General features: G+C 41.2%; 1 protein-coding gene and 1 pseudogene across 1 annotated transcript; both read left to right on the top strand.

The window, feature by feature from the left end:
* The first annotated feature begins 38,393 nt into the window (after nucleotides 1–38,393).
* Nucleotides 38,394–57,100, top strand: LOC148039199 (uncharacterized). The gene is made up of 3 exons (XM_087675097.1): nucleotides 38,394–38,515; nucleotides 53,726–54,745; nucleotides 54,824–57,100. Exons 2-3 carry the CDS (start codon nucleotides 54,270–54,272, stop codon nucleotides 54,825–54,827), a joined length of 480 nt encoding a protein of 159 aa, XP_087531223.1. The 5' UTR covers nucleotides 38,394–38,515; nucleotides 53,726–54,269; the 3' UTR covers nucleotides 54,828–57,100.
* A 12,303-nt stretch (nucleotides 57,101–69,403) lies between these two features.
* Nucleotides 69,404–70,269, top strand: LOC148039198 (secreted RxLR effector protein 161-like; annotated as a pseudogene).
* Nucleotides 70,270–72,089: the final 1,820 nt, after the last annotated feature.

Genomic DNA, 72,089 nt, shown 5'->3' with positions numbered 1-72,089 from the left:
CAACTTGTAGCGGTTCATTAAACACTATAAGTTGCAGCACTAATCTAGAATTTGTAGTGCTTGCACACTGCTACAAGTTGTAGTGGTTCAATTTGGACCACTACAACTTGCAGCACTGTCAAAAAAATTTAAAAAGAAAATAAAATATTGTGGATACTAGCAATGCATCCCAAAAAAATAAAAAAATTTCTACTATTTTGATACTATATATAGTATGACATAGACATATGTCAAATGTGTGCATAAACCAAACATTTAATAATAACATACTTAACCATCCAAAGAGACTCATTCAAATTGAAATTGCAATACATTAAAATCATATACAATGTATTTTATGATGTGTTTGACTATACAAATGCCACATCAAGCATCGGTGCCCTACAAGAGAGTACTGCTACTTAGAATATCTACACTATACATTTCTCCTTCTGATAGCTAGGATTTCCAAATCTTTCAGTGATATTGTGTCGGACCTATAGTCCAACTCTTCATTTTCTTATGCCTCCTTATTCAATGGGCTGTAGATATCATCATTATCTTCATCTTCTATCAGCTACCCATCTGGATCTATGGCATAGTCCATTAGTTATTCAAACCACATCCCAAGATGCAATATACAATAAGTTCTAAAACCATACACTTATATCTAACTTTCCCACTTATATGATTAAGGCTAATCACTTGGATGTCCCATTGCGGTGGCTAGATCTCCATGCCCTTGCTTTGGAGATGATCTAATAATACCCTGATTCCATGCTTATATGTTTTCTTGTATTCGGCATTTGTTGACCACCTCTTGACCACCTCCTCCTACACATGAATAATAGAACACATGAAAAATCTATCAGTAAGTGTCATGTATGTAATGAAATACAAAGTATAAACATTATTGTTATGTATCAAAACTTACAAAGTAGGAGTTGAAGTATGCCTTGCCAACACTCCCAAGCGTGTTGAAGCCGATTATTTTGGCTTGTACTTTCACGGCCTCTCTTTCTTGATACCATTAATTGGAAAATGTTTGGAGTTGTTGCTTTGCATATGTCCAATCTATAGCTGAGATGTGCACTATTTTTGGGAGATTCACAGCAGCTGTCCTTCTAGCTCACCCTTGCCTAGCCTTGATGACATGGCCCATGTGTTACAATATGGGCTCCTCTCTAAAATGTTGGTCCTCAGAATTTGGGAACTCTCTATGAATTTCGGTGAGGATTGCTTGTTTGGTGGATTTTACGTAACGTTGCCAATCCTGGAAGATGTTCGTGGGAAAGTACATGCTCATCAGCTCATGCATGTGTTTAAAGTCCCTCTTTCCCATAGCATTTGAGATGACATCTCCCTAACTATCAGTCTAATAGAAGTTGCTTCAATGTTGTCTACAAACAATACAAAATTTATAATTAGATTTTGTTGCAAAATTACATGAGAAATGGTAAATGGAGTAGATTAAAATAAGTGGTTTATGTAAAACATTATGTAAATTAGATTACATAATATATTACATAAATTGGATTACATAATATATTATGTAATCCATAATATATTACATAAATTGGATTTACATGATAATATATTACATAAATTGGATTACATAATATATTATGTAAGCTGGTTTACATAAACTATATAAATATCAGATCATGTACTATATTACGTAAATCGATTTATGTAAAATATTAGATAGGCCAGTTTACATAAAATATTACATAAAGTGGATTACATAATATATATATATACCATAGTTACCAAGGACGAGGGATAGGGACTAAGGACAGTTTATGTAATATATTATGTAAATCAATTTACGTAAAATATTATGTAAAGTGGATTACATTTTGTGTGTGTGTGTGTGTGTGTGTGTGTGTGTACCATAGATACTAGGGACGGGGATGGGGGATGGGAAAACCAAAGAGCACGAGGATAGGAGAAGGAATGGGGATGAGGATGGGGAGGAAAACTTACACACACACACACACACACACACACACATTAAAGGTTTATATGCATGTACCTGCTATTGTTGGAACCTACCTCCTCGACGACCTATGGACTCGCCCACAATGGCGTCATCTTAGGCATCTCTATCAACTTGGCCCTAGGCCCTAGGCATCTCAGCCTCTTCAATGCTACACACACACACACACACACACACACACACATTAAATGTCCATATGCATGTACTTGCTACTACTAGAACCTACCTCCTCAATGACCTGTGGACTCGCCCACAATGGCATCATCGCAAGTGTCTCCATCAACTTGGCCCTAGGGATCTCTCCCCTAGGGCATCTTACCGATAGGCGTCTCAGCCTCTTCAATGCTCTCTACATACAGAACAAGCAGGTGCTTTTGGGGTGCAACAAGCATCAAGAGGAAAACCTCCTCTTTTATAGGTGGCAAGGGAGACTGTGGACATGTGTTGGAGCTCCCAAAGAAAACATCGAAGCATCTCACTTTTTTCTCCCTACTCTTGGCTTTCACCATGCAGGGGCACTCTTGACATATGAAGCCTCTAGTCCCTGCCCCCTTCTCAAACTCCTACTCACTCATCCCAGTGTATCTTGACTTGTGAGATGCTCGTGACAACGGGATTGTGTATGTCCATCACCCAATCAACTAGATTGTCACAACAAAACTTGATTAGGGTGCTAAATCATATACATCATACAATATATTTAGCATACATAAAAAAATACATACATGGGTACAAGCACATGTTGAGATGACTTACCACTGCAAGTACTAGTCAAGGCCATGCCACAATGTAGCCTATGGCCTGTCCCAAAGTGGTGACATCGGCTCGTGAGGTAGCATGCAAGAAAGCTAGAATGTGGGGTCAAAGATAACATTCACATTGACAATAACAAAGTCATTCAAAAGAGGTCTCTCATGTAGGATTCTAGAGGTATTCACATCCATTAGGACACCTTTCACAACATTTTTAAACCTAGCACATAACTCCATGAGATTATCAACATTGAATTGAGACATCCTACAATTCAAAAGGCACAACAATTTCCTTAGGTGTGAACTCAAGGGCTTCCACATGGGGCTTAAAAACACATAGCTATACATTAGAGACCACATATGCATATTGTAGGTTTGGTGGAGTCTTCTACGGCCTCTACAAGTAACCTATATCGCCACAAACAATGATTCAACACCAGTCGATGCATAAGTAAGGTAAGCCTCATACTCCTAAAACCAATATATGGACATACATTGGCATGTACTTTTGATCAAAACATAGGGGTTTAAGCTATTCCCCACCCTATCTTACCCTAAGTCCCTCTAAATTCTAAACATCATACACATGTAAGAAAAAAACAGTTTATAGAGATTAGGGTTTAGGTGCTTACCTGATGAGGGCAAGCAGTGATGGTGGGGACAAAGGACACACATAGATCAACATTGTAGAAGCATTGTAGAGGCAATCACACACTCGATAGCTAGATCTTGCACAAAGAAGCAAGGAAAACGGTGCAGTGCTACGCAGTCGTGGGATGTTTTAAATTGGAAATAGTGCAAGTTGCAATGCTTTGACTTTTTAAAAAAGGGTCAAAGTGCTACAAGTTGCAACATTTTAGTAATCGCTACTATAATCACCTAGAAGTTGTAGGTTTGGGAAACTATCCAAAATGTAGCTCTTTGGAATGCTGCAAGTTGCAATGGTTATATCAGTGCTTCACTCAAACTGCTACAAGTTGCAACTCTGGCAAAAGCTTACAATCTAGCTCTGTAGAATTCTTATACTTGTAGTGGAGGTTGTAAACCACTGTTAATTGTAGTGGTAGTTCAAGAACCACTACAAGTTGTAGCATTAGATATGGGACCGCTTCAACTTACAATGGTCATATAATTGTAATACCACTGCTACTTGCAAAACGATTACTAGTAAAATTGCTGCTACTTTTAGTGATAATAGATAAATATTGGTTGAATGGAGTCATTATGACCTTATTCAAGCGGTGAGTTCCCCCTTGCACTATGGATACTAAAGAGTGCAAAGCATGCCTTGGTGAAGCAAACCATGGAGGATTTTAGAACACTAACTAGCACCATGCGATCATTGAAGTGTTGCTTCACTTTAGAAGACGACCTTTTGGGCCTAAAGTCACACAATTGGCATTAAATTCATTAGATAAACACTTTCACCATAAGCCGTGTCCTATACTTTTTGTTGTCTATTCATTTTTATTTTTTATTTTAGTTTATTTTGCTGATTGCAATAGTGGATTGCACCACACCCAAAACTAGGGGATGCATATACAAATTCAGTGACCTAGGTCAAGGGGGTCACTCATTAATATGTAGATATGTCACATGAGTTCAACAAAAGGGGTTTTCTAATCCTCAATTTTTAAAAGTTTTCATATATTTAGATAAATTCTCTTTAAATTGGCATTAAATTCTTTAGATAAACACTTTCACTATAAGCAGTGTTCTATACTTTTTGTTGTCTATTCATTTTTATTTTTTCTTTTAGTTTATTTTGCTGATTGCAATAGTGGATTGCACCACACCCAAAACTAGGGGATGCATATACAAATTCAGTGACCTAGCTCATGGGGGACACTCATTAATATGTAGATATGTCACATGAGTTCAACAAAAGGGGTTTTCTAATCCTCAATTTTTAAAAGTTTTCATATATTTATATATACAGAAGGGTACCAAATAAAGTGATAATTAGCATATTGAATACAAAAGGGTAAATCTTATTAATGAAAAATATACATAATAAAGTGTTTCTAAATAAGACCTTAAATGCACATGGTATAAGAGATTTACATATAGTGACCCCACCGAGTGACCTAGTGAGGTATGTGTCTATACCATTATGAATGGTTTGCTAATAACATGTTGTGTTGCATACCTACCTTAGCTTGAATAAGTGGGAATCAAGTGGATATCTTGCAAGGAGATATATCCTTATAGCATTGTCAAGGAAAAAGAAAATATCATTGAGATTGTATATCTCTTAGAGGAAAACTTTCTTGCTTCTATACTTATCATGCAGGTTCACTTGCTAATGTATATAGTGGATGAGATAGAGATAGATGGAACTGTCCACTTTAGATGGATGTCTTTCTTGGAATGGTTTATGAAAGTACTGAAAGGGTTTACTAGGCAATGTGCATCTCGAGAGATTAATTGTAGAGGGATGGCTTGTGCAAGAGTCGTCTATTTTTATAAGTGAGTATCTTTTGTGTTACAAAACAACCACAAATATGGAGCACCAAAGATGATGATAGAATAGAAGAAGAGGTACCACATGATAATGGTGTAAGGGTTTCCTTTACAAGGATATGAGAGCTAAGGTCTACGATTATTGTGTGATGAGTTGCTAAGAAATGACAGAGTTGTACGACAAATATGAGGCAATGAGGCTTTCCAAGGAGGAAAATAAGTATGGAATGGCTACAATGCCAAGTAATGCAAGCATATGGCAAGAGGAAACCTATAAGTGATTTACATTAGGTGAATTTTGAACCCTCAAAAGTGCCTTCTAAAGTATTTAGGAAACCTTGGAAGATTCCATGAGGACCAATGGGATAAAGGCTTCTGTAACAGAACTTTTAGGATTTGTTTTTAGTTGGAAGGCCATAACTTTCACATACAAAATTGAAATTGGGAAAAAATTGGTGCTTTTGAGAGTGCTTGATGAGATCTTTTCCATGGTATGTTAGATCATATAGTTTTGAGTTAAAAATAAAAGTAGGTATCCATGATCTCCTTTTTTGGACAAGTGATGACTAGGCGGTTCTCTAAGAGGGCCTTTTGGAGACCTCAAATTTTCCCTAATGGAGTTTGAATTTGCGTACAGACCAGATTTGCATATAAGTATACTTTAGGTTTTATAAAATATTGTCATTGAAGTTTTCTTGGATGTGCTACTTAATTTTATGTAATATATATATCATAGTATCAGATGTACAATGCCTTGTGGTAAAATGAGGTAACATATGACAATGGGGTAATTGTAACTTTTCTCCAAGAAAGAAGTGCGATTGATGATACCGAATTACGGATTGACTCCCATGGCATTATAAAGGATATTATTGAAGTGAGCTATAGAGTGTCCTCCTTTTTTCTATTGGATGTGAAATGGTTTAAATCTATCTATATAGGGCAAGGATCCATGGTTTGTTGATTTCTAAGTGGTTTTTTTACAATAAACTCAAGGGCCATTTGGAGAGACAAGAGCAATACATATATGCTTTCCTATCAATGCAAACATGTATGCATATGCTTATAGCTTTTAATATTATTAACAAAGCAAGTGACATGCTAAATTGAGTTATATTTTTGGATATATAAGTAAGTAGTATTTCACCCAACATGAGATAACCTAGGTAGTGAAAATATGCTTCCATGTTTCTTTCTACCTTAATGGAAATGAGCTCCCAAAGTTAGATATCATGGGCGAGAGAACTCGACCTTCACACAATGTCATCTTTGTGCAAGTCAATGCTAAAATGTACTATTTTCTTGGACACGCTAAGTTGAAATGTAAGCATGTAACTTGGCTCAACCATGAAGAGGAGTGTCTTGATAGTTTGATTGTAGCCGAAACTCATTCAAATGCTAAGAAAATTGCCAAAATTTTCTTGGAACTTAATCCCTTGAGCTTGCATGACTTCAATTTTGTGGTGTCAAAAACATACAGATTGAACTGTGCACTCTTGATCCATGTGCACCTGCACATAAAGCCATCTCTAGTTGTGTATACAAAGAGCATACAAGATTCACTGACCCATCAATCCGAATCATGCTTGTGTCTTCTCTTTGCAAAGCAACTCCAGCGTGCACAAAGTCATTTCATGCCTTCTAGTGGGTTAGTGTCTCGCTCACAGCTTGGCAATGCCATGCTAAAGGTTTGTACAAGTTGCGCCAAGGACCTGAAGAATAAAAGAACACCATTGCTTGGCTTACTTGCAAGCCAAGGCTTCAATGTACCTATTCAAACTATCTAAGGTTTGAATCAAATTGAATTTTGCTTATCAAAGTTTGCTTGATCTCGATTCGCATACCATTTCCATAAATATGTGAACTCACACACCATGGCCAGCTTGGTTTGCATAGTTCGATAGTCAACATGATGGTTGATTTAGAGAGAGGATAGATTGTGCTCCCACATTTCCCTCATCTTGAAGGCTCTATTTTAGTTGGGATCAAGTGAAAGCTATCTTATGACCACTGCTATATGAGTAGTTCCATTTGTCCTTTGAAAACTTTTGTAGCCTTGCTCTCATTGTTGTCAACATCTCTTTATAGGATGAACAAAATTGTGCTAAACATAGATTGGATGGCCCACATGATAGCATATCAAGTGCCTTTTCAAAATGAGCAACCCATTTTTGAACATGTCAATGAAAAGGACCATGAACCATCTTCAGTTTACCTTGTCCATGGGTTCTACTCCTCATAGCAAGTTGTGGACATGAATGACTCAATCATTAATGGTGCACCATATGACGGATTTTCACCTTTGATCTAGTATTTTCAAAGATGCACATTGTGAGGAGCTTTCCTTTCCAAAGTTGTTTTTTGGCAAGTTGCACAAATACCATGAATATGCAATGAAGAGCTACCAAGAGACTGCAAAAAGGGAGCTCCTACATAGCAATAGGTGTTTCGCCTTAAACATTGAAATTTTGTTCTTCAAGACTGTCAAAATAATGATAAGCAATATATCGTCTTCTATTTAGGTTTGCTTGCGGATAGGTAAGGTAAAAGGCAAGACTCTTAAAGCAAAAGACATCGCGCGCGAGACCAACATAGAGGAAATGCTTTACTCAAAAATTGGCTATAGAGACTTTGAAATGCTACACACTTCTCCTGACTTTGAAATGCTATGCACTTCTCCTGACTTCAAAGACAAGCAAAGGAAAAAGCTCTTCACAATGATCCACCAAGTGGGCACCCCTACTTTCTTTGTGACTTTCTCTGTAGCCAAGAGATTGTGGACAAAGTTGCTATCTTGCTTGCAAGCCCTAAATCCCACAAAGAAGGAATCTGTAGAGACAAACTCTGCATACAAGCAATAGCTCATTTTATCTAATCCTATAACATGTGCTCATTATTACAGCCATCGCTTCATGGCACTCAAGCATGTCCTATACACTAATTCAGACATCATTGGGCAACTCAAAGACTATTTTTTTGTCACAAAATTCCAAGGTCAAGGAATCCAGCATGACCATGGGCTCCTTTGGAATAAAGATGCTCCTACACTAGACAAGAATATAGATGAAGACATTTCACTCTTCGTTGACAGTTACATAAGCACAGTCTCCGAGGATCTCCCAACTGAATTACATGTTGTACAAACTCATCGGCATACAAAGACATGCACAAAAACTAGAAAGAAATGTAGATTCATTTTTTCAAGATTCCCAATGGGAACAACAATGCTAGTGCACCCTCTTCCTAATGCGCTGAGAGAAATTGACATCTCCAACATAGTACAACAAACAATTAAGTCAACCTTGAAAAATGCAACTCCTTCTAAAGAGTCATTTGTAGATTGTCTCCAACTTTCATAAATAACTGAGTCGCAATACATCATCTACATTTGTAGCACAATAAGCACCCCAACAATTTTCTTGTGCCGAAAGCCACACAACATAAACACAAATAATTTTAACAAAAGAATTTCAAAGCTATGGTATGCCAACATAGACATTCAATTCATCCTTAACATGCATGATGCGACAAGTTATTGCACCTCTTACATGACAAAAATAGACACTACAATGACCAGAGCCATCAAGCAAGAATTTCAATGGTGTGTTAAGAATAACATTGCAATTGCTAAGTGTCTTCAAAAAATTGGCACTGCAATTCTAAACACATAGCAATTGAGATCTCACCAAGCTATGTACATCACTCTGTCATTACCACTCAGCACCTCATCTAGGGAATGTACCTTTATTAACATTGCCCCAACAAAGGAGTGAAATTTGTTTCTCAAACATTGATAAAGCTTGGAATGCTTGCCAAAAGATAGCACTGACATATTCTTTGCTGATTCAATCCACAAGTACATCAAAAGGCCTCCACACCTTGCAGCTACTTGTCTTGCAAATTTGTTGGCCCTCTTTGACACATCTGGTGAACTAGACAAAGTGCAAAAAAACCCAAGAGTGATATGATACATTAATTACAACAAACTAAAAGACCCCGAGAACCACTACTATGAACAATACTTGCTCTTCTTGCCATTCCACAATTCTGACCATGATAAGCTGTTTGGTAGTCTTGATGTCATCATGTTTGGTGACATTTTTCAAGCAAGCCCTATTTGTGATGCATGGATCTTCAAAGAAAGATCACAAATACTAGAGACAATTGCATTGACTTATTGGCAAACAACTCCACAATGCTATGAGCTTGAGATCACCATGCAACAATGTGATCCAACCTTCATACAGATCATCCATAGAGTGAGAATAGGCAACCAAACAAGCATAGACTTGAAATACTTGAATACTTTATTTTGCAACATACCTCTTCAAGAATGCAATATAGGCCATATCTTCAACACAAATGATGAAAAAAACAAGCACAATGAAAAAGTTTATCATCAAACTTCAAGAGAACCTCATATACTCATGGGCGACTGATATATGATACTATACTTATAGCAAAAAAATCTAACTACCTCGTGAGCCGCAAGACACTGTAGAACTCCATCATGTCCTCCATGAAATCAAACAAGGCCATAGAGCTATGCACTAGAAACCATGACATTGCAAATGGTTTGGTCAATGGTGCAAAAGGCATGTTAATGAGCTCATTGTTGCAATAAACACCTCCAATTATTTGGGTGAACTTCTTGCTTCCCAACATAGGACAAAAAGCAAGATTTACAGGAAAACACTTGTACACAAATAGAGATCCAAGCTCATGGACACCATTACATATAGTCACAAGGGAAGTCCAAATAGGAAAGAATGCCTTAAACACAGTAACAAGAAAGCAATTCCTTATTCAACCTGCATCTACACGAACAATACATAGATCTCAGGGTCTCACCATGACGAGCCTAGCCTTCAATTTAAAAAAAATATGTAGTCATGGATTCATATACATAGCCCTTTCAAGAATCAAAGACCCAACAAACTTGTACCTGCTAAAACCAATGCAGACCTCCCACATAAAAGTTGACTAGAGCATGCGGTTAGAAAGCAACCGCTTGTGAGCCAATCAAAAGTGGGAATGCTTCCAACAATAGCCATCTCTATTCAAAGACTCCCATATATTCATCCAATCCTTGGACACAATCTCCCTAAGAAAGCACAAAAACAACATTCTCTGCAATATATCCTTGATGTCATCACACATTCTATGCTTCCAAGAGACAAGACTGTATGCAAATGAAAGAATTGAGCTTGGAGATTTCAATGTGCTCACCTCAATAAAAAACCATGGCCTTGCAATATACTATGCTACTACTCTCAAGCTCCGATCATACCAATGACATGCAACACATAGCAACGAAATACTAGTAGCTCATTTTACCACCGACACTAATCAACACTTTCAAATTGCAACAATCTATTGATCACCATCCTCCTCCCCCATTTATCTACATCAAATTGTGCAACCAATTATAGACTCATTCGACAACCAACACTCAATCATCTTTATTGGATGCACTCGCACCAACAACACCATATGAAATGCTACACTCTCTCTTCACTCCTTGCAATATCACACAACACATCATGACCCCAACAACATTGCATGAAACAACCATATATCACATATGGACAAACGTTCAGAAACCAGACATCAAATTTGGAACCAATTATTGCTATTGATCAGACCATTCAACCCTCTACATGCTAGGGTCTCAATCTAACATTTGTTACATCCCTTAATCAGCCCTCGTCCCCACAACACATTTCCCCATGCCACCCAATCTCAAAGAACCTAGCAATCTGCACAATGCCTCTGACACATCTTCTTTGTCATAACTGTTCTCTTGTAACTTTCCCAATCTTGCTTAAAATGTTGTTGAAAAATACAAACACACTTACTCTTTGTACTAAAACATCTCCTATACTAAGACTCTCCCTTTTCCTTTCATGTACAAACTCCTCACCTACTTGGTAGGCCATCGTGGAACACTTCTACCTACCTTATGCTTGTTTGAATTGTGAAGATCAATTAGTTTTAAGACTTTGGAAGTGAATGCTTGATGTAAAAGACAATTTTTTAAATTGTAACATCTCCTATACTAACATTCTCCCTTTTCCTTCCACGTACAAACTCCTCACCTTCTTGGTAGGCTATTATGGAACACTTCCACCTACCTTATGCTTGTTTAAATTGTGAAGATCAATTAGTTTTAAGACCTTAGGAGTGAGCCCTTGATATAAAATCCAATTTTTCAAAGTGTAAATGGCTTTTTGATGCTTATACTATGCAGCTCCTTATCTCTTCACTCCCTTCTTCACTATGTGAGCTTGAAGCTTTCATAACTCAAGATTTGTATCAATATTGCTTCCTAATGCAATAGATGGTGATTCTTGTACTCTTGCCTATCACATGAAGTGTTCTAGTGTGTGTCTCACTATGTGTTGCTCTCATGTTGTGTGAGGCTTGAAATACTCTTTCTACTTTATTCTATTCTATGTATTTCTCTCGTGTTGTGTGAGGCTTGAAATACTCTTTCTACTTTATTCTATTCTATTTTGAATGATTTCTAAGTGGATAACTAGTTGAAAGGAAAGCTTGCCAAGGAGGTGTCTTGTATCTTGTGTTTTGTTAGCCTACAACCCAAAATAGAGGCCCAAATCTCAAATTTAGTATGTCACTCATGCTCCCTTGAGCACCCTAAGTATGGTGAATGAACCCATTGTTTGGTTCGCATAAGTTTTGGCATATTTGTGGTGATTTTAGAGCTAATCAAAGCCTTGCAAGAGTCCTTTTGATTCTATGGTTAGCATTTGATGCACGCTTATCCACATCTCCATTGTAGATGAGTAGAGGCTTATTCTATAGTGCTTGACATGCTTGTATAGTATTTGTACCCTAACTAGGTCACTCCCTTGCATTTGACATATTATGTTAGTGTGTGACATAACTATGCTATGATAATCCATCAAACACATAGACACACACACACACACACACACACACATACATACATACATACATACCTATGTGTGTGTGTGTGTGTGTGTGTGTGTGTGTGTGTGTGTGTGTGTGTGTGTGTGTGTGTGTGTGTGTGTGTGTGTGTGTGTGTGTGTGTGTGTGTGTGTGTGTGTGTGTGTGTGTGTGTGTGTGTGTGTGTGTGTGTGTGTGTGTGTGTGTGTGTGTGTGTGTGTGTGTGTGTGTGTGTGTGTGTGTGTGTGTGTGTGTGTGTGGGTGCGTGCGTGCGTGCGTGCGTGCGTGCGTGCGTGCGTGCGTGTGTGTGTGTGTGTGTGTCTATATATATACACATATACATATGTACTCTCTCTTTTCTGCCCCCTCAACGGTGCTACCTTGTTGCGGGAACTTGTCTTGGATATACTCCACCATATTGAAGTCTCCCATGAGGATTAAGGGTCCCTGAATGTTAGCAATAGATTGCCAAATCCTGGCTCTAGAATTTTATGGACCATTAGCATATACACATACCAACGTTATGGAGAGACTTCCTTCTATGGAGATGCTCACCTATTGGTTTCCATTGTCCACTTGGGTGTTTTTAACATCTTGGGCAATAGACTTGCGGTAGCCAATTACAACTTCTCCTGACCCTCTATCATTGGTTGGTCATCACCCAAGTGTAGTCTTTAGAGATTAAAGATAGTCTTTGTAATAGCAGTGGAAGACAGATAAACTGAGTTTTGCTCTTCTTATCTTTGAGCCACTGTTTAAGCAGTGCAGACTTTTTGGGGTCTATGATCCCTTTAATATTCAAAGAGGCTATATTCATTTATGGGATTCTGAGGGTTTCCTCCTAATACCTTGACTCTGTGTATTCTTTGGTTGTTGAGGATTTCCTGTATCCCCGTTTTGTAAGAGTTTTGCCACCCTTTGTGAGAGAATTATTTATTTCCCTCTTACGGGGCTAGTACTTCTACCGTTCTAGATTGCGAGAGGGGGGCTATCTGATCCTGTAGAAAGTCTAGTATTAAGACTTCCTGAGCCAACTGGGTCTCCAAAAATTTGGGTGGACTCTCTATATCTTCCGATAAGGATATCTCAGGGTCTTCCAACTCCACCAGGAGAGCATAGAAGTTAGAGCTGGGGTTCCTATTATTTCTTCTATTTTTGCTTTTTTCTCTTCTCCTCTTTATGGTTTGGAAGCCTTGATTCTATCTTTCTTATTGTTGGGGATCATGTTGTATTTGAACCCCTTGCTGAACTTCTGTCAAACCTCTTGGGTTGTTAGGATGTGACGAATCTAGCTTTAGGTTATGGTCCAAGCGTATTTCAGCTTGGTTTGTAGACTGGGGAAAATTCAGTGGATAATTCCTTATGTAGTGGCCTTTTGCTCCACAATGGAAGCATGCATTAGGCATATTTTAAAGAGAATTCTCTATTGTATCATAGTTTCTACAATGTTAATGATCAAGTTTTCAAGGAGCTCAGCCTTGATGTCCACTTCTACCAGGGCTTGAGGATGCCATCTCGGGTTTAACTCTTGAATCGGCCTTGTTCCAAGGCATCTGCCTAACGGTTCCACCAACCTCTTCAGCATAGGAGGATAAAGATAGTAAGGAAGATTGGGTAGCTCCACCCATATAGGACACATAGTAGGCTTTGGCCCTTCTGGGTTGAAGTCAGATCTCCACTTGAATAGAGAGAGAGGGTTATTTTGAATCAACCATTGTCCTGAGCCCAAAGCATTGAGTGCCAGTTCATTGTTTTTAAACAAGAAGATAAAAAAGTTATATTGGGGAGGAACTGAATTTGAGTGGCAACCATTCCTCTTTGTTCCCATTCTTGCTTGATCCAATTCTTTAGGACTTCTACAGATGGTCTTGAACCTACTAATAACCCAACAAGGGCTCTTGCTTGATAGTTCTTAAGCATGTTGACCACATCAAAGGGTAAATCTATTGTGATAGATTTAGTCGAGGGTTGGTTATACCTATCTGCACTTTGTTTGTTTTCTTGTAACGGAGGTATGGGAAAAATAGGAGAATGATTTGTATCTTGTTAAAGAGGCTCTTGTGACATTGGGCTTTTCTAGATAATTGTTTGCAAATTCTCCATCTGAGGTCTATTCCATAGATTGCCTTCATTCGAGTAGTGATTATAGAGCAAAGTCTCATTCTCGATAATTCCTTTAGATTGCATAACCTTGTCCGTGTAACTGTAACCAGATTGGTTTCCCGGTTGAGGAAGCACTAGGGGGGGTTACACATGTGTTCTCTACTCAGACATCACTTGGGCCTTGCCCCTTACTTGAGCTCCAGACAAACTCTCCTACTGAGACAAGACAGAAGGACCCAATGAGGGAAGATGCTCCCCATGATCTCTATCACTTAGCATCTTCTGCTAATAAGAAAGGGCACACTGAAAAAACTTTATACCAAAGAAAGGGACTTCAACATTTTCTTTTCTTTCTTTTTCTTTTATCATTTCTTTTTTTTTCTTTTGTTTTTCAAACTACCCTGTCAGAATTGAAAGATCACCCTAGAACTGATCTTTACATGTGAGGCGAAGCTCTAACACACAAACGAACAATCATCTACCAATCTAAACTTGCTCTTGAAATGCGAGACAAGCTCTAGGACAACAAGAGAAAGAACTAAAATAGAACATTGTGTTTATAGAGTGTGAGCCAGGCTCTAACACACACACACAAATAGCACGAACCCTAAGTACCTACACTGTGTGTTTGGAGTGTGAGTCAGTCTCTAACACACACAAAAACATGCATATCCTAAGTTCCTAGAGTGTGAGCCAGGCTCTAGTACACACAAAAATTGTCACAAGCAAGCCTCTGCTCTGGCAAAGTTGGGGACAAAGCTATGTTGTGTGCAATGACTCCTATACTTTGTTGCTATGTGGGGTTCTGTTGCTTTGGTGATGGTGGTAAGAAAGGGGTGTGTGCTGCTGTGACAATGGGTGTTGCCAAAAAGGTCTCAAATCTAAGGGTGCTATGAAGGCTAAGGATTGGGAACTGCTGCAAAGGCTGAGGATGGGGGGTGAAAACTAATGGTACTATGGGGGAAACACATCAGCAGTCCTTTGGAACCAATGCACAATGTAAGAATGAGATCTGCAATAAGAAATCGCCAGAGCTTAGAAGAGATGACCAGGTTAGTGCATCTCCGTTGCCAGAGCTTAGAAGAGACAACCAAACAGGGTTAATGCAATAGCACCCTTGCCTCCACCAGATCTATTTTGCTAATATGATGGTAGATGACAGACCTGAAATGAGAACTGAAGTGATCCCTATTTGCACTTTGTTTGTTTTCTTATAAGGGAGATATGGAAAAAATAGGAGAATGATTTGTATCTTGTTCAGAAGCCTCTTGCGACATTGGGTTTTTCTAGATGGTTGTTTGCAAATGCTCCATCTAAGGTTTATTCCATAGATTGTCTTCATTCGAGTAGTGATTATAGAGCAAAGTCTCATTCTCGATTAGATGACATAACCTTGTCCACGTAATTGTAACCAAGATGGTTTCCCAATTGAGGAAGAACTAGGGAGAATCACACATGTGTTCTCTACTCAGACATCACTTGGGCCTTGCCCCTTACTTGAGCTCTAGTCAAACTCTCCTGCTGAGACAAGACAGAAGGACCGAGTGAGGGAAGATGCTCCCCATGATCTCTATCACTTAGCATCTTCTGCTAATAAGAAAGGACACACTGAAAAAACTTTATACCAAATAAAGAGACTTCAACATTTTCTTTTCTTTCTTTTTCTTTTGCCCTTTCTTTTTTTTTTTTTTCGAACTACCTTGTCAGAACTAAAAGATCACCCTAGGATTGATCTTTACGTTGTCGTGTTGCCGCACGTCCATACGGAGAAACCCTTAGGCAATCTGCAAGTGTGGACTATTTGAGGTTAAATTTCTCACATGACAGTAACTTTGGGGAGATATGTATAGCATATGTGAATCGGATGGTTAGGTATGAAAAGGCACAAGAAGTGTTGGGCTTGCGGGTACGTGGCTTCACAGCAAGAAGGTAACATTTCACAACATGCTTAGCATCCAACACAGAACGCTCAACAGAGGATACATGGACGTCTTCACATACTCAAGAAAGGCCTCCAAGTTGTTATAACTTGGATACCTATGCACAAAGGGGTGGCAATAATGGAGTACTTGATTCATCTATCAACGACGACAGGCATCTCTACACTATTCGGGATGTGCCACTTCAACAAATGAGGTCTATTTACAGACAGGCACCACCTATTGGATGGCATTATCTCATTATCGTACTTGTCAATGATTTAGCATTTCCACCATTGTACTTTCACAATGGTGGCATGAAGGATTTTTGGGCTACACTTAAAGAGCATGCTCACATTGTGAGGTCCGCCATGGATACCAATATGCTTTTAGTAAATGACATAAGTCAGGATCCGCTTCAAAAAAGTGGGGGGGCATCCTTGAAATTAAGGGATGATGTTTCTTCAGCTACTATGCCAAGTAGGAATCGGCTTGCAGGAGAACTCATGAATGGCCATGAAAAGCTAACTGATTTCGTGCCTTTGATTGCTGAAAAACAAGATGAGCTATCCCATGAAGAGAGTTTTGAGGGCTTCTGAACGCAACAAGCAAAAAAAATAAAACAACGGCCAAGTTCTAGGAGAGCAAGTGTAGGAGTGATTACACAAGAAGAGCAGCCATGAAGGTGATTGCTGCCTACTTTGCTGGCTCTCTTGGGTGGTAATCCCTCTCCATCGCCCAAAGACATCAAGGCCATTCTTGGCTTAGTGGGAGCCGAAGCTGACGATGACAGAATAGATCTGTTACTGAGTGAGCTTAAGGGCAAAGACATCATCAAGGTCATTGCCTCTGGCAAGGATAAGCTGGCGTCGGTTCCTGCTAGTGGAGCTGGTGGTGCCATGGTGGCTGTTGCTTCTGCTGGTGGGGTACATGAGAAGGAACCAGTCACAGTACCAAGACCAGGATCCAGAAGCACAAATAGGAGCCGGACTGCATTATAGGTGCCAGAGGCCTACGCGCAAGTGCCGGAGCATTTCAGGCAGCGCAAGTGCCGGAGCTTTTCAGGAAGTGTGGTAACGAAGAAAATAGCTGGTGTCGGAGGCTTGCGCGCAAGTGCCGGAGCATTTCAGGAAAAGCGAGTGTCGGAGGAGTACTAAGAAGGAGCCGGAGGCATTTTAAGTGCCGGAGGCATTTTAAGTGCCGGAGGCATTAACCTTGGACTTTAAAGGATTCTCCTTAACTAGGGAGTAGGAGGGGGATCCCACGGGAGAAAAGAAGTACCTGTAGGAGATGGAGAAGGGGAGGAGACCTCCGGGAGGAGAAAAGGAGCAACTCACACACGGAAGGTTCTTAACATGGTGATGGCCACGGCCAAATGGAGCACGTGACAATTTACTATGTGGCACCTTATATTCAAGATACGCACTGAATAGTGTTACTAGTTTAAACAACTCTCTCCACAAAAATAGGGGCTTCAATGGTGGGTGGTGCTGCCAGCACCCGGCCCTGCTAAACATCTCAAACAGATGAGACCCACACTGCGTCCTAAGGCAGACTAATTCAACACAAGTACGACACATCTTGGATAAGACCACGAGTGCACAGGTCTTGTAGGGAATGGTTTTGCAAGTAAAAGTGTCTCATTTGTCAACAGAACTCTCTTGTACTTCTTTATATTGTAAATGTAAAGCTTGCCCAGTGTGATTCAGATTGGCCACCATCCCCACTCCCACCGACACCACCACATGCACACTCACTCACTCACTCTCATAGTTAGGAGCCCGGTGCTTCCCGGCAATGCACACAAAAATTCCCGACAACGTGTGAGGCGAAGCTCTAACACACAAACGAACAATCATCTACCAATCTAAACTTGCTCTTGAAGTGCGAGACAAGCTCTGGCAGAGCAAGAGAAAGAACTAAGATAAAACACTGTATTTATGGAGTGTGAGCCAGGCTCTAACACATACACACACAAATAGTACGAGCCCTAAGTACCTAGACCGTGTGTCTAGAGTGTGAGCCAGGCATAACCTTGTCCGCGTAATTGTAACCAGGATGGTTTCCCAGTTGAGGAAGCACTAGGGAGGGTCACACATGTGTTCTCTGCTCAGACATCACTTGGGCCTTGCCCCTTACTTGAGCTCCAGTCAAACTCTCCTGCTGAGACAAGATAGAAGGATCGAGTGAGGGAAGATGCTCTCCATGATCTCTATCACTTAGCATCTTCTGCCAATAAGAAAGGACACACTGAAAAAACTTTATACCAAAGAAAGGGACTTCAACATTTTCTTTTCTTTCTTTTTCTTGTCTTTTCTTTTTTTTTTTTCTTTTTTTTTCGAACTACCTTCACAGAACTAAAAGATCACCCTGGGATTGACCTTTACATGTGAGGCGAAGCTCTAACACACAAACGAACAATCATCTACCAATCTAAACTTGCTCTTGAAGTGCGAGACAAGCTCTACCACAGCAAGAGAAAGAACTAAGATAGAGTATTTATGGAGTGTGAGCGAGGCTCTAACACACACACACACACAAATAGTACGAGCCCTAAGTACCTAGACCATGTGTTTGGAGTGTGAGCCAGGCTCTACTACGTATAAAAACACGCATATCCTAAGTTTCTAGAGTGTGAGCCAGGCTCTAATACACACAAAAACTGTCGCAAGCAAGCCTCTGCTTTGGCGAAGTCGGGAAGGACGCTGTGTTGTGTGCAATGACTCTTGAACTCTGCTGCTATGTGGGGTTCTGTTGCTCTGGGGATGGCAGTAAGAAAGGTGTGTGCTGCTGTGACAAAGGGTGTTGCCAAAAAGGTCTCAAAGCTAAGGGTGCTGCGAAGGCTAAGGGTTGGGGACGGGGGAACTAAGGGTGCTGCGAAGGCTGAGGGTGAGGGGTGAAAACGAATGGTGCTGCGGGGAAAACACATCAGCAGTCCTTTGGAACCGACGCACAAGGTAAGAATGAGACCTGCAACAAGAAATCGCCACAGCTTAGAAGAGACGACCAAGCAGGGTTAATGCATCTCCATCGCCAGAGCTTAGAAGAGACGACCAAAAGCAGGGTTAATGCAGCAGCACCCTTGCCTCCACCAGATCTGTTTCGCCAGGCAAGTAACACGATGGTAGACGACAGACCTGAAACGAAACGAGAACTGAAGTGATTTCACATTATGTATCGATCGACATTTAGACGCCCGACGTGCATGGTCTGCTTTTACATCATGGAGCAAAGAAGATACTATTACGACATCTCCTGAGCATTTTTGTCAAAGCTTAACTTCTTCTACGCGATGCTTGACGATGTTCCCGAAGCACCCCTTCAACGCAAATACGAAGATGGTCTCAAGATAAACTCAATACTCTTGGTCCTTGTTCTCTTTACGAGGCTATTTCATTTACTCATTATGCGGAGAACGAATTCAAGTCTATTGCCAAAACAGTCCATCTTTTTTTTTTTTTTTTTTTTCAGAGAAGGCTTTATGCTTGATATTAGAAGAGAGATTTACAAACAGAGTATTTGCTCATAGAAGCGTACAAGGCTGATTAAAATCCCAAGTGTATTTGAGACCCGCGCTGAATCTACTAAAGCTATGGAGCTACAAGTACACTCCCTAGACGCTATGGAGCCTCTTCAGCTGACCCTGAAGTCGGCCTAAAAGCCAGTTGGTTCTTATGACCTCTTCCTCAATCTCCTTTTTCCAGGCATCCTGGTATCTGTCCGGCTCATAATCTTCAATGTTTTGGGCTTCCCCCGATCTTCGAGTTTTCCCCTTTCGAATGAGCTGCTTCACCAAAGCTCTATCCTGTAGAATAATCCCACCACACAAAGACTCATAACTCGAGTTGGCGAAAGAATCATTGTGGAACTTATCATTCCTTCTTGACCAGAATATCCAGAAAATTTCTGCTCTTATCTTGTTCCAAGCACTAGACGGTATTCCTACAAAATCTCCAAGGAGCCATTGTCTCCAGCTGAGGGTGAAGCGCAAGCAGTGGTAGATGATTCTCATAACCCGTTGGTTGTCAGGACAGTTTAGGAAAAGGTGAGGTAGATCCTCAACCTCTATACCGCACCTGCAACATATTCCGGAGCTGATGCCTACTTTACGGGCTCGCTTGCCAGTCCAGATAGCCTTGTGGAGGACAAGCCAAAGCAGCACGGATTTTTTTGGAGGAATAGAGTCAGTCCATAAGTTGGAGAACTTGAAATTCCATTGTTTTCTATCGTAAGTAACATGCCACCTGAGATTGAGCGTGACATGAATGGGGGGGGAGGGGTCAGCCTGCTTGAGTTGAGGGTGGCAGAGTTTCCATCCTCCTTCCCAGACAAAGCATCGGAGAGTGCAGTTGCCACGCATTTCCACCATCCAGGTAAGCTCATCGGGAAAGAGGGAGATCCTGTCTCGTATATACTGAATCTCCCACGGTCTGAGATTAAACTCAGTTCTCAATTGATCGTCTGAGGCCCACTCATGCTTGGAGGAGTCCCAGACATTGCACCACATCTTAACTCCCTTGTTGTGAATCCTCAGGGTGGATCTGATCGTTGAGGGGTGGGGTTCTGGGATATCTAGAATAGACCACCATATGGAGTCGTTTGCCGGAATGTAGGCGGCTAGCTTGGAGATCCAGTGTATCCTGACTAATGGTCTGTATTTGTTCCAGGCTGACCATAAAGAACGTAACAGGTCTGAGCCTTTGGGAGATATAGCTTCCTTGCCAAAAAAGATGGTAATCGGCGGGAGAGCAGACCAGCCTGGGGCTCTGGTGAGGGTAAAGGAGAAGGCATTACGGAAGAGGAGAACTGACCATTCATCTTCCGGGGAAGCCAAGGCTGCAATTACTGTTTTGCAAGCAATCTTGTCGGCCAAGGCCGAAATGTCTTTGACGCCTAGACCACCTCTATTTCTGGGCAAGCAGCACGTCTTCCAGGCCACCTTTGAAGGCTTGGATACCAAAGGGTCCCCAGACCAGAGGAAGTTCCTGCAAATTCTCTCTATGTCTCTGAGGTGGGAGTCGGGGGGTCTCCAGCAGGAGAGGAAGAAAACCACATAGGCCAGAAGGTAGTGATTGATAACCAATATTCGTGCAGCTATGTTGCGTTGAAACCCATACCATCGGCTAAGCTTGGATTGGAAGTTGTTGCACACCCACTCCCATCTCTGTTTGAGGGACACGTTGAAACCAAAAGGAATGCCCAGCAGCCAAAAGATTTGGCCCTCTCTTATAGGTTTGCATCCAGAAAGTTGGGGGAGGAGAGGGAGCGATGAGAAGACACCTGTTTTGTTATGATTTACCAAAAGATCCCGAGGCTAGGCAGAAAGTATCAAGGCAGGACCAAAACTGATCTATGTACTCCTTACTGTAGGAGATTAGAGCATTCGTGTCGTCGGCAAACTGAGAGAGGCACTGTTGCTTGCCGTCCGGAAGGGAGATGCCTTTGATTGTCCCTTTCTCCATGGCATGGTGTATAAGGCAGCTGAGCCCGTCAACTGCAATGGCAAAGAGAAGTGGGGCCAGCGGGCATCCCTGTCTTACTGATCTTTGTAGAGGGAAATGTTGGTTTGCATTTGCATTCCCAAAGAGAGTTTCTACATATTTGAGCAAATTAGGGCCAAATCCCACAACTTGCAAGCTTTCCAATACAAAAGACCACTCTATTCGATCGTAGGCCTTGTCGAAGTCAATCTTTAGGAAAATAAAATCCTGGCCTGACTCTTGGGCATGCTCAAAGCCTTCCCAAAGGGCTATGACCACTTCTACAATTTTTCTCCCTTTGATGAAACCTTTTTGCTCCACTGAGATCCAAGTCATCAATAGAGGGGCAAAAACTTTATAAGCTGTGTTCAGCATAGTCAGGGGTCTCCAATTGGTAAGCTCCTGTTTGTCCCCTCTCTTGTGGATCAGCTTTATTATGCCTGTGTTAAGAAGGTTGGGGAGCTTTCTGTATCCGATGGATTCTTCCCAAACCATCAATAGCCTTGGTGCTATAAACTCTTTGTATAGCTGGTAGAATTCTGCCGGGAGGCCATCTATTCCCGGGGTTTTGTGGGATTTTAGCCCGTCTATGGCGTAAATTAGCTCATCTACCGAAAGAGGCAAATCAGCCCTTCGAGAATCGGTGGTAGATATGACAGTTCTTCTGGCTGCCCAGACCTTATTTCTGCAATCTTGAACTATTCGTGGGTCAGTGTCAGGTTTGCTGAACAGAGTCTGAAAGTGGTTTTTGACGTAAGAAAGGTTATCTCTTTTATTGAGTGCTATACCCTGAGGGGTGAGGAAGAGAGGGGAGCTTTCTCTGGCATTTTTTTCCAGAGAAGCTTAAACATTGCTTTAGAGGGTCTATCCACCTCCCCTGCCCACCATTCCTTAAAAAAATTGGATGTATGCTTGAGTATAATTTCTTCTTCGATCTTGAACTGATTTCTCAACGTAGTGATCTCCTCTTGAGTCTGGAGGTTAGGGGAGGCAGTTTCAAGGGAGGAGAGTCTCTCGTATAGGGCCTCCTTTTGTTGTCTCCTATAGAGAGAGACCTTCTTTTTGACAGACACTAATAAGGATTGGGTTTGCTTAACAGCTTGGTTCCAAGCTCTCGCAGGCGGCGAGGATGTAAAAGATTGGTCCCACACAGCTAGAACTTGCTCTTTGACGACCGGGAGAGAGAACAAGTCAGGGTCTGTATGGAACCATTGATTTCTGACCTTGGAATCTTTGTTGTCAAGCGTCACCATGAGAGGGTAATGATCTGATAGGTAACTGGTGTACATGACTTTGGCCTTGGTTCTGATGAACAAATTGGCCAAATTCAGGCTAAGGTAGCATCTATCCAATCTTGCTTTGCGAGCCCACTCGTGTCGGCTGTAGTTCTGCCACGAGAACTCTCCTATCAAACCAATGTCATGAAGTTGGCACTTGGATACAAGGGAGGACCATGATTTCTTCTCGCATCCTGCGATCACGCCTCCTAGCTCCAAAAATCTGTCCTCTGAATACTCAACCATGTTAAAATCCCCAATAATCAGACATTCAGATAAGAGGTCGTGTAGTTCGGCCCAGATTGAAGATCTGTTGGATTGGGAGCCTCCTGCATATATTGAGATGATTCTAATGTTGAGGGGAGGGGGAAGAAGAACCGAGACCCAAAATCTCGAGCAGCAGACCTGTGACTGGGGTATGTTCCAAGTAGAGGGTACCCCAATGACCGCCCCCCCAGAGCCTTGGTCATGGACTGTGTGGAACCAAGAGTGATCCTTGGAGAGGATGGCCAGTTGTTTGTCAAGTGAAGGGCCAGAAGCCTTGACTTCTTGGAGGCAGATTACGTCAGCTTGATTACTGCTAAGCCAACTTCTTATCCTGGGAGCTTTGGAAGGGGCAGTGATCCCCTTCACATTCCAGGAGACAACTTTCATTTAGAAGTTCTTTTCTCTTTCTTACCTCCCTTGCCCTTGACAGGAGTACTGATCACATTATCGTCACTCCTTTTGTTGTTTTTGACCAAGGTCATCTCCTGTTCCTTGCAGGGGAGTCGGGGGGTAGAGGCCTCAATAGCAGAGATTTCCTTATTGAGATCGAGGGCTGCGTGGTCATCCAGTTCTTGGACTTGTTGGAGGAGGAGTTGGTGGTCCAGAGGAGGTATATCTCTCAGTGTGGGCTGAGAGTCTGGGACCGACTCAATAGAGTCAGGGTCGGGGAGGGAGGCAAGCAAAGTAAACCTGTTAGAATGTTTCGGTTTTTTAACTGTAGGTTTATTACCCTGAGCCTCTTTGTTGGTGCTCACCTGCCCTCTTGTTTTGGGGACAAAATGGGAACTCTGATGCTCAGGAGAGGGCTCCCGAGGAGGAGGGTTGGGAGGAGCCGGTGTTTTGAGGGGACAATTCTTAACAAAGTGGCCCCCAATGCCACAGAGGTAGCACGCGTGAGGTAAATGCTTGAGGATTAAAGGTTGAACCAGGCTAGTTCCATCGTCTAGATCTATGAGCATTTCGGAAGGGAGCTCTCCCGAAATGTCCATCTCCACCAAAACTTGAGGGTGCCAAGCAGGATTGAACTCCCGCTTCGGGCGCATTCCCAAAACTTTGCCTAGAGCTGTAGCAATGGTCTTAAGGTAAAGATGGTAGTGGAGGGGAAGATTTGGGAATTCAACCCAAACCGGATAGCGGGTGAGGGCTGAAGTTTCAGGGTTAAACTCTGGGGACCACCTGAAGAGGAGAAGAGGGGAGGATCTTATAATCCTCTGGCCAGAGCTTCGGACATCAAATGCCATTTGCGGGGATTGGAAAACAAAGAGTATGTGCTGTTTAGGTAGAAATTGCAGGGTTTCCAAAACGACCCCTTTAGATTCCCACTGGGACTTTATCCAGTCTTTAAAAATCTGCATTGGAGGCCTTGGTCCTGCCAGCAGGCCTATAAGGGCCCTGGCTTCTAAATCTTGTCGGATCTGGTGTATGTGAATCGAAGGTAGAAGAACATAGGGAGTACCTCCTGAACGCATTGGACAGTCTGGCAGATCAGCTTGATGGCCTGTATTCGTATAGACGGGCGCGGGACACGCTCCTCCAAAAAACCCAGGTCCCCCGAGAGAAGCTGAGCCGGAGACACCCTGGAGTGGTGGGGTAGCTCCTCTGGGAGAACCTTCTCCATGGATGTTAATCTGTCGAGGAGATTGGTCAGCAAGAGCTCGGGAGGAAGGTGAGAAGTGCTTCCCCCAAATGGAAGAAGCCGGAAGGTAAGAGGCATGATGCAGAGTTTTGGCCATGGGTCGCTTCCGGTTACCGTCTTCAAAGCTTGCACGTGGTCGAGGTAGTCTTCAAAATCTGTGCGAGGTCGCCTTTAAACATTGTGCGGAAAAGTGGAGAAGGTTGCGACCTTGGTCATGGTCGCGACCATAGTTGTGGTCACGACCATGGTCGTGTCGAGGAAACTGGTTGTGGAGGTTGATCGTGTAAACGGTGGTCGTTACAAATGGATCGTGGTCGTGGGTTGGGGTCGATCAAAAAAGATCGTGGTCGTTGGCAAAGGATCGTGGTCGTGGGCTAGGCTCGAAAAAAGCTCGTGGTCGTGGGTTAGGCTCGAAAAAAGCTCGTGGTCGTAAAAAGAAAATGCTCGTGGTCGTTGAAAAATGCTCGTGATCGTGGATTAAGCTCGTAAGAAAAGTCTCGTGGTCGTTACAAAATGCTCGTGGTCATGGGTTGTGGTCGCGACCGCGAGCGTGGTCGTGGCGAAGTAGATATGGTCGTGCTGGGAGTGCTGCTGATGACGGTGGCGGTGGTCACCTGTGTTGGACTCCTGACACCAAGGAGACGACTCCTGCGATGGTCGTCTCCTGCCTGTCTCGCCTTTACCGCCTGTCGAGCCTTTGATCGCCTGCCTCGCCTGCCTTTGATCGCCTGCCTCGCCTGCCTGTCAAGCGAGCCTTTGGTGATCACCTGCCTGCCTGCCTGCCTTGCCTGCCTGTCAAGCGAGCCTTTGATGGTCGACTCCTGATGATCACCTCGCCTGCCTGATCGCCTGCCTCGCCTTATGGAATCTTATGACAGAGTAATGTTATCCGAGCACAGTTCCATCTTTTTTTTTTTTGTCAAATAAGGCTGAACTTAATTAAAAGGATGAAAGAGAGCGGTACATCCAATAATACATCAAGCTTTTTTGGAACGAGAAGCTTAACTCCTTATGCTTACAAGGCTTAGAATCTTTCATTCTTACAAAATCTTGTTTTTTCCTTGTATAGCTAGCTTCACTTGCTTGATGAGTATTTCATCTCTTGCTTTTAGGATAGTGTTGTATCTGATTTCTTCAGCTCCTTTTCTCCATATCTTCACTTTTTCCCTTTTTTTATCTTCTTCAAGAATTTTTAGATAGACTGTCAAGTCGAAGTAGAAACAATCCATCTTCAAACATCAAGACAACATGATTCTACGGTAAATAAGTCTAACTTTTGCAAGCGACCCTTTACCACACCTAAGACCACCACTTCCATACCACCACATGCACCCACAAATTCACAAAAATAAGTGCCTAATGGAGCTAAAATTAAATTTTATCACATCACTTACCACCACAAGCCTCTCATACTAATGACAATACAAGAAACCTTGTTTAGTGTGTTGGCAATGTGGTAAATTGGGTCATACAAAAGCCAGTTGTAGTTTAAAACTTTCATCCCACAAGCCTCCAGCGATCGGGCTTCATAACATTGATGAGGACCCTATCCACATGGATTCAAGATGCATTAGAGAATGATCTCTCTCTCATCCACATACACCTATATCTCCACACACTCTCATTAAGATGGAAGGTACAATTAAGCCTGTATGTGTGTTGCATGATGATGGAAGTTTGCATGACTTTATTTCTAAAAAGTTGGTTTGTATTGTGCAATTAGAGACTACACCTTCTTTATATAAAGTTAAAGCTGCATTTCAAGGCACTTGATACAATGTTACAAGTGAAGTTAAGCATGGACACTTATAAAGAAAAGAGGAATTTTTTGATTGCACCTCTACAATCATCTGATGCTATTTTAGGAATGCCTTTCTGTCATCATTTTAACCCACATCTTGATTATTGCATGCATGCCATGCATTTTGAGTTTAATGGTCAAATGATTTGTTTGCATGGTGATCATAAATTGCAATTGCTTGCTTTAATTTTACACACTCAAGCTAAAAGAGTAGTCAGGAAACATGATAAATCATTCATGATTCTTGTTAATCAAATTGAAGCTAAGGATTCTCCTCTCACAGAAGAGCAAAAAATTTTTATTGCATCTCATGATGATTGTTGTGCTCACAACTATTCACCTCATTTATAACCTTCTCGAGGAGACATAGACCACAAGATAGATCTTATACTAGGAGTTGCACCTCCTCATCAGGCACCCTATAGGCATGGTCCTTCCCATCAATAGGATATTGAACATCAAGTTAAGGATCTATTAGACAAAGGCCTCATACAACCTAGTTCTTTTCATATGAGTCTTTTGAAACCATTTTACCTCCCATTCCTATTATTGAAGATCCACCTTAACTTCAAGCTGATACTAAGATATTGATTCTGGAAAAGATCATTGATCATGATGTGACAACTACATGCATTCATAGAGTATCATATATACTTAGTTAAATATAAGAACCATTCTATTGAAGAATCATAGTGGATACAAAAATCATCAAGTCTCGATCTTGCTTATGATCATTTGATTTTTGCATACCCAGTGTTGATGAATATGGTGCCAATGGTCATGCATGTGTATAGTGAGTGTCAACTCATGTTGAGCTTCATATGTCAACTCTTCCCTTCAAGCTCAACACCATCTCTTATATGCCCAGAATGGCACAACTTCTCTACTCCCACGTCCTTGGCAAAATAATTTGCTATTTGATGGTATGAATGTGTACCAATGGTCATGCAAATGTATAGTGAGTGCTAGATCATGTTGAGATTAGCATCTCAAGATTGATCCTCAAGCTCAATGACACCTCTTGTATGCCAAGCATAACTTGCATTGGCACAACTTTTTGACCCATGGCCTTGGTGAAAACATTTTACTATCTTTTTCTTTGTGCTCACATACACAAGGTCAATGTCACCAACCAAGACCCTCCCTTTGGTGAAATGGTGGTAGATCTCAATGTATTTTATCCTCACATAGAAACATTGGCTTACATGCCAATTAGGTGCTACTAGAGTTGTCACAATATAGGACAACTTTGTTGTCAATCTACAAACCCAAATCTCTAAGTAGCATGCGTAACCAAGCTAACTCACATGCTACTACCACAACACCCCTATACTCTTTCTTTTTCTAGATAAGCCCACTATAGGGTACTTCTTGTTTCCCCATGTAATAGCAACACTCCCAAGTGAAAACATAAATCCACTCAAATTGCAATCTTAGATACACTAATAGACTAATTTGCATTGATATGTTTGAAAAACTCCAAATCTCTATCCATAGCATAGAAAAGAAAATAGTCCAATGTAGAACTCACATAGCACAATATGTTTCTCATAGAATTCAAGTGTGGCTTCCAAGGAGCTTGCATATACTGATGCATAGTGTAATTTAGATTGGCTCTTGTGATTGTCAATAAGTAAATCAACCTACCGACAATTTTCCCATAAATTATTGAATTCTCTAGCACTTTATCTACATTTTCATTCAGCTTAAAATTTTGATATTGAGGCACTAAATAGGATTTTAATTAGCAATGGCATACTTAGATAGTATGCCCAATGTATACTTTCTCTAAGATAACCACCATATGTCCTCGATAATGTGTATCACCTCAATTTCCAAGAAGTATTGTAGCTTAAAATATTTAATTTCAAATTCCTATTTGAAGAAATCTCCACATGCTCTTCTTCTTCTTCTAAACTATCACCCCCAATGATAAAATCATCCACATATGTGGCAACAATAAAAATTTCCTTATCACTCTTACATACAATGATGTGCATCTACTTAGTAAAATTTGATAATAACCAAGTAGTGCACAGTCCACTCGTGCTAGAATCCTGGAGCTTGCTTCAAACCATATAAAGCTTTCATAAGATTACATACATAATTAGGATACCAAAATCCTCATTACCTAGTGCGTGGTCCATGCATAAAATTCTTCTTACATATCATCATGCAAGAATGCATTCTTCACATCCATCTAATGCAAAGCTCATCCTTTTGATATAGCCACTACATTCATAGCCAAAATGCTATCTATCTTAGCAACTAGACTAAATTAATCCTCATAGTCAATGCCAAAGGCTTGTGCATAACTCTTTGCAACCAATCTTGCTTTGTACATACATATGATCCATCAACATTATGCTATGCTTTGTAGACCCACTTGTAGCCACCAATAGAATTCTTTCTCTCCTCTGGACAAGGTACCGAACTCCATGTTCATCTAATGCAGCCATTTATTCATCCATGGATTTCTTCCATCGTATATTTCCACCATTCTCATGAAAACATGTAGATACTACATCTTCTATCATGGTGAGTTACATAGCTATCATATGTCAATCTTTGAAGCAAAATTCTATGTCTCCAACATTTGTGTGGTCTTAGATCACTCCTAAGAGTCCTCCCTTATAGCTTGTGTGTTTCTCACACCTAGTGTATTCACAACTTGTATTCCAAAATCCTAATCAAGATTCTATTCCAAGCCACTAGACTCACCATCTGCATCATGGTGTGACTAACACTCCTAGGAGTCCTTCCTTACGGCTTGTGTGTTTCTCACACTTAGTGTCTTCACAAATTGTATTCCAAACTCCTAATCAAGACTCTATTCCAAGCCACTAGACTCACCATCTGCATCATGGTGTGACTAACACATTAATCATGCATACATATATGGGGTATCATCAACCGTCTCTTTTACCCACATTTGATGAACTAGCAAATTACTTTTGTTTGCAACTTCCCAATCCATGATTTCTCAAATAATTTGCTACTAATTGGCCTTGTGGTCCACTTACCACTTGTGATTACTAGTTTGCATTTTTTGTAGCTACATGATCTTCTACATAAGCCCCCAAACCATCTTTTACAATAACATACCAACATATTAATTGATCAAAAATGGCATCCCAACTTATCGTCATTTTACGTGTGATATGAAATACGTGTATCCCTTTTGCTCAAGGGAATACTTAATAAAGACAAGGGAATACTTATCGTCATTTTACGTGTGATACGAAATACGTGTATCCCTTTTGCTCAAGGGAATACTTAATAAAGACAAAAATTTCAACTTTTTGATTGAACTTGCTTTTTAGTTCATTGGGCACATGGACATGTTTAGTAAATAGATACAACATAATTAGCAAAGGATAGGTATGAGAGAAAAAGAGAGAGGCAAGAGAAGTCCAAATAGATTAGGGAGAGCAATTTTCATCAATTTTTGACATTTACTTTCCATAACATGTAACTAGGAAATGTAGCCCATGCCAAAATGCATTGTAAAAATTAATCAATAAGCTTATTATAGGCCTATAGATACTCCAAATTGTATCCTCAAATCCCTAGAAATATAATTAAGTCTCTTTTTAATGAAGTGTCCACTCAAGTGTGAAATGACATCATTTTTATGCCCTAAGTATAAAAGTGAACCTAGAAAGAATAATTTTTTGGTAATTTTATAAAGAGCACTATACTCCCTATGCTCTAAAACCTATAGTTTGAGAAGATAATCAATCCTTGCAATTAACTTTAATTAATGCAATGGGTTTTTGCTTTTCTCATTCCATTGATTCTATTCTCTATTAACTTGCTAATCATTGCTTGCATGTTGAAATAAAAGTGCAATTTGGTTGTCAAATGTACAAGTGATGGAATAAATTCCTCATCTTTGCTTTTATCTTTGAATAGTTAATGTCTTTCTTCAGCTTTGGAAGTGCTTGTGTGTGTGCTATGTTGTTTCTATTTTGATGTGCTCTAGGTTAACTAATGTGTGGGCAAGGCATTAAGATCAATGTGTCCACATAAGTTTTCATTTCTAGGCAATACTAATTTGGCACTCAGCACTTATATTTATTCATTTAGCACTTGCTTCTTTCCTAGAAATCAATGCATGGGTTTCAATGCTACCTTCTAGATTATGTGGACAATATGTACAAGAAATGAACGTATAGAATGATTCATTGAGTGGCATGATGTGCCATTTGGAGTGCTAGATTACCTAAGAAAGTGTGATTAGTGAAAGTGAGAGTGGCATAATGCACCGATTGGAGTGCTAGGTTACCTAGGAAGTGCAGTTTAGCAAAAGTGAGAATGAAGGACAAGCTTATTAATAACTTGTTCCTTTGGGTAGATTGAGTGAGTTAAGCCTATGACCCAACCATTTTCAAATTAGAAGATTTCCTTGCATGGACACACTTTATGTCCTCCATGATAGCTACATTTTGTGCCTTGGATTGACAATATTTATAATTTACAATATATAACAATGGTGTGGATTGACAATATTTATGATTTACAATATATAACAATGGTGTGACTAGTTGTGGAAGCAAAAACCTAAGCTAGTGAGTCTTCAAGCTTGCATTAGTATTTTACTATCTCTACATGGTTGCAAGATTTGTAGATGAAGTAGCATTTTAGAGTTTAGTAAAGTTTAAATTAATGAGTTTGCTTTGCTTATAGTCTCATTTTTATAAGTAAGGAGTCATGGGAAAACTCACAAACCCACAAAGTAATAAGAGAGTTTGATTTGATTTTAGTGTCATTATTTCTAATTCAAGGGTCATGGGACACTCACAAACCCACAAAAACCCACTTTGATGCAATTGAGTTATTCTTGCAAGTAGGTTAGATTAGTTTAGTGTTTATTTTGTATACTTATCTTTTATTATGTTAATTTTTTTCTTTCATATTATACAAATTTCATGTCATTAGATTAATTTCATGTTTTCTATTTTTTTTAAAGAAAATAATTAAAGGAATAGGTATGCAAGAGTTGGAGAAGGTAAATCATTTAACTTTTTGCAATCTAGCATTTCCAAGGACCACATTGGCTATTATTTAGTCATTTGGCCGGCTCATATGGGTGTATCTTGACTCTAGAGATCTTGCTATCCTAGGAAATGTTAGTTTTCAAAGCTTATAGAATTGAATTTTTGAATTTGGATTTGGAATGTCTAATCCTCCTGAGTTATTTTGCAAGTAGCCCACCAACATCTAGTCCCAATTTTTAAAAATGATAATTCCTAGATGAGGTATGTCAATTGTTGACACTTTCTTGAATCACACATTTTGAATCTCAAATTGTAGCCCTACATTGTTTATATACAAGCATAAATAACCTATCTATGAGAAAATAAATCCAAATTAAAAATGTCAATTCCTAAACTAATGATTCCTAGACTAGTCTAGATAGGAACCTTTTGACTATGCAACCAAGCAAACACTACATCCCAAATACAAGGAAAAATAAGTCAATTATCAAATCAAAATGCAACCAAGCAAATATTGCATCCCAATTACAAGGAAAAATAAGTCTATTATCAAATCAAAATGAAAGAAATAAGTGTTGTTTAGATAAAGTGACACTTTGGGGAAGATGCTACAAATATTACACTGCATAAATATCCTTATATTCATTCTAGCACAATCTCAAAGTGTTTCTTAGTTAAAGTGACACTTTGGGGAAGATGCTACAAATATTACACTGCATAAATATCCTTATATGCATTCTAGCACAATCTCAAAGGGTATCTACCCAAGGGACTGACAATCAAAACTAATAATGAGACAATTGTCAAAGATACCTCAGTTAAAGTAATTGATACCTCAATTCTGATAAGAACTAAAGCATCTCATGCCATGGGTGATTTCTTTACCCCAAGTATACAAAACCAAGAATAACAACAAGAACAATCACCATAGAAACCTTAATTGAGGACTGAGGCTTGATACAAATCTCATATATATAAGTGAAAATCTACATGGAGGAAAACTCTTCAGCAACCCTTTGAATAGAATAGTGGTAAAAGTTGATGACATCTTATTGCCATCAAAGACCAAAGTGTGGGTTTGAGAATGGTGTTCCCTATCCTTGTTGATGTGGTTAGTAAGAGCGATTCACCTATGTCATTATAAGACATTGCTGGGCCAATTTCTAATCAAAGATCTCTAACACAACTTGTACAAACATTTTATCCCTAACGGGAGAGTTTCTTACCCCAATTAACTTACCCTCCCACACACACACACACACACACACACACACACACACACACACACACACACACACACACACACACACACACACACACACACACACACACACACACACACACACACACACACACACACACACACACACACACACACACACACACACACACACACACACACACACACACACACACACACACACACACACACACACACACACACACACACACACACACACACACACACACACACACACACACACACACACACACACACACACACACACACACACACACACACACACACACACACACACACACACACACACACACACACACACACACACACACACACACACACACACACACACACACACACACACACACACACACACACACACACACACACACACACACACACACACACACACACACACACACACACACACACACACACACACACACACACACACACACACACACACACACACACACACACACACACACACACACACACACACACACACACACACACACACACACACACACACACACACACACACACACACACACACACACACACACACACACACACACACACACACACACACACACACACACACACACACACACACACACACACACACACACACACACACACACACACACACAACATTTTATTCTTGAATGGCAAAGTATGGATGCAATGCACACATATGGACATACACTTCTCAATCACAAATCAAAATAGTTAATCCTTCTTAATCATTTTCTACCAACTTCCTTATTGGTACAATCTTCTTATTAATTCTCTACTAAAAATGTGGCAATGGTGTTCTGGAAGAACATTACTAAGGCTAAAGCAAGTAAAGGTCAAATAGAGGATTTGCAGGCCCTTGGTAGTATTTCTAGTTTGTGGACAAAGACCAATTTGCAAGGAAAGTTGGTGTTACCTAAGGCACCTTGGGCTCTAAACAAGATTGGCCAAAATCAAGTGAAGAATTGTGTTTCCAAGTTTCATACCCCAACTAGATGTATGCATTGTTTAAAGGGAGCTCTTATGAAAGATGCTAAGCTCACAAGCTTGAAATCCCATTATTGGCAAAAATCTTACAATTTGTTTTATTGATTACCATTAAAGGTTGTCTCACTCCTCAAATCTGAGATGTCATATAAAAGATTACACAATTTTTTTTAGGTGGATTTCCCAAAACAACCACTAAGCATGCACATGTGAATGCAATTGAAGCTATGACATTGCTTGAGAAACACTTGCCAATAAGCATGCTAACAAATCCAAGTCCATCTATTGGTACATGATAAATGAAGTTGCCATAGTAGGGGTGGCTCATAGTCGATGGATGTTCTTCTTAGAGGGATTTATGAAGACGTTAAAGGGGTTTGTTCTCCAATAAGCTCATCTAGAGGAGTCCCTAGTGTACATTACATAATTCCTTACTACAATTGACTCAAACATGCCACAACTAAGGTATCAAGAAGAGGATGAGCAAGCTATAAGAGTTGTACCACAAGGACAAGGTGTTCAATGGGTAATGGATGAAACTTCATGAAACAAAATAAACAAGTTTTGCATCCTTAACTTTGGTGCCATGAAGACATGGATAGAACTTTATTTTATGGCTATAGAGGAGAGAACTAGGGGAATTCTCCCTAGAGTAATCTGAAGATCCCTAGCTAGGTGGAGGGGTGGAGGCCACTAAGGATTTCCACGACCCATGATAGTTACACAATTAGAAGGCACCACCAAGCAAGAAAGAGGAGTGTTGGGTTTTGAAGACACTAGCTTATAAGGAGTAGGCCAGTCCCCTTATGAGTTAGCTGAGTTATGTAAGGAATGATGATTTTTTATTCTCAAGTACTCTCTAATAAATTGTCTCCTTGCTATGTCTTATGATTTTGTCCCCAGCATGAGCCACCTTGTGTAGTGTCTTGTCTTAAGTATTGCATCAATAGGGGACCCGGGTGTACCCTTGCATATGTGATAAGAGAGAGTGAATGAGGATAGTGAGAGGGGGTTGAGAGGTTGTTGCAGGGTGAATGTTTTGTACTATGAACATGCATTGGCATGCTTGCCTTGCAATTTGACACCCTAAGTGTGTGAAACACCTTAAAAGTCAACACTTTGGAAACCTCAATCGGATGTATTATGAGCTACAAAAAACAACCTAAAGAAAGATAGAATAATAGCTCCTATTAGAAGGGACCTCAAGAGCCCACAAAGGCTTGTAGGCAACCTTCAAGAGAAATTCAACCCTACACCAAGAGAAGTGCCACCAAAACCACTACTTGAGGAAAAGATACCTCAAGTAGTTGGCCTCCAAGAAGAAACCCTAGACAAATAGGTAGACAACTACGTAGAGATAATCTTAGAAGCTCCAAAAGAGGGCCAATAGGGAGCAAAGGAGCATTAGGAAAGAGTGGGAACACCCTACTTCAAAATAGAAGAAGCTAGCATGATGGCAACTTTGGCCAAAAACTTCCTACTCTTTATGGGGAGAATCTTAGACGATGTAGATTGGCACACTCAATTGTTTGAACACTCTGGAAAAGTAGCTAGGCCAAGGGATTTGGCAATACTAGTAGTACAAATAGAAGGGTTGAAGAAATATGATTTTGTAAATACTTTTAAGAAAAGGACTATATAATGATACTCTTGGTACAAGCTTGACCATTTTGATACGTATGATGCAGTAGTGGTAGCTTTTTTACAATCCTAGTAGTAGAAATAGAAGGGTTGAGGAAAGATGATTTTGTAAATACTTTTAAGAAATGGGCTATAGAATGATACTCTTGGTACAAGCTTGACCGTTTTTATTTATATGATGCAGTGGTGGTAGCTTTTTTACAAAGACTCCAGACAAAGAAGTCAAACTCACAAGTATGTGAAAAAATAAGAGACCTCTGGCAAGAAGATATGGATGTACAAGCTTATGCTTCCAAAATGTTGTGCATGAGGCAAAAATTGGAAGACACTCTCAAACCCTCAATTAAGCAATTGGATGAGTGGTTCTTTAATGGGTCAAAACTAGTATGTCATGCAACAAAATGTGGAAATAGAAGAAGACTTTGAAGAGGTACTAGTAGAAGCCAAAATGGTGGAAAGAAGAGCCCAAGAAAAGGGTAAAGGAAAGCTTTGAAAAAGATCCTTGGGTTCCTAAAAACACTCATTGTTGTCATTTAAAGAAGAATAAACCTCATCAAAGTCTAAGGAAAGTGACGATACTGATGATAGAAGCAAGAAAAAGATGTCTAAGGAGACAAGAAGATGGATAAAACCTCATCAAAGTCTGAGGAAAGTGACGATACTGATGATAGAAGCAAGAAAAAGATGTCTAAGGAGACAAGTAGATGGATAAAACCAAGCATAGTGGAAGAAGTACAAGCTTTCAAAAGGGAGTATGATGGGGCCAATGCAAAATGGAAGGTAATAGCAAGAAAGAATGTACCACTCCTCCCACTTGTGTCATTTGTGTGATGTACAACCATACCATCGCTAATTGCCAATATAACATGAAAAATAGACCAAGCAAAGTGTATCAAATGGATGCACAAGAGCCCCAACCCCCTCTGCCACCATCTAGGGGCGAGGTAGAGGAAGGTATGGGGGTAGAGGCTATGGCATAACAAGCCCCAAAAATGGAGAAAACAAATATGCATGTTACTATTGCCAAGTCCCTTGACATGTAAGCAGGGATTGCCCCTTGAGAATAATACATCTACAAAAGAAAAGATTCAAGCTAGAGAACTTAAACAATAGACTCTGACAAATGTACATATGGTAACCTTGGAGTTGCTAGAAGAAAATAAAATTTCAAAAAGTTCTTGCAATGAAAGAAAACAAAAAGGAATACATTTAATGGCCATTACCAAGTCTAGAAAAAGGGGAAACAAACCCTAGAGACATCTTTAGAAGAGGAATAAGACAACATAGAAGACCAATGGTGGCGCTAAGACAAGCTAAGGAAGCTTGCCACAAAGATGATATAAAAAGAACAAGAAATAGGGAATACAAAAATACCCAGAAACCGGTGTCCAAACAATCCTAGGGAAATGTATGAAATGAATACAATTCCAGAGATGCTTAGATACTAGAGTCCAAAGAGACCTAAAGAAATATATACAAGGCCAAGGATGCCTATAGAATGGACCAATAAAAATAAATACATGGATAGAGACTTAGAGAGATCCAAGTCCAAAGAGACTTGAGAATGAAAATACAGGGTCAAAGATTACTAGAGATCCAAGTCCAAAGAGACTTGAGATTGGAAATGTAGAGATAGAGATGCCCAAAGATTCAACTCTAAAGAGGCTTGTAAATAAAAATGATGGGACAGAGATGTTCGGGTGTGTTAGCACAAGAAGTCTTACAGGATGGCCAATAGAGCCAATCAATGGTAGTCTAGATAGGCTTGACAGGACAAATATGCCCAAGAAGAAGAATCTAGAAGTATAAAATGAAAATCTTAAAGAGCCTAGAAACTGTGCACCCAAAAGAGTAGGAATGGGACTCAAAAATTCCAAAGGCAAGAAGCCCAAATGGGTTAAGGAAATGAATGGAAGGGGCATAGAGAATGTAGGCTCTTTAGAAAAAAAACTTTTGAACACATTTTTGAATCAAAATATACCTCTAAAAAGCATATTGAATTTGTGCCCTAGATTCAAGGCCAAAGTGCTCTGGAAAGGATTGCAAGGTTTGAACCAGGAAATCAAGGCAACAAAGGAAGGCCTAACATGCCACATGGCTCAAGTAGTGGATATGCCCAAAATCAAAGATGACAAAGTGGCAAAAATAATTGTCACTATAAATAAACAAGAGATCCAAAGAGTGGCCTTGGATGGTGGGTTCAGTGTAAATGTGATAACTATACACATGGGACTAAAATGGAAGCCCAGAGCTTTTAATGTGCAAATGATAGACAACACAATGATGGTGCCAAAGGGAATCGTAAGAAATGTAAGGATACAAGTAGCAAACATAGAGTTTTTGGTATGACTGGTGGTTCTCACCACAAAGTCAATTGCAGGATCCTACCAAATGTTGTTAGAAAGGCCATAGCTCTGGGAAGCAAAAGTCAAGCATGATTGGTACAAATAAAAGGTATCTCTAAAGAAAGGAAAGAAAATTTAAAGCTATATGTGGATTTTTGCAAAAATAAAGAAATAATAAAATTGCAACAAACACCACTATAGATTGAAGTCTTCAACATAGCAGAATGGCTAGACAATGGAAGAAAAAGAAGTGTTATTAAGGGAAAAAACCAAATCTAGTTCCTTTATGTTCCAGACAAGACCGAAGCAGTTCCTAAAGTGCTAGAAGACATTGAAGAAGTTCCGGAATGACTGCCCGGCACTAGCTTTTAAAACTTTTAAAATTCTTGGTGTTGACCGATTGTGGGCCCAACCGTCCCGAGTTGTAAAATCTGATTAATTATTGTGAGAGTCGGGACCCAAGTGCTTCCAACTTGTAAATAACTTATATCTAAGTCATGTCAAGGTCAATTGGTCGAGTTTAGGTCCGGCCAGTTGGGCCACTTAGATTAAAAATCAAATTTTAGGTCATTTTAGGCAATCTGGATTGAGAAGAAGAGAACGAGCCTCGCCCTGCGAAATCTTCCGGAGCTCACTACTCCGTGTATATGTGCTTGTTTTGCGTGCCATTTGAAGCAGGTTCTTCATCTCTCTGAGCTCTTCACTCCTATGTCTTGCATTTTCAGTTTTACTGTGTATGCAATTAGTTGTGGATGGGATTAATTAAAGTGTTAATCTTTCTGTTTAGTGCGATTTAGCCATGGGTTAGTGAGCACTTGTCAGATAGGATTGTCCTTTACTTATTTAGAGACCAAGACCTAGCCTCTCCTTGTGTATGACTCTAGTCCGACCTCCGTCCACCACTTGACACCTGCGTGGATGCTTCCATGCTCTAGCCAGGTCAGCTCCGTTCTCCGGATTGATACATTTATGTTTCTGGAATTCTTTCTACCTGCGATGACCCGTAGAACATTGGTGCTGTTGCCGGGGACAAGTGCCTAGGCTAGCAGGAGATCGGAGTTCGTACACGAGCTCTTTTCTGTCTCGGATTCCCACCTTTAGCAACGTCTTGTGTAGATAGGTCAGTTAGGCAGGATTTAGCTATCTGATGCCTGTCTGATTTGTTTATACATGTTATGTGCTTATGGGTTGATCAGGTCCATGTGTGCATGATTGGATTGTACACTATGTGTTCTGATGCTGCGTGATGTCTGTGTTTATGTTTGTAGGTAGGTAGGATTTAGATTACTTTTTTTTGTTTTAGTTGGATGTCTTTTACAGCTTTATTTCTAGCTTAGGGTAAGTTAGGATTTTCACTCACGTCTTCCATCTCCGTACACCCACACATCTCGTTTCACTTTAGTCTGGACTCGCATTCATCTCACATCCATACCAGTCCAGCTTTGAGTTCCCAGATCGATTGTGAGCACTTGGGTTGTTCAGGGTGTTGTATCCTTTGGTCCAGTGCTTTATATTTGTGACACGACCCTATGCTTGAGATGGTCCTCCTCATACAGTGAGATGGTTGCTTGTATTTTTGTCTTGTGAGTGCCCATGAGATGGCCCAGGCAGTTGTGAGATGATCCGATTGCAATCATAAGACGGCACATACGGCCCATGTGTGTTATACTTTAAAACAACCCTAGCCTTGAGTTCATTTGAGATGGCCTAGCCTATTGCAGACGGTCTTGGAAATGCTAGGAGACAGCCCTCCTTGTGTAGGCTTGAGACGGCCTAGTTTATGTGTACTTATATGGCCAGACAGCCTCGTGAGACGGCCTTAGCACACTGGCCTTGCACACTTTGGGGTGAGACGGCCCAACTGGTCATTCAAGATGGCTAATGTACTTGGCATCAAACGGCCATGCTGCCCTTGGCCAGACAGCCTCGCTTCGTGTTCTAGCTGAGACAACCGCTTTCCAATCCCAAACGGCCCAAGGCCGTTTAGCCCTCAAACCTCAAAATAGCCCAAGGATGTTTCACCCATAAGTCAGACGGCCCTCTTAGGCCATCTTAGCATACACATCAGACGGCCCTCCTAGGCCATCTGATTCTCAAAATCCAGACGGCCCAGGCCATCTCACGCTAGACGGCATAGGCCGTCTTGCCCAAGCCCTCAAAAGAAGTCAGACGGCCTAGGCCGTCTCACACGAGATGGCCCAGGCCATCTCACGTATCGATTTAGCCATCTTCAAAGGAATCAGATGGCCCTAGGCCGTCTCAAACGAGACGGCCCAGGCCGTCTCGAGTACATACGATGCAGACGGCCCAGGCCGTCTCGACCTAGATGGCCCAGGTCATCTCATGTTAACTACAAGGCAGACGGCCCGAGCCATCTCATACGAGACGGCCCAAGCCGTCTCACATCAGAAGCTAATGAGATGGCCCAAGGCTGTCTCACACGAGATGGCCCAGGCCGTCTCAAATTAGTGGCTTAGCCACCTGAAAGCCACACAATTTAAACTTCCGTAAAGCATCGCTTCGAGCATAAAGCCACCGCTAGAAAGCACAACGCATCGCACCCGGCAAGCCGTCAGCATAAAGCAACAATTGGCATAAAGCATCGTCGTGAGCCTCAACCCAAATGAGCCTCGACCTAAAAGCAACAAAGTGAGCATACGTAAAGCGCAAATTGGCCCTATAAAGTCGACAACCTCCCTCACCTACCAGCGGTTGCATCGAGATGGCTTGGCAGGCAAGGTTGGGGCTAACCTTGGCTCGACACTTGTGACTGAGAGCACCCCAGACGCGACGTAGTGCATACCTCCAAACAATTGTAGGGCTGTTTCATCTTCCAGATGGCCGAGGACTGTTTCACCTCCAGGCCCATACCTTGACCCAGCCTGTGCGCCTCCAAACGGCCCCATACAACCAAAACAGCCCGAGCATCTAAAACGGCCGGGGCTATTTCCTGAGACAGCTCTGCTTCAATTGTGTTGGGAGATAACCTCCTGATCTTACTCTTGCTCGAGATGATTGGCCATCTAGCAAGGCTAAAAGCAGGGTTAAAGCTCGGACTCCCCGATGAAGCAAGCTCCGAAAACTTCTCCAAAACGCTATAAGTCTCGTCCCGTGAGATTACCATCTGTACTGGCATCATACAAGACCTAAACAGGTAATTGTCCAAGCTCTGGCAACTTGAAATTCTCACTAGCATAAGAGCATCACTGCACTGCATGAGTCCTCCTCAGTAGAGAGTTCTCTAGTGGACTCAGGTTTTAAAAAAAAAAAAACTTTAAAAGTTTGACCATTGGGTGATTGTAGGAGAGATTGACGGGGATTGCCCAGCTTTAGGAGATCCTAAAACCACCTGATAGGCGTGAGATATCTTAGGCTTGGGTAAAAACACCATGGTTAGGCATTTTAAATGCTAAGCCCAGACTACTGTGTCTACATATGCACTTTGTTTTTGGGTCTAAGACTTAGGGATTACCATACCAAAGTTGAAAAAAGAGAAGGCAAAGAAGTCTCTTAAGCTGTGAGTCTCCAGTCTTTGTGAGTTCCGAGGTAGGACTATAGTAGAAATAGGTGGCCTTCTAGCTGACTGAGGAGATCCTCCTAGAGGTAGAAGTCTGATCATTAAAGAGGTTCTTTATTGACTGATTGATAGGTCCATGACCTACATTTGAGTACAACTCTCGGACTCAAAACTCAAAAAACTATTTTCAACCTGTGGGATAACTCCAGAACCTGAACTGACTGTTGTGGGAAAGACTAAGGCATCCATGCATTAGCTCTTGGACCCAAAGAAAGGGTTTACCCTTGAGGAATGGTTGATAAGCTGACATCAAAGTAGAGAGGTCAGGTGAGTGGAGAGCGGGTGGAATAGCTATTTGAAACTTCTAGTTCATTCATTGAGAGCTAAAACTTAGTGAACACATACACAAGTCTGACTTAGAAGTAAACTGAAAAGGTTGCTTACCAAGGGTCAGGGAAAACAAGGAGTAGGCTCACAACAAAGCAAATCGAGCAACATCACAAGAGAGTCAGGTCCCACTAGATTCTGACCTATCAAAAAATCGACAATTAGATCTGAGAATTGAAGGCTAAACTTGAAAACAACACGAGGATTTGAGAGATAGGAAACTTTGAGGTTGCAAAGCACGCAAAAGCATAGGCGAGTGGTCTATTGGTGCAGGTGTCTAACCTTGAATTGCAGGTTGCAGTCAAAGCTTAAGCAGCATAAGAGGTTATCGAATTGAATCTGCATCAAGTCAAGTCGGAAAACTCAAGTGGTCTGGGAAATCCAAGTAAGTTCCTAAACTTTGTTATTGAATACATGTTCTTACGTTCAGGATTGGTAAGTCTGGTAATCAGTTTGAAAAGAAAACCCAAAGTAGGGTATCAACTGAGGAGAGTGTTCACCTCTTTAGTGGACTTGAAATTGTGCTCGAAACTTTAGAAAATCAGTTTGAGACTTCATCTGAAATGGCATCCCAAAGTATGAACCCCTTTGCAGATGACATAATGGAATTCGGTCCTATGGCTGAATCTTCTAGGCAGGGATTCCGGAATTTCAAGATGGCACTGACATATTTGTATGACAATGCCCATGGTGCCAAAGTGTATGGGGACCTGCTAGATCATTTATGTGTAAAGGTTGAGGATAGTCCTACCGATTTCCTACTTGAACCTCAGGTAAATTATCAAGGGGATCGGTACATAGGCAAAGACGAGGCTATGTATTTAGTCACCCTCAAGCCTGATGAAATGGATAAGCTGGAAGAAGTGCCTTCCAAACGCCCTGAAGTCTACAAAGAGACACCTAGGATGCAAAGGGCAATGGAACCGCCATCCCCCATCAGCCTCAATGCAAAGTACGTTAACTCAATATTTGTCCAACGAGCATTGACTGATGATACATCCATTGGGTTGTATTATATGGACGATCCGAAATCCCAGGTTAGAGTCTTTTATCGGGCTATCTATCCTGTGGGAAATACCTTGACCAAGTCCAAGGTTTTGTATGCCTATATGGACGAGATGTCTCCTCCTAATGTGACATTTCAAGATCGATTCAAACAAAACTTTGAGGCTATCACAGAAAACAATGCAAGGATGTATACCTACAATGGTTTTTCGGTCAAGAAATCACTATCTTCGAAGCTGAAACCACAAGAAAAACCACAAGATGCACCTGCATTCGAAAACATCTTCGGAAGTTTGCCAGACGAGAGAGTGAGAGTGAAGAAGTCAAGTGGATTTAATGCCACTAGGCTTTCAGTGAGTGGAGCTGCTTACCCAGCAGTCTCATCAGCTACATCATTACCAACTAGACCCACTAGTGGACTACCATCGGGCAGACAGCCAACTCCGATGACATATAGGATAGGACAACAACCTGCGGTGCCTATGGTAGAAACACAGGTGCCACTGAATGCCTCAATGTACATGGGAACTCAGAATCAGCAAGGTGGTTATCAGGTCAACCAAGGACCGTACCAACCACAAAATTTTGGGCAATACGGATTCCCACAAGCTGCAAGAGGTTTCATGCCACCTTATGGGCAATATCAGATACCTTTCAACCCAAGGGCACTGAGACCATCCCAAGTGTAAAAATGGGTGGGAAAGAAATTTAGTGGAAACGGAGATGCTTACAACCATGTGGCTCTATTCACTCAGGTGATTAGAGTAGAGTAGGTTAATGATTTTCGGATCCAATATGAAGGGTTTGGACTAACACTAGAAGGAAAGGCCTTGACATGGTTCAATACATTGGACCATATACGTTTCCATAGGATAGATGAACTCACAAAGGAGTTCATCGAGGAATTCACGAAGAGCGGGATCAAGCACAACACTGTTGGCATGATCCACAGCTTCAAACAGGCAGAAAAGGAATTTGTCAAGGATGCTGCAAACCGCTTTAAGGAATATATCACCAGATGTCCAGCACCCGAGTTGCCAACACAGGAGAGGTTATTCTCCCTCTTCCTGGAAGGGCTCCGAAATAAGCATCTAAAGAAATATGTTTATCTAAAAAGGTTCACCACGATCGAAAGCTGCGCCAAAGAGGCAGTGGACCTAGTGGATAACTGTGAGTTATACGATGATGACGAACCTGAAAGCAAACCGGATTCCACTAGTGTCGCAAGAAAGAGTGAAACAAGCCTAACTCTTGAGAAACCCCAAAAGGATGCTGAGGCATTAGCTGAATACCTGCTCAAAAGGTTAGGTCTTCCTAACACTAATCAGCAGAATGTGCCTTAGAGACAAAATGTCCTCAGACCATATAGATGTGGATTGTGTGGAGGTGACCATTCCACCTACCAATGTCCTTCTTACCCCACACAGAATCCACCTCCACCCCGCATTAGTAAATGGTGTGCAAACTACAAATGGTACACCAATCACGAGAAAGCTGATTGCAACTACCGCCCTAGAAACCAAAACCCAAATTTCCAAAGACAGGGCGTGCAGTATCAGTTGCCACCACCGCAAAGATATCAGGTTGGTCAGCCACCACAAGCCTTGCCAGCTCCTGAAAAAGTCCAATCGGTACTAAGTCAACAACCACCTGTACTGAGCAATCAACAAGCGATGGTCAGATATGTACAGCAGGCTGGTGAAAGTGAGTTAGCCATCGTGCCAACCATGCCATATTATGAGGAGGACCTTGATAGTGAGGAGTACTCCGTGGAAACATGGCCATCAGCACCACATCAAACACAAAACATGCAAGGTTCTAAGACCAGACATCCTGATCATTTCTCCATGAATCAAAAGACCTTCATGTCCATTGCAGGCGGTGGTTTGCAAAACATGAACCAAAGAAATATGCAACCACCACGGGGAACAGAACCGAGGCAATCAATCTCTTATTTCAAATGCCATGGAGACCATTGGGCAAGAGATTGTCCTCTGAAGAATAACCTACCTCAAGGCTACTGTGTTGATTGTGGCCTTAAACATCTTTTTACAGATTGCCCAAATCACCCAGACAAAAGAAACCAAATGCCAATCAACAAGATAGGGGTGATCGGATCTTTGTCCACATTGAAAAGTGAGCCTATTGTGCCCATCAATGTTGTTACTAGGGCACAGGCTAAAAAACAAACTAAAAACCCAGAGGAACCTAAAGGAGAATCAGGCAAACCTAGTACATAGGAAACTAAAAGCAAATGTGGGTCATGGAAGGCCAGACGTGCTAGGCGGAAGGCCAGAATAGCAAGGGAGAAAGAGGCCAAGGAAACTCGGGAAACTTTTGAGAAACCACAACCTAAAACTCAGCCTACTTTCCCACAAACCCAACAACCACCCCTGGAGTCATCTGTAACATCCTGTGGATCTGTACTTGTGGATAAAGTCTTCAAACCATTGCAAGCAATGTTAGAAGCCTTTGAAGCAAGACTAAAACCCGGCCAGACCCAGGAGGAAAGATGGAGAGCTTATCCGGAACTAGCTCTCGAGAAGGAGAGGTTGCATATGTATACACAACTAATCAAAGTGGTACAGGCTTTGATAGAGAAATCCTCTCCGAATGCTCCATTTGTTACACCTCAACCTGTACAGCTACCAAGTAAACCACATGACTTGGTGCTCGAGCCAGAACGCATGAGAAAAGAAGAGGGTAAACAAGTTGTAATGCCACCAACTGATACCCCCTCCTCAAGTTGAGAACTCTACCGATGAGATCAATTCCATGGTGCCTGAGATTCAGGATCAATGGCCTCAAGAACTATGGGAAGAGGTCAGACAGGCACGGGACGGAAGTCAGACATTCGACTCTGCTCCCTTTCATGAATTTGATGCTGGTCCACAAACATTTGGACAAGAACACTTATCCACCAATGGGGATATAGGGTCGGATGGGTATGAACCCTCCAAGGACGATGCTTTTAAAGCCCTACCCTCATACCTAGGGGAATATAAGAATGCTTCAATCATTCGGAAGCTCCCTTCTCAGTGGAGAGATGCATCTCCAATCAAAGGCTCAAATAGCATGAAAGAAATGCTAGAGGCTCAATTGCAAAGCACATTGCAAATTGCTGAGCGTTTGAACTTAAAATTAAACCTGGAAAATGAGAAGGAGCTTGGCCAGACAAATATGGGATTGGACAAATCTGACAATGATGTTGATGCATCCACACGGGCAAATGTCAGGCCAGCTCCCATTAACAAGGTTGGTGAGTACTATGAAGGTGAGGATGGAAACACCCACCTGCCTGTTGAGCACAAAAATGTGAATACCATGGCGATACTCGACAGTGGTGCCGGTGTGGCCATCGCCACTAAGCAGATATGGAACAAGTGGGGAAAGCCCGCTCTAAGGAAAACACGCATGAAGTTGCAATTGGCTAATGGATACCTTAAGAGCCAATTGGGTTGCTCGAAAACATAGTAGTCACATCATGTGGCATAGAATATGAGCACACCTTTGTTGTGGTAGATTTCGAAAAGAAATCTGCGTATGACATTATCCTCGGGCGACCTTTCATGAGACAACTCAAGCTGATTCAGGACTGGGGATATGACTACATCTATCTACGGCAAGATGGTGTTACCACTCGGATAAACACCAAGGATCTAACATACCGGGATGTTGCTAGGACACTGGTGGAAGATTTTGAGTCAGATACTCAAGAGTCTATTGTTATTCCATCGTGGAAGAATGCCAAAGCACCCCTATGGATGTGTGGCGTGTCAGACCAGGGTAGTCTGCATCCAGATGACTGTGTGTTTTATCGACTGATAGAGGATGAGGTGTACATGCCAGATCCTTTTCCAAAAGAGGAATTTGAACCTCTAGAGTGGAGTCATCTTTTAGCAACTTTAGATGTGTGTACATTTGAGGAAACTCCCACAAAATTCTGTGATGAGAATGGATATGACATCATGACTATCATGATGGTCAATTGCATTCTTGAATCAGATAAGAATGTGGAGGAACCAATTTAGGAGATCAAGACACCCGGATGTTCCATCCTAGAACAGATATTAGGAACAGATGGACCGGCTCTATGGGAACGTGCGGCTGATGATAATTTCCATCAGAAGCCAATCAAGCACTTCCATAGATGAGGAGATCTTATGTGATGTCCCTGATCTAGGAAAAAGTCTAATCAGGCCGACCACGATGCACATGGAAAGACTAGAAGCTACACAAAAACAAGGTGGATCAATCTTAGAGAGGATCCAAACGAATGATCATCCAGTTCTATGGATGCGTGCGCAAGATGAGATCTCGATCTGAGATGATATCATCACGGAAATAGATGAGGAGATCATTTGTGGTACTCCAGCACCAATGGATCTCAGTCTCGAGGACGACGAGAAAAGTGAAACATCAACTAATGAGACTGAACAAAAGGTTGAGTTCAAGGAGAAATGCTTACTAACGAGGGATGGTAGGAAGAAGTTGTTTGACTTCCCAGGTCAAAAACTTCCATCAAAACCACGCCATAAGCATAAAAGAGAACGTCAAGAATGAAAATGAGTCAAGCAAGAGATCGAAGCTCCAAAATTCGACAATAAAACTCACTTCCTAATGCACGTAAATGCAGAAGATTGTGTCAAAGATGAAATCTTTGGAGTGTATAGGAACAAAACTGATCACACCCAGAAGAAACGTTGAAAACCTTGCTCGATCAAATCTATACACAAAAAATTGACTGAGCAAGCGCCATCTGAAAAGTCCAAACAGCCAAAGCTATCACGCTTGGAACGTAAGCAACATTACAATGAAATGAAATGTTCGATTCAGAGAGAGTGGAGTACGGAATGCGACACTACTGATGAGGAACATAATGCTGATGGCATCAGTGTACCTTCTCACTATAAGAGGTATACTGTTGAAGAGAGAAAAATAGTTCTTCAACAGCCTGTCTGACAACAAATGGCTCTGAATCAGTCATTTGATGGTCCTAAGGATGCAAAAAAGATAGATCTTGCCTATCCTAGAGAAGAACTAAAACCAGCGTATATTGCAGATGATCTAACCCAGGATAAAGAGGAGGAATTGATTGCAACACACAGGAATATAGGGACGTCTTTGCTTGGTCATACCGAAACCTAAAAGGAGTTGACCCAGAAGTATGCCAGCACACAATCCCTATGAGACCTGAAGCGAAGCCAAGAAGGCAGCATCCTTACACGTATAATGATAACTTCGGTCAGAGGATCAAAGAGGAGATAGATCGGCTAGAGGATAAAGAGGAGGAATTGATTGCAACACACAGGAATATAGGGACATCTTTGCTTGGTCATACCGAAACCTAAAAGGAGTTGACCCAGAAGTATGCCAGCACACAATCCCTATGAGACCTGAAGCGAAGCCAAGAAGGCAGCATCCTTACACGTATAACTTCAGCCAGAGGATCAAAGAGGAGATAGATCGGCTCAAAGAAGCTGAATTTATCTATGAGGTCGAACACACCGATTGGGTGTCACCCATAGTGGTCGTCCCCAAGAAGAATGGCAAACTACGAGTGTGTGTAAATCTCAAAGCAGTTAATGTGGAAACCATACGTGATAACTACCCTCTTCCAATTACTGACCATGTCCTAGAAAGGGTCGCTGCTTATAGCTTCTTAGATGGCTTCTCAGGCTACAATCAAGTGGCAATCAAGCCTGAGGATCAACACAAGACGGCCTTTGTAATGGAATGGGGCATCTTTGCCTATAGAGTCATGCCGTTTGGTTTGACTAATGCACCAGCCACCTTTCAAAGGCTGATGAGTCATGCTTTTAGCAAATACCTCCGAAAATTTTTGGAGATCTATATGGATGACTTGTGTATGCATTCGATCATTCGAAACCAGCATATCTCACATCTTAGGCTTGCCTTTAAAAAATATCGGCTTTATAGGATTTGCCTGAACCCAGAAAAATGTGTTTTTATGGTCAGACAAGGCAAAATCCTAGGGCATATTGTGTCCAAAAACGGAATCTCCACTAATATGGACAAAATAGCAGTGTGAGTAAAATTGTCTATCTCGAGAAATGTGAAACAGATACAGTCTTTCATGGGACACTGCGGGTACTATAGACATTTTATTGATATGTACGCAATGATAGCCTAGCCTCTTTACGCATTGATTGTAGATTTCAAGTGGACTGAGGAGTGTGACGGAGTATTCCGAAAGTTGAAAGAGGCATTGAGTTCAGCTCCAATCCTCAAGGCACCAGACTGGAATAAAATATTCCACGTCCATATTGATGCTAGTAATTTTGTGATTGGATGCATTCTTGCATAGCCTGGTGACGGATACATAGACTTTCCAGTATGCTATGCCAGTCATCAGCTGAATACTGCTAAAAAGAATTATACAACTACAGAGCGAGAAGGACTAGGGATAATATATGCCATGAAGAAATTCAGGCATTATCTGCTGGCTAACAAATTCACATTCTTTGTGGATCACCAAGCACTTTTGTACTTGGTTAATAAGCCATGTAATACAGGTCGCATAGTAAGATGGTTTATCCTCTTACTAGAGTTTGATTTTACCGTGGTTGTCAAAAAGGGTAAGACCCACCAGTGTACGGATCACATATCTAGATTAACCAATGGTGAGGCACCTATTGGCATCAACGATGAATTGCCGGATGAGTACCTATTTAATATAGAAATGGTCCCTAAATGGTCAGAAAAACTCATCCCTCTTCTAACTTTTGGAAGAGTTGATCCAGAGCTGAGTCTATTTGATACAACTCATTTGATAGAGAAAGCTGCCACTTTCCAGCTTATTGCAGGTAGGTTCTATAAACGGGGAAGTGATGAGGTTTTGAGACTATGCATCGAGCCATATGAACAAGACTCATATATATCAGAAGCCCATGTGGGTTTATGTGGCTGGCATTTCTCAAAACAGCAAATAGAGCAACGTTTGAAACGAATAGGTGTTTATTGGCCAACTATTTCTGGAGACATCCATCACTATATCTCCAATTGTTTTCAATGTATGGCTCATAAACCCATTGCTCATTCAACATTGTACTAAACGGCCATTGTGCCCATGTGGGATAAATACATGGTAGATTATCTGGCCACAAAGGATCTACTAGAAGACATTCCAAAGGCACAAAAGAAAGCTATTGCGGTTGAAGCTGAATCGTATGCCTTCATTGGAGGTCAATTATATAAGCGTGGTCCAGATCATAACCTAAGAATATGTGCTGCTGAGAATGAGTATATTGATATACTTGAGCAGGCACATAAGGGCATCACACGTGGCCATTTCTCAGCCGAAACAACTGCCAAATCCATTTTAGCTGCTGGGATATGGTGGCTTACACTAAACTTGGATGCCAAGGCTTATGTGAAGGCATGTGATAAATGTCAAAGAACTAAGCCTCCAATCACACGAGATAACATGCCATTGAGACCTATGATGGGAGCACGTGCTTTTGCCAAGTGGGGAATTGACTTTGTTGGACCTATAAACCCACCTGCACATCGCACCCATGCTTAATATATTATTGTGGCAACTGATTATCTCACAAAATGGACAGAAGCATAAGCTACAACCAAGGCTGATGCTCGTACAACTGCCAAATTTCTGTATAGACATGTCTTTACAAGATTTGGTCTACTAATAGAGATTGTGAGTGATAGGGGCACTCATTTCCTGAATGAGGTGATTGAAAATCTGATGGATGAATTTATGATCATCCACAGGAAATCAGCACCCTACCACCCACAAGAAAATGGTCAAGCGGAGAGCACAAACAAGATTCTATGCACTGTGCTTACTAAGATCGTGAGCTCTTCAAGATCCGATTGGGATCAAAAGTTGCATTCCGCATTATGGACCTATAGAGTAGCCTATAAAACCGCCATTGGCACTACACCATTCAATATGGTCTATGGCTTGGATGCAATACTCCCTCTTGAATTCTTGATCCCCACTCTATGAGTAGCCAAGGATCTTTGAGTGGAATGGATATGTCTTTTCATAAAGACTGATGTAGTTAGAGAAGCTAGGAGATACACGCGTAAAAGCAATCATTGGGATCTATGCCCAGAAAAAGAGGCAAAAACGATTCCATGATGCCCATATTGCCACGAAGAAATTCAAAGTGGGTGATCTCGTTTTAGCCTATACTCTTAAACAGAAGCTTGGGAAGCTTTGTAAACATGGAATGGGCCCATTTACGATCAAAGCTCTCTCCCCAAGTGGGGCAATTAAACTTGAAAATTTAGACGGCACGAAAATGCCCAACTGGATCAGTGGATGTTGAGTCAAGCATTACATGAAACCGCTAACCACTGATATGCTTAAAAATTTGCATGCCTCGAAGCATAGAATGTTCAAATATTAGCAGCTCATTGAAGATGCACAATGGGGGTCCAAAGCCAAGAAAAGACATCCCCGAGCCAGAGTGCTTAAAGCTGATGAAAACTCCGTGAATGCTACATCCATAGAGATCAATGAAGCACAGGTGACAACTGAATATGAACCAGATGGACCTAGTATGGGAGATGACAATTCGAGTTTAGGAGAGTTAGACCCCTACATCCATGTCCAACTAGGTACCAATCTTCAGTCTCACAGGAGGCCTTAATTGACTCAGGGGCCACACACAACTCCATGGCAGAAGATATGTTCAACTGCCTGGAAGGTGTGCAGTTGATACCATCACATGTCCCGTTTGTTGGATTCAATGGATCACGTGTGCCAATACAAGGATATGCTGACATCCCAATGTCCATCAATGGCATTGAGAAAATTCATCGATTCCATATCTTACCATCACAGTCCTTAGTAGAAGCAGTGATTTTAGGCAAACAGTGGCAACGGAAGAATAATGCCTACCTGGATTGGGCAAATGATAGGGTTTATTTCGATCTTAATGGTCAACGCTCCTACTTGCCCTTCACCACCAATCTAGATTTTAGAGTGATGGTTTCAGAGGATGAATGACAGGTTCAACTGACTGACAGTCCAAACAACCAAGTGGTTGTTACACCCAGGGTACAACTTCCATCCAAAAAAGCTTATGTGTGGGTACTTGATGTGACCACTACTGCATCCATTGAAGAGGTAACCCCAGTCACATTGCATCAGATGTCTCCATCTGATTCCTTTGTGTCTCTACCTACACAAGTGGTGCCACAAAACAGGGTTACAAAGCAGGTCTGGAGACCTAAGAAGTCACAGTCAGTAGTAACAAAGCAGATGTCCACACAGAAGTCAAAGGTTTCATGTGCTAAGCCTCTACAACAAGTGTGGAAACCCAAGTCCACCCAATTGCAATCCCTTAAGAAGCCCACAAAGCCGGTGTGGATACCTAAATCCACCAATACAGGCTCAACAGATTCACCTCTTAAGGCTCCAACTTCATCAACCCAAGAAGATTGCCAAAACATACTTATGCTCAGCAATCATGTACCCCACGTCCCACTACTCGCCAAATCTGGGTCCCAAAATCCTTGCTTCAGGCACAGTTAGGCCGGAGTGTAATTTGGGTTCCAAAAAGAACTCCAAATTCTTTGAAAAAAGCCTCCCAAACTCAAGTGCCAAAACGCAGAAGCTCAGCCACCATGTCTCCACCTAAGGCTTCACCCATACATCAGATTTGGATACCCAAGGTCAAATCTATTCTGCCTATGATTAAACAGGTTTGGGTACCCAAAACTACTCCATCCCACATCCCAAAGTAGGCTACACCATGCCCAATGAAGCCTCGCCCTGCCTAAACCACCAATAAGTCTACTCAAGTTTGGGTACGAAAAACTCCATTAGAACATCCAATTGCTCAAATCTTTATGGATGACTCAAGTGAAGATGCGGAACTCCAAGAGTTCTTATCTCTACTTGACCAATGCCTCTTCATCAAAAGCCCATGAGCCAATCAGGCTCATGACCCCCATCTAGCACAGCATTTTGTTTTGAACTTGCATTGTCTAAAATCATGCTGTAGGGCCACATTACATGGCCATGCATTAGACACTTTGTTCAAATCCTATGCACATGCATGTATCCACCAGTCGCCAAGGGACGGCTCCGACTAGGTGGGGGGAGGCATTCTAAATGCGGATAAGCATTAGACACTTTGTTCAAATCCTATGCACATGCACGTATCCACCAGTCGCCAAGGGACGGCTCCGACTAGGTGGGGGGAGGCATTCTAAATGCGGACCCGTAAAAAATAGAAACATCTATTATGGGCATCGCTTTGGACTTAATTTTTCGTTTGACTTTGATTCTTATTTTAATGCCCATAGATATCTGCATCAGAAAGGAGACTATGCTATATCTGATCCCCATAGCTGTGTGTATATAGCTTTAAATGGGAGATGACCCTAGTTGTTGTTGCAGGCATTTTTTCCCTCATTAGGAGGTTTTTTCCCCGTCACGTATGTACATAAATAAATTAGATCTCGTGTGTTTATTTTTTAGTTTATTTTACTTTTTTGGCAAATAAAAGAGCACGGATTACACTGCACTTCAAGGAGATATGACCAAAATAAAAGATCACGGATTACATTGCACTTCAAGGAGATATGATCAAAATGACGGAAGTTAATCTAGACTCAACAGTAGATAGATCTTCATGACCGAGAGAATGAGATGGAAACCAGCTGTATAATGGACCAAAAGGTGGTTTAGTAACAAACAGGCTACAGGTGAACAGGATGGAACGGAAAAAATAATGCTCTGAAAAAAATAAAAGAGGTTGTAATACTCATGTAGGGAAAATTGGTAAACGGCTCTACATGTAGTGGTCAACCAAATGCCAAGATTATGCAGAGAAAACCGGTAAATGGCTCTGCATAATAAGGATACAGGAGCGTTCACTAATCACTAGTTTGTTCTAACTGCTAACTCACAAGCTAAAAGATTCGAAAGTGATTATGAGAGACATGAGGCTAACTTATCTCATTTGCTGTTTCTTGAGCAGCATGTCAACTTCAACGAGTCAAGGAAGAGAAAGACAGACAAGGAACCAACCACCATTGGAGATGGACCAACAAAAGATCCGGATAACAATCCAGAAGTTCCTAAGTCCGGAGTGCTGCGACAATGCGAAGCGGACATTTATCAATCCTCCTTTGTGGATGACAAAGGTCTATAGCAAGAGGTAGTCTTCATGCCTGCAGAAGTTCAAGTCATTGAAAGACAGTCAAATTATCCATAGAGTTGGCTTGAGTGAACACTTTGCACTACCTCCTTGTGGCATTGATATCAAGAAGGCATGTCAACTTGTCTCAACCTGGGATGAGTTTGATAAAGCCATGTTGACAGGACAGCATGGAAAATTGGGCCAAGTGACAATACATGTATCCACCATCTCAAAAGCTTTACATATCCCAATGATAAGAGATAAAGTTATATACAGACTGCCAAATGAGATCATAGAAAAGATATTCAAAACCAAACACGCAATACACAGAGTATTTGAACATCTATGGGATACATAGTTGGAAAGGGCCACACGGTTATGTATGCAGCATTTCACTGTGACAAAACCTGATAAGTACAACTGTATGACCACAAGGTTTGTCTTCACAATGTATAAGGGACAGAGGGATAGGAGGAAGCCATATGATTGGTCTTCTTACCTCATAACAGAATTACAGAAGTTTGCTCAGAGGAATCAGCGCAAGAATCAACTCACACTGCTTGCAGGTGAGATGCTTACGAGGATTACATATCATGTTCTCAAGATCAAGGAGTTGCCAAAAGCACCTCTTCAAGCAGAAGTGGCACGAATTAGCGAGCTAATGCTAGAGGAGTCACCGAAGAGGGTGCCGAAGAGGAAACCACCAACTCCATTACCCATTTCCATTCACTCAGAATCGGCTGGAGAAGATGAAGAGGAAATAGAAACAGACGCTGCTGAGGAGGCCCAACGCCAACAAGAGAGAGATCAAGCTCAACAAAGAGAAGATGAGGCATCTGAGTATACCTCCTCAGGAAGGTATGCTTCTGCTATAAGAAAAGGTAAAATGATCTTGGAGTCCTCAATTGAGCGCTCTCCTGAAACTCGAATCAAAAGGTGACTTGACAGATAGCTAATGCAGACGGAAGCCACATCCTCACGACTTATAATCCCATTGTCCCCTGCCAAAGAAGTAATACCAACTCCGGGAGTCTGGGTTATAAGTGAGGAGCTAGAAGAGACAAGGGCAGAAGAATATTCAGAGGAGGAATCACTTCCAGACATCCCCATATCTTCACCCCAACTAGAGCGTCAACCACACGGAGCAGAAGAACTTGGAGTATTGGAACCAAGTGTTACTTGTGGAAAGGATGAAGAATTGCTACAGTCACTTGTGGAACTTGAAGATATTGATAAGCTAGAGAACACCCTTGCCATTATCTTCAACAACATGCTATAGAAGAAGAAGACGGATATGGAGAAGAGTCTTAAAGCTCTTCAGGAGAAGGATGCAGAGAATGAACAGTTAAAGCAAGAGGTACACTCCCTGAAGCAACAGCTTGAGGAGAGGGTACAAGCACTTGAAGAGGTCAATGCAGAGCTGTTGAGAGACAAAGGGGATCAAGAGGCTACCAAAGATCTCCTAGAGTGGTATAGAATACAATTCGAGACCTCTCAGAAGTATGTTCATGATCTGGTTGCCAGATGAGCTTCCATATCTCCTGCAATATCCACATCTTCCACAATTGAGTCAAGACAAGAAGTGGCAAGGCTACAAGCTATGAGAACACTATGAGCAATCACAGAAGGACTTGAAAAAGGCACATATAGAGGAGACAGCCAGATTGTAGGAGTAATTACACAAGTACCAACAAGGTCCACCTCCTCCTGTTGCAACAATTGAATGTGCTGTACAACCTGAAGAAGGATCGCCTATATTCTATATTCATCATTCACCACCACCAGCTGAACCACATGTGGAAGAGTAGCCCAGGGAAGATGGGGTATATACTATGTCCCCTCTATAGATGTATCAATATGGTTCTTGCAGTATATATGCTAGGAGGAATGCAGAGTGGGAAGAGAAAGTCTATGAGTCAGTATGTCACTCATACTTGACTACTAAAGACCTCGAGGAATACATTATGCCATCACTACCCTATTCATTGCTCAAACGGGATCATGAGCTATATGTGCAGTAAAATCTGATCTCAGATGATCCAACTAAGGTGGGTGGCTACTATGATACGCCTGATGAGGCATTCAACATGAGTGCCTTCAACAAAACCCAGCCACTATGGAGAAGGAAGTGGTTCAAGGAAAACCCTACACAATTGGCATGGTACAAAAGAGCACCTAGAGCCCTAAGGATTGATCCATCCTACTGTCCCATCAAGCGCAGGAAGACCTGGGAAGACTATGAGCCTTTCCATGCTAGGAATCCTTAGTGGCTCAACTATCCAGCAATGCCAGCACCCAGAGGCGATCCAACAGAGGATTATGTCATCACAACCATGGACAAATATGTGGTAACACTCAAGGATGTACCTGATTTCACATGGAAAATGTTTATTAAGATCGTGAGAATGTTACTGGCATGCCTCAATACTTTTGAGCGTGCAAGCGATATTGGGGACAAGTGGAACAGGTTTCCTGAAGGTAAAGATGGCATGGCACTTAATTTGGAGTTCATCAATGCTCCACCAAAGGAAATCCTATATGGGTTCTATGCCAGGGTGTCCTTTCTACCTTCACAAGTTTCTTCGAGATACATACCAGTATCTTTACGCCCTTCTCCAAGTTAACTAGCAGGTTCCTGGCGTACAGTGCAGCCGAAGTAAACAATCCAATCCACGAGATCATCAAGACTGATGAACAAAAGAAATGTGCACAAAAGTATCAACGAGCAGCAAGTGAGCTAGCAGCCTACTTCAAGGCAAATCGTCCAAGGCTTTCCAGACCACCAGCGCGTCCGAGGACGTATGCAGATTAGGTGGGGGGAGTGTTCCAGGCAAGACCGAAGCAGTTCCTAAAGTGCTAGAAGATGTTGAAGAAGTTTCGAAATGACTGTCGGGCACTAGCTTTTAAAATTTGTAAAATTCTCGGTGTTGACCAATTGTGGGCTCGACCATCCCGAGTTGTAAAAGCCGATTAATTATTATGAGAGTCGGGGCCCAAGTGCTTCCAACTTGTAAATAACTTATGTCTAAGTCATGTCAAGGTCATTTGGTCCGACCAGTTGGGCCACTTAGATTAAAAATCAATTTTTAGGTCATTTTAGGCAATCTGGATTGAGAAGAAGAGAACAAGCCGCGAGCTATGAAATTTTCTGGAGCTCACTACTCCATGTATACGCACCTGTTTCGCGTGCCGTTTGAAGCAAGTTCTTTGTCTCTCTCAGATCTTTACTCCTATGTCTTGCATTTTCAATTTTACTACGTGTGCAATTAGTTGTGAATGGGATTAATTAAAGTGTTAATCTTTCTATTTAGTGCGATTTAGCCATGGGTTAGTGAGCACTTGTCAAATAGGATTGTCCTTTAGTTATTTAGAGACCGAGACCTAGCCTCTCCTTGTGTATGACTCTAATGCGACCTCCGTCCACCACCTGACACCTGCGTGGATGCTTCCATGCTCTAGCCGGGTCAGCTCCGTTCTCCGGATTGATACATTTATATTTCTGGAGTTCTCGCTACCTACGACGACCCGTAGAACACTTTATTTCTAGTGCATGTGGATGAAATACTAAGGGCCCATCAAGAAATCAACCAAGGATAGATCCCAGAATCCCCAACAAATTCTAAATAGGAGACTCAAGGAAACCAAGAATTCAAAAACCTAAAGGTATGGTTGGGTGAGTAGGAGGAAAAAATGGTTGGGTGAGCAGGAGGAAAAAATGGAGCACAATTTTGCTAGAGTCAAACAAGATCAGCTTGAGCAAATCAATCTAGAAGAAGAAGGGAAGAAAAAATGGTAAATATTAGCATAGAATTAGAAAATTTTAAGCAAGCATTGATATAGTTGCTAAAAGAATACAAAGATATAATTGCATGAATGTATGCGGAAATGGAGAGCATAGATCTCGAATTCTATTAGCATAGGATAAATTGGAAGGAAGGGACCATCCTAGTATGACAATAGAGATACAAAATAAACCCTAACTATGCCAAGTTGGTGAAGGATAAAATAGACAGGTTTTCTACGAGAGGGTTTCATACATCCAGTGGAAAAGGCTACATGGATATCCCCCATAGTAATAGTGCCAAATACAAGCATGAAAGTCAAGCTGTGTGTGGATTTCCAAAAGCTCAATGCTACCACAATACCAAATTCATTTCCTCTACCCTTCATAGAATCATTGTTGGATACAGTGGCTAGCAAAAAATTATATACATATTTGGATGGATTTGGTGGGTACAATCAAGTCAAAATGGCCTTGGAAAATCAAGAAATAATAGCTTTCATTATAGAATAGGTAGTGTTTGTGGCTACAATCATGATGTTTGGGGTAAAAAATGCACTGGCCACTTTATAAAAGATGGTACAAGTAATCTGACAGATTTCATGAAGGCTTTTGTAGATGACTTTAGTGTAGTAGGGGAAAAATCCAAGCAATACTTCACCTCAGGCTATGTTTGCAAAGGTACATAGACACTAGGCCCAAACTAAACCCAGTTAAGTGTGCCTTTGCTATAAAGTTAGGGGTACTTCTAGGACACATCGCCTCAAAAGAAGGGCTCACAATTGATCCAAGAAAAGTCAAAGCAATAATGAATATGGCACCTTCTACTAACATCAAATAGGTAGAAAGGTTCATCAGGAAGGTTAAATGGCATACAAGATTTGTGAACTATTTGGCTCATGTAGTATGTTCCCTATATAGGCTAACAAGAAAGGATGTTGTATACAATTGGACCCCAAAGTGTCAACAAGCATTTGATCTGCTAGTGAAAATGTTGACCATAGCTTCGATGATGGCTAGCTCATATCAATCCAAGATTTTTCATGTCTAATCAAATGTATCAAACATAGCCTTGGAAAGTGCCTTAATGTAGGAGAAAACGACATGCTACATGCAGCCCATATTCTATTCTAGCAAAGCATTGTTGAAGATAGAAAGTAATTACAACACCATGGAAAGAGAAGTACTTGGAATGATATATGCCATTAGCAAGCTCAGACATTACCTATTGGACAACACATTTGTGTTTTATGTGGATCATCAAGACCTCGTGTACATAATAAATAAAGCATTTTTAATAGGCAAAATGGCTAGATGGACACTAATATTATAGGAATTTGATTTTATAATACAACACATGCTTGGTAATAAGAATGTGGTATTATACTTTTTGTGTAGGCTACAGCAAAATGTGCATGATCGGGAACTTGTGGATGAGTCGCTAGACACTAGCTAATTCTCTCTTAATTGCTTGAGCAAGGATGATTGGTATGAGAACATGATGAACTTATTAATAGATTGTGAGTTCCTAGCCCAACAGGCAAAGGAAAAGAGGAGACAATTGGCATTGCAAAGCAGAGATTTTGCAATAATAGCAAGACAATTGCACAAAAAAGGCATTGACTAGGTATTGAGATGATGTGCCTTGGAGCATGAAAACACAAGTGTATTAATTGAAGCATACCAAGGAATAGTAGGTGAGCATGCTGGAAGGGAAGCAACACAAAAGAAGATACTCCAGGTAGGATTGTGGTGGCCCACTTTGAGCAAGGATGCATATCTATTCACCAAGAAGTGTGATACATGCAAAGTTAGGACAATCAAATGACAAGGATAGGATGCCCATACACTTGGTGTTACCCTTAGAACCATCATGAAATGGGATATTGATTTTGTGGGACCCATTAAGCCAAGGGCCACACAGTCAAGGTGTGAATACATCTTAGTGGCCACTCACTACTATACAAAATGGTAAAAGGCCATTTCCCTTAGAATCATCATGAAGTCGGATCTTGATTTTGTGGGACCCATTAAGTCAAGTGACAAACAATCAAGGTTTGAATACATCTTAGTGGCCACTCACTACTGCACAAAATGACAAAGATGCCATTACCCTTAGAGCCATCATGAAATGGGATCTTGATTTTGTGGGACCCATTAAGCCAAGGGGCAACTAGTCAAGGTCACTACTACACAAAATGGCAAGATGCCATTGCTCTTTGAAACAATATAGCACAAGATGTAGCCAATTTCCTCTATAAGAACATCATGATGAAGCCGTTGTTGTGCTGTCGCATGTCCACATGAGAGAACCCTCGGGCAATCTGCAACTACAGACTATTGGAGGTCAAAACACACACACGACAAGAACCTTGGCATATGTGTAACATATGTTGATTGGATGGTTATGTATGCGAAAGGTGACGTTCTCATGAAGGCACATGGAGTGCTTGACAAGCTTTGGATTCAGAAGGTCTATCTCTAGGGGGGGCTCTCTTAGATTTGTGGGAAGCATAGCCTTTGAGGTTTGCGATGTGGTCTGGCACGTAGATGCTATTCACAGAGGTGGTGGCCAGGTCATTCCTACTGTTAGGCGTGTTATGAGTTCTTTTGAATGTAACAAGCAAAGAAGAGCCCGTGATTCAACTGGTGATATCTCAATTCAAGTTCTAGAGAAGTTTTTGGGAGATGACCATGTGGATGCTTCTAGCCAAGGAAAAGGAGGCATTTTGAGTAAGGTGAAGTAAAAGGCCAGGAAGCTCAGGAACAAAGGGAGGAATGCCACAAGTTTCTTAAAAAACCCCATGAGCATGCATAGGAGAGGGACGACTCGAATAAAGAACGCCATATGTATACTCCTGGACATGAAATTGAGGATGTTGAAGAAGATTCGGACCTGTGTGACGATGATTATGACCATGAGCAAGAGGATGATAAGATGAATCACAAAGACAATCAGTGTGAGGACAAGCAATTTCATTCCGCCCATGCTTGGTTGACCATGATGATGATGGGGGAGGTTGGAAGAACCCGAAGGTGAATATGCCTGCTAGTATTTTACAAGAGGGGGAAGAACAAAACGAGAGAAAAGGATGCACGGTCTATCGTGAACTGCATGTGGTCTCAAAAGGAGGAGGAGGGCTCATACATAAATCAAAAGGGCTTGGCAATTGGAAGGGGCTAGAAAAAATCCAGCCATAGATTTTGGGGGACAGAAGGATTGCTGGGTGACTGGAGAATCATATGCCGGGTGCCTGCCATTGGAAGGCGCATTCGCAAGAGGATCAAGGCAAAGGAGGGCAACAACGTGTCTAAGCAGGACGGGAAGGCGCCAGATGAAGGTTCTGGTCCGAGAGGGAAAGGCATTCACAAGAGGAAAAGGTACACTAGACTTCAGGACTGAGGCAAGACAGAAGTCAGTGCAGGGTAGACATGAGTCGAAGGCCATTAGGAGGCGGCTTGAGGAAGCCCGAACCTGGGATTGATTCTCAATGAGCGACAAGAAGGCAGTCCTCAGAGAGCAGGCGGATCTCTTCCTTCAAGCCCAGTAGCAGCAATGCGAGAAGCGGTCCTGAAGGATGAGCCGGCCCTGCAGTGAACCAGTCTGAAACTACGAGGCGCAAGAAAGCACGACTTGGTCCTAAGAGGTGAGCCGGTCCTCATTCCTCAAGTATTGAAGGCCACACCTTTTCAAAGTTCAATTTTGATGTTGGCCGATGGACACAAGGGGCCATAAGCAATTGAACCCCTTTGGAAGCCTTAATATTGTTATGGCCGATTCATATAATAGAGGGCCATAAGCAAGTGCAAAAGGAAAACAATGAAGCTGCCTAGAAAACATATACTGGCCATGAGCATTCAACGACGGAGAGGCAAGTACAAGTTCATTGTACTAGCTAGATGATTTTGGGGGAAGTGGCCTAGATCAAAAAAGGAGAACATTAAGAAGGAGAACATTAAGGGGAGTGGAAGAACAGATTGGCAGTGCATCTAAGAGGGAGATGACCGACGTTCTGTGGGTTTTTTCTAGAGGATGATAGACAGACCAAACATTGACTTGCAACCAACACTAGAGGAGAGATATACAAGGCCCCACACAGCTAGAGGATGGTTACAACTAAGTAGAGAAGGTCTGGACCACCTTGCTTGAGCCATGTTCATAGAAAGAGAGAGAGAGTCAAGGGCTCTTGGATCGGTATCATCCCTAGTAAAAGAAGTGAAAGTTGGGGAATTGGCTCCTCAACAACTAAGCTTGTCCACCATAGCTGCTTTAGTGCAATCTTAAGAGGATTCTTTTGAGAAGCCCTAATCTATTTGAACTTTGTAATCATCTAAAGTGTGGAGTTGGTAATCTTGTTGTTCTAAAGCCACTTAAGCTTGTAAGTTACGGACCTTTACACATCTCCACACACTCACTCACTCTCATAGTCAGAAGCCCGCCAGTGCTTCCTAGCAACGCACACACAAATCCCCGACACCGTGATCAAGATAAACACTTCATGAAAGAAGTCCTTCAATAACCCACCACTAAGCACATGATCATTCATTAAAAATAATCTATATACCATCCACATGCAATGGGCAAGTAGAATCCACCAACAAAGTACTTGTTAAGATACTAAAAAAGATAGTGGATGCTAACAAAATTGATTGGGACCAAAAGCTAGACAGTGCATTATGGGCATTTAGAACTTCTTACAAAGTTGCCACCGAGATGACACCCTTCAAAATGGAATATGGATTGGAGGGTGCCCATGGAATTCTTAGCATGAGAATAGCCATCCAGGAAAAATTACCCATGGAGAAATTGTGGGAACACAAAATTCAAGAATTTCTTAGTCTAGAAAAAGCAATGCAAGAAAGTGAATTCATGACAAAGATAATTCAAAGAAGGAAAAAGCTTGGGCAGACCGCCATGAGAAATTCAAAATCTTTAAGAAAGGAGATCAAGTATTGATATATAACTCCTAGGTTGGTAAGCATATTGGGAAGTTATAACTCAAATGGATTGGGCCCTATATAATTGAGGAAGAGATAGCTCTAGGAACATTCATACTCAGAACTTGGATGGTACAATGAACTACACTAAAGCAATGGGGCCGGATTGAAACCATATCATGGACCAGAAGACACTGAGATGGAAGCACCTCAAGTACTCTCCATAAGAACTCAACTTGTGGATGGAAAGTGGTTGAGGGACAAATCCTCGAGGGAACAAGGCAGGTCTCGGAGCATCGTACAAGAAAAATCCAAGAAAAGGGAAAAGAGGAGATAGAAAACAAAACACAAAGTGGAGAGTGAATAAAAATAATCATGGGAATTCAAATTGAAGTAATGAGTACAAAAGGTTTGGCAAGTAAGGAAAACCTTGAGCTGACTACAAGAAATCTAAAGGAAAAGATGTCAATGAATGAACCCCATGATGAAAACCTCAAGAAACACATTGACATGTAAAAGCAACTGAGCAAGCCAAGCAAACAACAAAACAACAAAGACAAGTTTGTGAGTGAGCAAGAGAATGTACAACTAGCTGAATCAATAGAAACCACTATTTGAGAGATGGTATCCAAGGTGAGCAACAAGTAGAAGGTAAATGCCAAACCCATCATACCTATGAAGCCCTCACGCGTCTTGAATATGGCAAAACCAACAAATGTAGAGTGGGAAATGCAATTCGGGTTTCGTAAGGTGATAGTGCAAGATTGGGAGATGTTGTTAGCTCTTGCAGAGGAGCTTCTTCACAATTTTGTGGATATAAAGACTCCAATCTTGCCCATGAAGAATCCTATTGAAGTCAGCACTCAATTAGTGAAATCTACCCTGGGACTACTAGATGAGGGTGCTATGGAACAAGAGAAAGCAGTGGGAGAAGAAGTGCCAAAGAAAAGAGCAATGCATCAAGTAAATGATATTTCAAACGAGGATAGAAAAGCACAGATGCAATTCTATCGATAGAATGTGGTCCTCATGGCCAAAAATGATAACATGTCTACAAAGAATTATAGAAAACTCAAGGCTACTAAAAAGGGGGGGAAGATCAACTGGGCTTCAATTTATGTGGAGAAGCTTTGGGCCAAGAGAGCAATTACCTTGGCAAAAGGAGAGAACACTATTCTACATGCACACCTCAGAGCCTTAACTTTGGCTACTCTTGATGGCTACTTTTGATGATGGTGAAGCTTTGAGGATGTAGAAAGAAAGAAGAACAAAGCAAAAAGCAAAGGATCCTTGTCCTCAAGGATGGAGATCTCATAGCCTAAGAAGCCCATTGAGGGAGAATAGGCATTACCAAAAGGCCAAGAAATATTAAAGAGGCCATAACATTTTGATAAGCTAATATACCTAGACCTTAGTGAAATGAAATAGGCAACCTAGTCAACAAGAGGATAAAAAAGCAAGCCAAAGGGAAAAATGAGCAAGGAGGAAACTGACGAGGGCCTAATAAGGAATTAGGGGAATCTCAACCACATGCAACTAAGAAGAAAGATTTAGGGGAACAACTAAAGGAAGACTCGTATTCCAAAAACAAAGTTTCTAATTAGGTCATTAAAGAGGACCAACGTGTTAAGCATGATGTACAAACACAAGGCGCACAACAAGAGCCTTCCAAGAAAAAATAAAGGGTGGTAATTGATATTCCCAAAGCACAAGCAAAACATCAAGGGCATCTGCAAAGACCCATTAAAAGGAGAGGGGAATTGAAAACCATGATGAAATTCAAGATAAGAACTATCATGGCTAACCTTTAGCATAATCAAAGGGCCTCTATGTTATAAAGGGGAGCATGGCCCAAGGCCTTGATTTGATGGTCAAGATCATGAAGAAAATGGGAGAATGCATGACAAGGACCAAGAAAAGCATGCACATGTTCTTGCAAAACTGGCCAAGGAGGAAGTAGACCCGGGAAATCACAATGTCCTTACTGAGTAATAAAGTCCTTGGCACAAGAGGTGATCATGAGGGATCGGATCATTGTGGTAAGATGAAGTAGCTGAAGGAGATAGATACCCTAAAAGAATAGGCACTAGGGGATAATAAAAATTGGGCTTAGTATAGAAAAATCATGCAAGCACAAATAGAGAAGGTCTAGTCCAAACTAGGTAAAACCAAAGAATATGTCAAAAAACACAGGGTAGAGGCAGATCAAGCAAGGATTGAAATAAATGATGTTAAGGCAACAAAGTAGCATGTAGAAAAATTATATGATGAAAATCTAGAGATATGGAAGGGAGCCTTCAAGGACTTGAATAGTGGGTTGTTCATATTCATTGTAGAGAGAGACACCTTAAAACTTGAAGTGGAAAACCCTCAAATAGGAGGAAGAGGAAGATCAGGATGTGGTGATGCTTCCCCCGAATGATAAGGCTAGACTCCTAGAGGCGGTTGTCCCCAAAAGGTGGGAAAGGCATGGGATATCTCTAGTTTAGAGGCCTAGCGGGGCATGCAAGGTGTTGCCCTGGTGGAATGCTGCTCTCTAGAGGAATATGAAGATCCCTAGCCAAGTGGAGAAGTGGATGCTACTAAGGATGCTAATGATCCATGACAATTACACAATTAGAAGGCACCACCAGGCAAGAAAGAGAAGTGTTGGATTTTGAAAATACTAGCCTATAAGAAGCAAGCTAGCCCCCTTATGGCTTAGCTATGTTACCATGATGCCTTTATATTCTCAAGTACTCTCTAATGAATTAAAATGGAATCTTTTTGCTATGACTTATGCTCTTATTTCTCTTTGATGTGAGCCGTCTTTTGTAATGTACTGTCTTAGGTATTGCATTAACAGGGGACCCATTCTAGGGTGTGCCCTTACATTTGTGAAGAGAGAGTGAGTGAGGATATTGAGAGGGGGCTGAGAGATGTTGTTGCAAGGTGAATGTCTAGTTGCACTGGGGACTTGCATTGGCATGCTTTCCTTGCAAGTTGGCACCCTAAGTGTGTGAAACACCTTAAAAGTCAATAGCTTGGGTTTTAAAGGAGTCAAACAACACAAAGGCAACCATACCCACCACAAGAGCTTTCAATACTACTAGACTTTCCAACAAATAAATGGCTCCAAGAAACCATGCAAGTAGCACATGAAAATGGTGAGGGCATGATACACGAGGATATAGAGCTTGAATTTGTTTTATCTTAATGTTTTTTCATTATAGTACCACAAGTTTGGAGCATTATGGTTGTGTGGGCATCATTTGGTTGTATAATTAATAGCTTGCATTTGGTTGATCTTAATGTTTTTTTCATCATAGTACCTATCAAGGACTTGCAACTTGAATACTTTGGAACCATCCAAGATATAATCATGGTTGGATTTATAAATTTTTATATGTTTATCCTAGATGTAAAGTAGTTCAAGCCTGTCATAGCAGGAACTTGAACGAGCATACAAAGATAAAAATATAAACTAGTTCAAGTGGAATCTACTAGGATATGGAGAGTCCCAATGGACACTTTTGTACTCCTAGAGCATTTTGAGCAAGCAATATTTAAAGAAGATTCACCATTAGAAAGAAAGTGGTGGCATATAATAAAAGTAGCTCCATGCAACAAACAAATATTTGAGGATATGGAGATTCCACAAGAAATGGAAATACAAGAGCAAGGGCACAATGGTGATGGTGTAGAAGAGAAAAATTTGGAATGTGTAGATCAAGATGAGGACAATGAATGATTGGGATGTGGCCTTAACCTAGTGCATTTTTACTACATGTGGACATGGAAAAACTCATTAGGGTAAGGTCTTGTCTTATCAATTCGTTATCATTTGGGATGAGACTTGGCAAGTAGGGGGATGGGACTTATAAAAGCACACTTGCAAAGGTTTTTTTCCATTGGACATCGAATGGTTGAGATGGGGCCTTATTGTAGCGTATTTTTACCATGTGTCGACATGAAAAACTGAAATAGTGAAAGGTCTTGTCTTGTCAATTTGGTGTTAGATGGGGAGGAAACTTGGCGAGCAGGGGCAAGAGACCTAGAAAGACATGTTTGCAAATTTTTGTTGCTATCAGACATCGAATGGTTTGGATAGGACCTTATCGTAGTATATTTTTACTATGTGTCAACATGGGAAAACACATCAAGGTAAGGTCTCATCTCATCAATTTGGTATTGGATAGAGACAAAACTTGGTAAAAGTAAGAAGATGTGACCTAGGGAGACATGCTTGCAATGTCTTCTTGTTGTCATCGGACACCGAATGGTTGGGAGACATGGCCTTATCCTAGCATATTTTGACCACACACACCAACAACCCTAAAATATTGCACTAAAATCAAATGACTATAATAAGTATGTGTACCAAAAGGCATCTAAGGCAACCACTTGATGTTCATCACCCATGACTTGCATGCCATCAAAGTATATAATGGTGAAAGTGGATACAATGTAAGCATAGGATCCACCAACTATTGCAAGTAAGCAAGCGAGACCTATAATTCTCATGTATGAACGTATTGGTGTATATGGCATCTCTAATACATTTGAAACAAGTCCAAGATATTCCTTTTTTATTATTCTTGGCTTGGGAAGTGAGAAAATGAAAAACATCACAAAAAAGTAATAAAAAAATTTATGGTAGTTGATGCATATAAAGACACTCACAGCGATGCACTTTTTGACACATTTTTCAATGTGTTTATCGACATCGATACTAGCAATGAGCTTTGCATCAAAAAATCAACATAAATACAAAAATATCCTCTAGTAATGCATGTTTCTCTATCTTTTTAAACATCCTTGGTCTATGCTCCACTTGTGAAATAAGGAGCTTTGAATGTATAGAATTAAACTAGGTAGTAAGAAGAAGTAGTTGTGTATGGATAGAGAAGGATATGGAGTAAGAGATCTATGCTCAGAGGTAAACATAGGAGAGCTATGTCGAAAGAAAGTTTCATTAAGTTTACCTTTAGGGATGAATATAGAAAATACAAGGAGTTTATTCCATATAACTTTCATGTCCAATATTCATTCTTACAGAACTCATCTGCACTGAAGGGTAAAATATTGGGAACATCTTTTCTCGTCTCGACTCCCAATAACCCTAAGGGTACGGATGACAAAATTGCTGAACTAGTGGAAGGCTTTTTCTTATGGCACTTTGTGTATAACTGTGTGATCCTACACTCTGGAAATCTCAAGTTGGTTTGGACTTGATTGACTTGCTCCCTTTTGGGGCAGCAAGATGAGATATGCCTTGTCATATAGATGAAGGGGATAGCATGGATACTTTCCTTACAAAGATCAAAGATCTCAGGGAGTAGTTTGGCTTGAGGCTATCATGTGTGCCACGTATGTGTTGAATAGGTGTCCCACTAAAGCATTGCAGTCTATGACTCCATATGAGTCTTGGCATGGCCAAAAGCCTTCCATTGCTCATTTGCGTGTCTTTGGTTGCTTAGCGTACTCTCTTGTGCCGATGCAACATCACAGGAAATTGGATGATAAGGCTGTAAAATGTATTTTTGTTGGTTACAGTTCTGAAAGTAAGGGTTATAAGTTGTATCATCCGTAAACAAAGTGTATCTTGGTTAGCCGGGATGTAGTGTTTGTGGAAGATGCTGTGTAGCCTTTGCTTTCATGTACCAGAAAGACTTGTGTACACTCACAGGATGTGTTTGATACTCTGTTGCCTCTATTTTTTGGTGGATAGTCAAATGTAGAGCCAGTTGAGGCACATGTACAGCCTACGTAGGTCTCCAATGAGTCCACCAATCAGCCTATTTCTAATGTTGATGTGCGTGATGCACTTGATGAGGAGAGAACAGGAATTGAGGAGTCTAGGTCGATGCCTAAATGGTTGGTGCAGACTTTGCGTGATAGTAAGTTGGATGCACCTTTGTCTAGTCGTACTTATTATGGTTCTCATGATGCCTCTTATGCATTGAATTGTTATGCATTGGTTGTTTCAAGTATGTGTGATAAAGAAGAGCCTGTAACATTTGATGAGGCACAAAATTCAGAAAACTGGATGGCTACGATGCGCACGGAATATGATGCTATATTGAAAAATGGTACATGGTCCTTGTGTGGTGACTTGCCTTTTGGTAAAAAGGGCATTGGTACCAAGTAAGTGTATAAGCTAAAACATAAGCCTAATGGTAGCATTGATTGCTACAAGGCTAGACTTATTGCAAAAGGTTATGCTCAAGAGAAGGGCATTGATTTTGATGCAACTTTTGCACCTACTTGTCGTATGACGACCATTCATAGCATGTGTGCTTTGGCAGCCCATCATGGTTGGAATGTACATCAATTGGGCATAAAGACTGCATTTTTGAATGGTGATTTGCATGAGGAAGTGTATATTATGCAGCCTCGTGGTTTTGTTAAAAAAGGGCAGGAAAACAAGGTGTACATGTTGACTAAGGCATTATATGGATTAAAGCAAGCACCTTGTGCTTGGTATAAAAAGATTGATGCTTATTTGGCTGCACATGGTTTTCAAAATAGTCCAACAGAGAGCACCTTGTATGTTAAGCGTGACGATGATGTACTTCTGATCATTGTCCTTTATGTGGATGAAATGCTGCTCACTGGGCCAAATGAGATGCATATTGCTGATTTTAAGGCTGATTTGAATTCAGCTTTTTGAGATATTAGACTTGGGCCTTTTGCATCATTATTTGCACATTCAATTTAAGTAATGTGATGGGGGTATTTCTTTGTGTCAGACAAAGTACATTGAGACATTGCTGCATAGATTGGGCCTTGATGATTGTAAACCTATTGCTACACCTATGGAGACAGGTTTACACTTGAGCTTTCATGATGCTGGCGACTACTTTGATGTTCTTCCTTATTAGCAGATTGTGGGATGCCTTATCTATGTATGCATTTCGAGGGTCGATATTCAGTTTGCAGTCTCATAGGTGAGCAGATTCATGCATAGCCCAGGAACTAAGCATTGGCAGGCTGTTAAGTGGATCTTTCGCTATTTGAGTGGTACCCGACACTTTGGATTGTTTTATCCCAAGGGGGGATCATTGCCACTAGATTTGCATACTTTTTTCGATTCTGACTGGGCTGGATGTTACGACACATGCATGTCTATGAGTGGTTTTTGCTTCATGCTTGGAAGCTCATGGATATCATGGTTGAGCAAAAAGCAGCCTACTGTAGCCACTTCTAGTTGTGAGGCTGAGTACAGGGTAGCTTTCATAGCTACGATTGAGTGTGTATGGCTCAGACGCCTTATCGCTGATTGAGTGTGTAAGAAGCTATGATTGAGTGTGCAAGAAGCAGCCTACTGTAGCCACTTCTAGTTGTGAGGCTGAGTACAGGGTAGCTTTCACAGCTACGATTGAGTGTGTATGGCTCAGACGCCTTATCACTGATTTGGGTGTTGGATAAAACACTGCCACCACCATCTTCACTGACAGTCAGAGCGCATTGGCAGTTTTGAGAAACCCAATTTTTTATGCTCGCACAAAGCACATTGAGTTACATTAGTGACTATGTCAGGGAGAGACTCTCTGCAGGAGAGATTAGCTTGGTTTATGTGCCGACATAGGACAACCTTGCAGATCTATTCACAAAGCCCTTGCCTCATGAGAAGTTCGAAGCTTTCCGCAAAGCTTTGGGCTTCCTTCCCTTTGTGGATTGATCACTGCCTTAGGGTTGGCACTTCCCTCTACATTGAGTGCCAACTCTTGTTTACCGCATCACTCCCAGGGGGGATTTGTTGATATCATATGGTAGTGATGTGTGTTAACACACTTAGGACTGTCAGGGTATTTTTTCCCTCACTAGGAGGTTTTTTCCTCTATGCATTGTATATACGCCTAACACTCTAGGGCATGCTTATCTTTGTACTTGCACACTATGAATACATCTTTTGCTTATGTGCTCTTTGAGCTTATTCTTATTCAAGCTTTGTGTGCTTTCCTGCAAACCTAACTCCAACAAATAACTCTCTTCATAGGATCTAATGCTGCTGGATTATAGGGTTGGTTATAGCACACCTAAGACAACAAATGCATGAGTAGGTCAAAATATAGAATAAATTCATTTTTCCTACTTACATATTAAGTACATGCTATACAAAATATACCTTTCCTTGTTGTTGTAGTAAGCACACTTCATTCCACATTATTGTCCAATCATCTCCTGTGATTTTACCTACAAAAGTATGGAGTTGATATTTAAAGTCTATTTTTATAATTGCATAAATAAGAAAACCATATGAAATTAGAACATATGTACCTTATGTACGAATCTTGTAAGACAACATAGTGACTTCTATCAAAATCATGAAAAATCTATAGATTACTTGAACCACGATAGAGCATCGCTCATAGTGTAATTTCTCTTTTGATAATGGCATCCTTGCGACATGACGTGCGCTACCCACATCAAAAAAGTCATCCATGCAACACTAAATCACTTTGGGATGTACTGGTAGGTGATAAAGGTCCTCACGTGTGCTTGGATTATGTCCCTCATGATGAGGATACATTGAAATAGTAGCTATGCCTTTCTCATGATCACAGTGCACTGCAACTCAAAATGGGCAACCACGTCTTTTTATTTTCCTAACCCTGTATTTTCTGCCTCTTTTGCATAGCTCTCTGCCCCTATGGTATGCATAATAAATATATTTTACCTTCCCCTCGTGGGCTTGAGTATTGGATCAAGTCATAACCAATCTCACTTTATGCTCAATCATAATGTCATTAAGAGCTGAACTCAAAAGGTTTATATCCACAACTTGGTTATATTGCAAAGCTTGTGAATATTTTAGTCTTTCTAACTTAGATGACTCCATGATGGAGGCACATGTACAAATACAAGGCTTGAGTAGGTCTTTCACATATGATATTGGTATACCGTACCTCCTAACATCCATTGACCACCATGACTTCTTGAGGTTGCTTACGGTAGTAGCAATTGGAAGGTGTGCATTTTCACATTCTACCATGTGGGTTTGATGGACAATTCTTTCCCACTCCTCTATGTGAGGTACCCTTATAAACAGAGATGAGCTGAAGCAGAGGTGGGAATCAGCATTTCTGTCAGCACCAAACTAAGACTACCTTTCATTTTCCTCCATCTATCCATATCCAAGACTCCTTGAGAATCACATGCCTTTAACTCCTCTAAGATTGTTGATTCATTATTTTGGAGTTTGAATTTCATCAAAGTAAGAGTGGCCACATCAAATGAGTAGAAGGTAGAAGAGACATACCGATATGAATTAGCTGCTTTGATCATGTGCTCTAAGCTTTGGTGATCACGTACCACATTGTCATTGTTATCATTTGCAATGTTTTGCATGCCATCCCCAATTTCCTCTGAGCTTGGATACTCAATATCTCTTTAGGTTAACTTATAACTGTTAGAAGAATGAAGTGAGTACTCTTTTGAAGTGAAACCATAGCTCTCTCCCTCGACTATAGTATCCATTGGTGGCATAGTTCAAATAGG

This window comes from Lygodium microphyllum, chromosome 3 (assembly GCF_053477565.2).
Source record: "Lygodium microphyllum isolate KBCC chromosome 3, Lygodium_microphyllum_v1.1.10, whole genome shotgun sequence".
In the NCBI taxonomy this organism is placed as follows: Eukaryota; Viridiplantae; Streptophyta; class Polypodiopsida; order Schizaeales; family Lygodiaceae; genus Lygodium; species Lygodium microphyllum.
Note: the sequence above shows the minus strand (reverse complement) of the source record. Positions and strands in the feature narration are given on the sequence as shown.

Bases quoted from the DNA above. Each gene is read 5' to 3' on its own strand.
- LOC148039199 (XM_087675097.1), top strand. From the start codon at position 54,270: ATGCAGCATTTCACTGTGACAAAACCTGATAAGTACAACTGTATGACC.